This window comes from Pinus tabuliformis, chromosome 5_2 (genome assembly GCF_031772625.1).
Source record: "Pinus tabuliformis cultivar Carrire ecotype Pingquan chromosome 5_2, CPIR1, whole genome shotgun sequence".
Taxonomy (NCBI): Eukaryota; Viridiplantae; Streptophyta; class Pinopsida; order Pinales; family Pinaceae; genus Pinus; species Pinus tabuliformis.
The window spans coordinates 282,727,984-282,800,072 of record NC_142306.1 but is presented as its reverse complement, the minus strand read 5'-3'; positions in this window follow the sequence as shown (position 1 = coordinate 282,800,072).

The following is a 72,089-nucleotide window of genomic DNA, read 5'->3' as shown; positions in this document are numbered from 1 at the left end:
CACTATGCCCTAGGAATGCTCAATGCACAATGAAGGGAGGGAGTCTTTGGTATTTCACAAGTTACCATTGCAAGGAGCTAAGGGAGACATCATTGTGAACTAGGATTTCTCACTTCACAACATAGGGCAAGGATTACCAATACTTTGCACATTTATCAAGTGTAAGAAGCAAGGGTTGAGTGACTGTGCTCTAGGGATGCACAATGCACAATGTAAAGGGAGTTGTGCTCAAGATGGGTGGAGAGGGAAAGTGCAATAATCAAGAGGCTCACGAATGAGGCTTGTAAGTGCACAAAATCCTCATCACTTGGCTAAAGGTTAAAGGCTTTCATAACTTATGTTGGATGTGAGGACAAGGAAGAATGCCAAAATTGATTGTGTGCGATTAATAGGACAAAGTGGAAATTAAGAGAATGCATAACAGGTCTTGAAAATGGTCTCACACATAAACACAATCATATACAAATGTACAGTACCCAAATCCAACATGCATATATTGATACGACAATAAAACGACACTTATTTGTAAGTTCGACAATTACAGTACATGCCTTTATGACACAGTGTCGATTGCAATCAAAAGATTATATATGCCATGGGCATGTGGCAAACAAATGTTCTAATGTCAAATAGCATCAAATAGTATGAGAGAGTACATTGGAGCCTCCTCTAGAAGGTGTGCCAAGATGCTCTTAAGATATGTGAAAAAAAATTAAAGAAACACATGCAAGAGTGAAATTGACACATGGGAAAGAAAAAGAAAACACAAGTGACACACACAGTAATGAATGGAAGCAAAAGAAATGCTTGCAAAAGATAGAGAAAGCAAAAAAAACACATGCAGGAGAAAAATAAAGAAAAAGAGGCTCACTCGAACGATGGCACATTTACAACCAAGAGTGGCCCTTATGCTCTAAGAATACACAAAGCTTCAAAACAAATAAATAATGTGAAAGTGAGCTATGGACTAGAATTATTTACATAGGGAGAGAAAACATGCAATTAAAGTTATGATTTGTGGGTGTTCTTAATGCATGTCAGGAAACTAGGAGTTAGGAGTGAATTGACTGCCACTACAAGGTGTGATAGTAGTAACTTGAATAAGGAACTCTCACTGTCAACAAGGAATGAATAATAACTATCTACAGAGGATTCCCTTACACTATCACTGGTAATTAGACAATCACTGTTGGAAAGGACTCAGTCATTGTGAGTAAGGATTTTAGAGTGACTATGAGTAAGTATTGTGTAGCCATTATGGGTAAGGATTGTACAGTGACTATGGGAAAGGATTTCACAGTCGCTGTGGGTAGGGACTGTGAACAAGGCTTACACAAAAATGTCACTATGTAGTGTGGATAACCTATCTTGAATGTGTGCTTGTTGAGACATCAAGAGGTAGGCATGTGAAAGAAAGTAGTTCAACAATTAGAATTCATAAAGGAAGACTTTAACACTTAGAAAACATGACTAAGCATGACATTAATAACTTAAAATGAATGATGGCATGATCATAAGGAGGCTCCAAAATTTGAAGGTAGCAAAAAATTTAGAGGGGGTTGCAGTAGCTATAACACTTTGATATAAATCGTGACCCTTTGTCGTTGATGTCATTAGGGAAGAGATTGTAGAAATTGATACAAAGGAGAGAATGAAAGTATCAACAAATGGAGTATCTTTATAAAGGGAGACATTTTATGCAGGTTTGACAACAAATGACCATCATTGTCTAGTGGTGTTGGCATCAATGATAAATGGGGAGATTATTGCATATTGTGTTTTAATTGATGACACACAATATGTCATTGATCTGAAAGGTGATTTCCAATCCGAAAACAATGTCATTAATGATGTTGAAGGAAGTGGCATGACTCTCCATAAAGTAATATAACATTTAGATATCTTAATAGGATCTCATCTAGAGGATTTAAAGGAGCTTGAATACATTTGAACTTTTGAGGAATTCATGATTCCCTAATGATACTTTAAATTACATGATTGCATAGGTATGGTTGATACCTTTCCAATAATATATCCTACTTTGAAAAACACCTCCAGATGAGAGGTTATGGTCATTTGGAGATCAATACTAGTTGGAGGCCCAAACTATAAGGAAAAAACCCATAATATTAATACATTAAAGAGTGCACACCTTTCATGTGCATCCAATATACATCAATGATGCGAATGGTAATTCTAATAAAAAAATGTACATGTTCTTTAACTTATTAAAGAATGTGCCTCTTTTCCCTAATCAAACAATTGAGTGTGAAAATGGATGGCGTATCATTTCAAGAGATGCATGACATTTAACACATCCACTGAGCCAATAAATAACTTCCATGTGGCATATTATGACTTGTTGGAAGAGATGACATGGACACATATATAAATGTCACGTGGCATATTGAAACTGGTTGGAAGAGATAATGTGGTCCCTCAATGCATGACATGTGGTGAAATTATGTTGACAACATAATCATCATGACATGTCATTTTCTGATGTCAACAAGGTGACATGGAATCACTAGGGTCTAACATGTGGCAAGGAAAAATGAAAATTTTTAGTTGGTGGAATTGCCAAAAATATGTGACACATGGCACCACTTACTAGCTTTCATGTGGCATGATAACATCATGTTGGCATCATCATGTAGATGACCAGGGACCCCTAGGACTTACTCATATGGTATGGTCATATGGTTAAAGGGGCTAAATATCATTATCACTTAAATTTTAAGTTGAGGTCTTATGGTCAACACCATGTCCATAACCTCATGCATATTCTCTGGCCCATGGTTGGCCCTCCAGTTTCTGGGACCACAAGGAAACTATATATATGTAACCAGATTCTCCATAAGACATACTTGTCAAGGACATAAGTATTGAGGTTTAAATGGTAGGATAAGTTTGAGATACGCAGTTGACTTTGGGTCCCATTGGGTCAATGATTAATTCTCTAGCTATATTGTGACAACCACAACTGGAATTCTAACTTTTTTCCATTAACAATGCTATTTTATCCATTCTGGTTTGGTTTTGATCTAAGGCATAATTCAAAATGAATTATTGGTTTCACTAGCAGACCTCTATGGTTGATGGAAGTTGGTAGGATTACAGAAATCACCGGATATAGTAGAATCTCATAATTTAACAGAAAGTGTAGCCAAGTCTAACCAAAGTCTGGCTGGGGTAATAGGCATCATTAGTTGTATATACATATACATATATATATATATATATATATATATATATATATATATATATATATATATATATATATATATATATATATATATATATATATAGACATGATTAGTTGTATATATATAACAACACATAGTTGGCAGGGTCAGACACTAGATGTGAAACTAAAATGTAATACCTAGATTAAGCTAATTGAACAATGAAAAAGAATTGAACCCAAACAATCATACATGGAGTAGTACTTATTTTAATGTGACTTGAAGTCGCATCAAGCTTCATTTTAGGGCTTGTCCAAGTCTGTCGCTCATTTGAAACAATTGCATCATAACAAAGGGATTGAGAGAGGGTTTCTTTTCCAGAAATGTGTGATAGCATAATTGGTATTGAGTTTTAGTGGCAACCTCAAGGTCATAGGTTTGACCTTCGTTGGTTGACAGGTTTCATTGTAATTTTTATTTTATTTATATTTGTCATTTTTTAGCATTATTAGAAACCTGCTGATAAACATTTTGTACCATTAGCACTAGGATATGTTCATTTTGTAGAAACACACTAAGAAAGGGAGAGTTTGTAGAACTATTAATGTATTATATGGTTTGGATTTTTTCTTATGTTATTTTAGGGCCAATATTAGTCGAAATTGAGTTCTGGAAAAAGCATGGTGATTGGGTCTTAGTGGTGGATGTTTTTGGGGGCTTAGAAATCCTTGTTTAGATTTTTTTTATTATCATAATCACTTTTGCATGTTTTAAGGCTCTATGAGAATATTATAGTGGTTTTAGATATATGGTGAAAATGTGTTCCAAGAAGGGGTTTGAGTGTCCAGATTGATGAATTGGTTGGATCATAGTATGGTTAGCAGTATAATATCCAGTAACCTCAAGAGACATGACCATTTTTTATAATGATTACAAAAATAATGGTTGTAGGTTATGACATGGATTGGAGTATCAAATATTGTAGGTTGTGACAATGATTATGGTTGCAGAATATAATGATAGGGATTGCAGGTTACATATTATGACATTACTTATGATTCAATTAATGATGTCCATAAACGCTTATTGTGGGTCCAATTTAAAAAGATATGAAATAGAAGTCCACAAGGAGTTGAAGGAGGAGGTGGCTTCCTCCACTAAGGTTGGAGCCTCAATTAGGTTGATGCCTAGAGGAGGTTGGATCCCACTCACCATTGATATTGGTGGCTAAACTAAATTGTAGCCTAGAGTAGGTTGGATCCTACTAATCATCGAGGTTTGTACCTCAATCAGGTTGGAGCCTGCTTATCATCAAGTTTGGTGCCTCAATTAGGTTGGAGCCCATTAATCATCAAGTTTACTACCTCAATTAGGTTGGATCCTAGAGTATATTAGAGCTCGCTCATCATCTTGGTTAGAACATCGATCAGGTTGTAGCCTAGAGTGAGCCGTTTTTTGCATTATTTTGAGGTTGATACCTCACTTAAGTTGTATCCTACCCCAAGTGGAAGCTTCCATATCTTTGAGGTGGTTTCCTCCAGCACGTGAGAGCCTACAAATCTAAGTAATGAATTCAAGATAACAAAAAATAAGGATATTTGATTTTCTCTCATATCAGTTTGCATGTAAATTAAAGATTGTGTCCCTTTGTGATGTGATGGCTTGATGCGTTATTGATGTTAGCTACATTTATGATATATTGTTGCTTCTGATGATATGATTCTTACTATTATGGTTCATTGTTATATGATTATTTTATTATGAGAAATTATGAAATGGTAAAATTTCTCTCACACAAATTCAACCCCCACTTCTCAGTGTGACTTTTGGGCCAACAAGTGGTATTAGAGCACGTCTTCTTCAAGAATAGTTAACTACTAGAATATGGATCCAAAGAATCTTGGAATGATGAATTTAGATGCAACATCTATTATGATTGTGTAATTTGAGTTGGAGGAGATTAAAATAAAAAATGAAGTCCTGACAAAGTAGCTTAATGAAGTTAAGAAACAGTTTGGATCTAGAGCAGAAGAATCACATAATTCCACATCTCAAGGTAGATGTAGATGCATCATGGTAGTTAGCTAAGAAAATTTAGGGATATATTCAAACCAAAATAAGCAAAAAAAGACAATCCTTCAGGAACCACATATTATTTTATGGTTATTGTTATCCATGTTCTGCATTCAATCATAAGGCAACTAGTTGTGATTATCGGAGAATAAAAAAGTCACATTGAATGTTTCCTATGTCATAATTTTGGACACATGGCCACAAATTGCAAAATAAATCACAAGGGAAAGGAGTTCTCTCAAAGTATGGAAAAAGAAGGAAGAGAATTGTGGTCTCATACTATATTCCCAGTAGCAAGAGAAAAAATGGTCTGTCAATAGTGGTCACTCAAGACATATGGTGGGGGATCAAAGCAAGTTTATCAACATCAGGGAAATAGATGGAGGTAAATTGAATTTTCGGAACAATGTATCTACACATATTACTGAAAAAGGATTAGCTAAAATTGATAATGGAAGAACCAAATCCTAGGATGTGTTGCATATAGAAGGGTTGAAGCATAATTTTTCAACATCATTCAAATGTGTGATAAAGGTTTTGATGTAATATTCAACTCCAAAACATGTGAAATTAGGAATGAAAATATTGGCAAGTTCATAGAAAGAGCTATCAGAATAGATGGAAATGTATATATAATAGATCAATAAAACATTGAAAAATGTTGTGTTGGAAAAATGGATGAAAGTTAGATGTGGCATAAAATATTGGGACATATTAGTTTCAACAGCATGTTAAAGATCACAAGAATACAATCTATAAGAGATATGCCTAAGATTTCTAAACCTCACAATGAAGTTTAGAAAGCAAGTGAAATTTGAAAGAAAACTAGACTCTTCCTCAAAGAAAAAGAGAATATCTAACATCGAGATCATTGCAAATTATTCACACATATTTTTGCAGAGAAGTCAGGACACAAACTCTAAAAGGTAAGAGATATTTTATGTTCTTTGTCTATGATTGTCTGTGATCTTAGATATAAATATGGACCATTTGAAAATTTAAGAATTTCAAGGATCCTGTAGAAGATGAAATGGAATTGAATATTAAATGCTTAAGGATGGATAGTATTTAGCTCCTATTAATTCAATTAATTCTACGAACACAATGACATTAGAAGACACTTCACTGTTACAAGGAAACCTCAAACATAATGGTGTGTCTAAAATAAAAAATATCATAGTTAAAGATATGGAAAGAAATCTTCTTTTTTAAGCTCAACTACAGGACCAATTCTAGAGAGAAGAAATAAATACCACTATGTATACTTTGGACATGGCTCAAATTAGAGCTAAAGGCTCTAAAATCCAATATGAGCTATGGAAAGCCAACCAATGTTAAACATTTCAAAGTATTTGGAAGCAAGTGTTACATAAAGGTGAATGAAGAAAAACTTGGGAATTTTGAAGCCATGACAATTGAAGGTATCTTTCTAGGATATAACTATCAAAGAAAGCATTATAAACATTATAATGAAAGAACATGAGAATTAATTGAAAGTATTGATGTGAAAGTAGACGAATCAATTTTTCATAATGAATTTCTCCCTCACACTCAGCTTAACCCCGATATCTTCCAAGAATTCTCATCAGAAGAATTAGAAGTTGAAGAATTTGAGGGAGTTTAGAGAGAGGAACATGAGCCTATGCACATGTTGTAGCGGCTACAACCACCCTCCAAAATTTTACCTATACTTCATTTTGGAGCCTCCCTCCTAAAATAATAGTAGCTGATCTTATGCTGACCCAGGTACTTGTGATTTGATTGAGATTTATCTTCTGTAGAAAATCTGCAAATTCTCTAAAAATCTCGCTCTAAGATCATGTAGAAAATGTGACTGGGGATTAACTTGATAATGCAATATAACCAAAGAAAAATACTATAACCGACTTCTATTATCAATTTGCGGAATCGTAGAGATTGAGCAAGATCGAGTTGAACCCATATAACCAGAAGAAGAATAATCATTGAACCATACACATGAAAATACTTTGGGGAAAGCCTTAGCTAAGAACACCACTATCTGTATTATCATATAAGGTGGAAATACATTAGGATTATACAAATCCTTAGCTCTCAAAGCTATCCAACTCTCAGTACAATCTTCCTGGATGCTCACAGGCAATCAAATATTCTCACAAGCCTTCTCCTCTACCCTCCAAGCTCCTATTTCCTTACGCTGTTCCTAGTAAATGATTCTCACCTCACCAAGTGGAACACTGCTCTAACACACTGTTAGAACTGCACAATCCTCAAGGAACCTTACCTTGATTGCATGCATGAGTTTCCTTTATAGGAAAACACATGCAACTGATAGTACACTATCCTTGACATTTAGCTCAACTGGTCTTTCTCAGAATAGACATGCATGAGTTTCTGATGAGGGAATCTTCAGTTATCTGGAGTACACTGGTTGAGTGCATGCATGCATCAACTAACTGATAACTCACAATTAGTTCCTCAGATAGTTTGGAACTAATTTAATTGTATTTAACTCAGTAAACTGAGCTAACTAATTACAACTCAATTATAACTCAATCTTCTCTCCTTAATTAAGGGATAATCTCCTTAATTTAAGGGATAACGGTTGCATGACTACAGAAAGACTTCTAACTTGAATTTATCCAACTAATTAATCCATAACGAATTAATTAATTATTTCCAAGTAGCCGGTGAGACTAAATTCGATTTTAATTCACATTTTTAATTCAAGGACAAATTAAAATTGGAATTTCTAGATTCTATTTTTATCATTTCTTGTTGCTATTTTCAACACTCCCTCTCAACAACAAAGGAATTCAACTTGATCCTAATCGTGAACCTTTGGAATGTTATGCATGCAACGCTTCTCTCTAGTGTTGTTGTTCCAACAACTCCAGAAAAACAAGAACATCCAACCTCAATCAATATGATGCATCTGTCATCAAAGTCTCTGCTTTCTATTGCCTCTGTCACTTTGATCTCAGACTGCATCAATCCCACTAATTCCTCCTGCTATTATGTACTTTGGCTCCCATAGAAAGGTACGATCCATGAGATAAAACCTCTCAATGGACCCTTCCCAATTTCAGCCTTCATGGGACTATCACTTCACATCGCCCCACCTCACACCTGGAGATATGGCTGCATGTGATCTACATGAGTGGATCTCTTCACTCGGTCTCCTCTCTGCTTCTCCAATTGTTGCTCCTCCACAATTGTATGAGACTTCTTATGGGCTACATGTTGAGAGGTAATTTACTCTCCCTCTCAACCACCAAGTCTCTAACATTTTCCTTGCTCCTCAAGGCTTTGCATGCATCTTGAACCTCAAGAGCATACAGGTTCTTAACTCGTGAACTGATCTGTTTCACTTTTCTCATGGTTATGTGTCTAAGGAATACCTTTCCCTTATAAAATACAACATCGTATCCTTTGTCCTCCAACATCACGATCGATACCAAGTTCTTCTTCAGTCCAGGCACATACTTCACATCTGTCAAGGTGATAGGAGCTCCATGCTCCCTCTGAAAAGAAACCGTGCCCACTCCTGAAACACTATAGCTTTCATCATCACCCATCTCTATGCACATCTTGGGGTCTTTCTCCTCCAAGACACTGAATAAAATTTTATAACCGATCATGTGGAATGAGGCTCCACTGTCAAGATACCAAACACAACCCATCATTGATGACACCATGCATGCGATGAGGGTAAAGTCCATTTCGAACTGAGAGGCTAATGCCTCACCTTCCAATCCTTCCAAGGATCCCTTCTTGGACTTCTTTGATGGGCAATTAGTCACATAATGTACCATCTCGTGACAATTAAATCATCTCACTTTACACTTGTCACCCTTCTTCCCTCCATGAGAAGAATTCAATTTGGAATGGGAAGCCTTCCCCTTCCCTTTCCTTGCCTTACTTGCTAAGGCCATATTTTCTTCATCATCATCCTTTGATGAAGAACCATCTCCCGTGCTCCTCCTGATCTCCTCTTGCATCAGATCCGACCACAGTTGTTCCCAATTTGACAGCTTCTCCCTTCCATTCACAGAGTCCTGGTAGCTATTCTAACTCTTTGGAAGGCCAAGGAGAGAGAGGCTCACCACATCATAATCAGAAGTAGTTATTCCCACACTACCAAGCTCATCTCTGCAAGTGGTGAGCTTGTTCAGATATGTGAAATAGTATCACCGTTCTCCATCTTGATTCTTCAAAGCTTATCCTTGACCACCAATTTCCTCTGGTCGCTACTGTTCTTGTAGAGGTCCTTCAATGTCTTCCACATTGAAAATGGAGTATCCTTCCCATGGAGACTCGAGACAATATGGTCTCAAACTACCTCAAGGATGATCCATCTCGCCTTTGCCACACACTTCTTCCACTTAGCCAACTCTTCTGCATTAGTTGAAGCTGGCTTTGGGATTTCTTGATCAATGAAATCATTCAAGCCATTATCTTCTAATATAGCCTCCATGCGATATTTCCATGCTATTTAATTCGAGCTACCTTCCAAGGCATACTCGAGTCTCAAGCCATAGAACACCATTGGCAAACCTTGAAGTATGATAAGAATTCGATTTGCACCTGCAACGCCGAACTTCAAAATTCAAATTCTCTTCTCTATAGACTATTCACAGCTTCGATAAACTTGGCTCCGATACCATGTAGAAATTCTGCAAATTATCTACAAATCTCGCTCTAAGATCATGTAGAAAATTTGAATGTAGATTAACCCAATAATCCAAAGCAAAATACTATAACCTACTTATACTATCAATTTGCAGCAGCCTAAATATTGAGCAAGATCGAGCTGAACACATATAACCAAAAGAAGAATAATCAATTAACCATACACATGAAAATACTTTGGGGAAAGCCTCGGCTAAAAACCCCACTATCTGTATTATCATACAACGTGGAAATACATCAAAATTATACAAAGCCTTAGCTCCCACAACTAGCTAGCTCTCATTACAATCCTCCTGGATGCTCACAGGAAATCAAAGCTTCTCACAAGCCTTCTCCTCTGCCCTCCAAGCTCGTATTTCCTTGTGTTGTTCCTAGTGGATGATTCTCACCTCACTAAGTGGAACACTGCTCTAACACACTGTGAGAACTACGCAATCCTCAAGGAACCTTACCTTGACTGCATGCATGAGTTTCCTTTATAGGAAAACACATGCAACTGATAGTACGCTATCCTTGACATTTAGCTTAACTATGTTTTTCTCAGAATAGACATGCATGATTTTCCAATGAGGGAATCTTGAGTTATCTGGAGTACACTGGTTGAGTGCATGCATGCATCAACTGACTGATAACTCACAATTAGTTCCTCAAACAGTTTGCAACTAAGTTAACTGGACTTAACTTAGTAAACTAAGCTAACTAATTACAACTCAAATATAACTCAACCTTATCTCCTTAATTAAGGGATAATCTCCTTAATTTAAGGGATAACTATTGCATGATTGCAGAAACACTTCTAAATTCAATTTTAATTCACAATTTTAATTCAAGGACAAATTAAAATTGGATTTTCTGGATTCTATTTTTATCATTTCTTGTTGCTATTTTCAACATCTTCTACTTATATCTTCTATTTTCTAACTTTCTTTTCTGTCTAACTCGCAAGCCAATCTCTTGACTTGGTTTTAACCAAGTCCCGAGCATGCCTTAGTGAATTACACAATCCTTGATGGCAACCGTTCTTCAGTATAGGAATTGTGCAGTCCAATCCAACAATGGGCCTTCAACTAACAGCTTTCCTTCAGCTGGGAAACTACACAGAGCATGAGAGGAAGCCTAGGCCACTCAACCCAGAAATCGTGTTAGGTCCCTATACTACTAGTGTAACCCGTTTTTGTTATCAGTACAACCCCCTTATTATATTGTTGTGCCCATGTAGTCCCCATATTGTTATTATTGTGCCCCATAGAAGCCCACTATTATTATTATTGTGCCCCATAGAAGCCCACTATTATTATTATTATGCCCTTACATTATTATTGTTATGTCAGTTCTGATTATATTATGACCCCATAGACTCTTATATATAGAAAGGAGGCCTTGTCATTTGTATCATCCAAGAATTTTTCATTTGTGTAATGTAAAGTAGGCTTTCCCCTCAAAGAGGCTGAATTGTAATGTGTTGATCTATCTTTTCTATCTTTCTATGAGCTGGTTTCATAACATTTGGTATCAGAGCTTGGATTCTAGGGTTTTGCTGCTCCAAATAGGTCATCGTGGAATTTTCACTATATCTTTTTCGCTACAAAGTTTTAGAAGCTAAAAAAAACCCATTTGAGAAGACATTGGTCTAAAGCTTAGGTCTGAATTTCAAATATTTTCTCGCTATATTTTCCGAGATATGGTCTGAGGAAGTTAGGGTTTTTGCAAGCTCGATAATTTCATCTCAAACAAGCCATCGTGGAAGTTTCGCTATAATATTTTTTCTATGAAGATTCAGACTCTGAAATTAAAACCAATTTGAAAAGAAAGATTGGTGAATCTCGGGTCAGAATTTTATATCTTGTATCACAACATTTTAGGAGATATAATGTGAGGAATTCAGGGTTTTGTCAAACTCCCGAAATACATTGTAAACAGGTGACCTTGGGAAAAACGTCATAACTTTCTCTCTAAGAATCAGATTGAAATTTCGTAAGAAGTTATAGAAAGAGGACGGACTATAGTATTCTGTGTATATCTTTTAGATCCTAAGGTTGAAATAGTGACACATGACTCTTCGTACACGTACACTCTACTGAACAAGTCTATAATCAGGTCATCGTGGGAGATTTGACATAACTCTTCCTTGCAGAATCCAGTCTTGATTAGACTTGTGCGGTTAGAAAGAAAACGCGTAGGGATATTGCATGCCACAGTTTTAGAACTTGGATATCTGAAATTACAAAGTTATAGTTATTTCAAGATCGAGCTCCTAAAATAAAGAAAATGCGATATGAGGAAGTTTGATGGAAAGGATCCAGTAAATTGGATACTATAGATGGAGCAATATTTTGACCTACATGAAGTGCAACTATTAGAAAAGGTACGTATTTCATATTCATATTTAAAACCAGATAAATTTTTATGGTATAAAGGGCTTAGTTCTCGTAATCCACTTGTTACATGGTCAATTTTCATGGAGGAAATGATAGCACATTATGAGGATACAAAGAGAAAAACATTCTTTAGCAAATTGATAAATCTCAAACAATAGTGTTCAATGGAAGAGAACATTGAGGACTTTCAAAAATTGAATATGAGGGAAAATGATATTCCAGAGAAGCAGATGATTGATGTCTCCATAGGGACCTTAAAGGATAACATTCAGCATGAGGTTCGTCTTTGGGAACCCAATTCATTGGAGAATGCATTCAGGTTGGAAAGAAAAGTGGAAAGAAAAATTATGGCAACAAGGAAGTCTACCCCTCACAACTATAAAGATGGAAGTGTTGTTTCTCCTAGCATTCCAGAACCTACAAGGTTGACACCACAACAATTTGGAAGAAAAAGGAGCAAAAGAGCTTTGTTACAATTGTGACAAAAAATACATTAGAGGTCATAAGTGTGCTGAGAAGAACTTATTTTACATTGATTGTGAAGAGGAGGAAGAAAAGGATCAAGAAATGTCAAAGTAAGAGGATATACACCAGGAACCAACCCTAGAGAAAGAATAAATGAATATGATCATATCTTGTAAAGCATTGGCAAGAATTACCACTCCTCAAACTCTAAAGATAGAAGGACATATAAAGAAGAAAAAGGTTCAAGAAGTGAAAGATCACATCGAGCATCAAAAAATGAATTTGACCATATCTTGTAATGCATTGGAAGAAATTACCACTCCTCAAACTCTCAAGATAGAAGGACATATCAAGAAGAAAAAATTTCAAGAAGTGAAACATCACATCGAGCATCAAGAAATGAATCTGGCCATATTTTGTAATGCGTTGGAAGAAATTACCACTCCTCAAACCCTCAAGATAGAAGGAAATATCAAGAAGAAAAATATTCAAGCAGTGAAAGATCACATGGAGCATCAACAACAAGTTCTCCAACTTTTAAAGGATAATGCCACTTTGGTGCAGAATCAAATTAAACAATAGGCATATCAAAATCGTAGTGAAATAAGCTTTGATGTAGGTGATTGGTTATTTTTACGGCTACATCTCAAGGAAGTTATTAATGAGAAGGAAATGTTGGCAATACTACATGAGCTTAAGAAATGGCGACCTTACCTAATGGGAAGACACTTCAAGGTAAAAATGAATCATGATAGTCTTAAATACTTTTTAGAACGAAGATTATCTTTAGAAGAATAGAAAAAATGGGTCACAAATATGTTGGGTTGTGACTTTGAAATCATCTACCAAAAAGGGAAGCAAAATGTTGTTGCAGATGCACTCTCAAGAAAGGATGAGGATGTGGAAGCATTGTTTTCTGATATTTTTGCTATCCAACTAGATTGGATAAATGAAGTAAGGGATGAATGGAAGAAGGATGAAGAAGTGTGGCCACTCATTCAAAAGTTTCAAAAGGCCTGCGTTCAAACAATATTGCTAGAACTTGATGAGGAAGGAGAAATCATATTGGAACCCGGAGTAGTCATAGAAGCAAGAACCCAACAGCTATGAAATCGATCAATTTCAGAGTATCTCATCAAGTGGAAGAACTTACCCACTGAATATTCCACCTGGGAGGACAAGAATTTTATACAGAAGCATTAAGAACTACTCAAGCGTTGATGACAACACTTTTTGAAGGAGAGAAGCATGTTAGGTCCTTACACTACTAGTGTAACCCCTTATTGTTATTAGTACAACCCCCTTATTATATTGTTGTGCCCATGTAGTCCCAATATTGTTATTATTGTTCCCCATAGAAGCCCACTATTGTTATTATTGTGCCCTTACATTATTATTGTTATGTCGGCTCTGATTATATTATGACCCCTTAGACTCTTATATATAGAAAGGAGGTCTTGTCATTTGTATCATCCAATTTTTTTTCATTTTTGTAATGTAAAGGAGGTTTTCCCCTCGAAGGGGCTGAATTCTAAGGCGTTGATCTATGTTTTCTATCTTTCTGTGAGCTAGTTTCATAACAAATCGCGTAGAAGCGTTTCCTCAACAACTGCCCGATGGATAAGCTAGTGAGTTGTCCAGTTTCCTCGGGAATTTTACGATATCTCCATGCATGCATGGTAGCTTGTTCCTAGAAAATAAAACAGAAACAAATAAAAAAGGCATCCATAAAAATGAGGGATATATTTTTAGCAGTTGGAGTTGCACTTGAGTTATTTTTGGAAATTTCCACCAAGTGTTGCTTTCTCCTAGACTTTTGGCCTTCATGTCATAAACCCTAAATTGACCAAATATATTTAATGGATGTCACTAGAACTCATTTCAAAATTTTGTCTTGGAGTTGTGGCATTCTGAAGGAGATCTAGGAATCTTGGACACAGTCATCGCAACATTTATGACTAAATCTTGCTTTTCTAGTATTTTGCTGCTTTTTCTATTGCTTTTGTTTGTTTCGCTTGTGAGATTGTTATTTTACCTATTTTATTGAATGAAATATGGTGTTTTTATTTTTCTTAGCTTGTAGAAGTGTTGTTTTAATTTTTTCATTGCCTTTCCCAAGTGTCTCATGCATAACCAAATTTTTGCACTAATGGTCATCGTTGTGACGACTCTCTCCACATGCTTCATTATTCTTCAGTTTGATTGATTCATGCACTCGTTTTAGTTGCATGCATAATCATTTTCTGATATATAAACCCATATTTACTTCTACTTTCATATCTGTTGGTTTTCATGTTGCCATTGGGCAGATTTGGGCTTCCCTGGCCTGGATCTAGCTCTTCCCAAGCATGCACTACGCGTTTCAAGATCTCAAGGCTTTGCCTTCACTTCAGGAATTGCATAGAGGCTTCCAAGGCCTAGATCCAACTATGCAATATGTAGTTCCAAAAGCCATTCCTAATGCTTGGTCTCTGGGATTGCACAATGCACAATCCCAACTAGCCTAAGCCAGACTGAAGTACGCATTGTGGAGTTCCAGTCAGCAACACCTGCCCACTAGAAGATGGGACTGCGTAATGCATAGAACCAACTGGCATTTAGTCGCCTCTAAGAGCCAGTATTTCATAATTCTTCCCAACAGTTTCTGAGTTCTGTTTTTGGTCTGTTCTTGAAGTGGTTTTGTTTTCAAGCTAACATTTGCATGCCATGAGTGTCCTCTTTATTCCAAGGTAGAAAAATTGTTGAGAAACTCTCCAAAAGATATAGGTAGCATGACATCCAAGAGAGATGCATTAAAGGATACTACTGAAAGTAGCATTGGGGATGCAATTGAGAAGGTGTCAGTGAATTTTCCAGTTTATTGAAACACTTAGTTGTTCATTGAAAAGGGAATGAAGTTAACATGGCAGGAAATCAAGGATATATTTGTAGGAGACTTTAAGGAAGATCTAGAGGATCAACAGGTGTATGTCAATATCCACTGATAAGGCTTACATAAGGTTGCCTCTAGGTACCCCACCTTCCCATGTGCATACATCATCTAGTGGATTTTCTCACACATAGGTCACGAGACTATGACATTGAGTAGTGCAAGTGGAACACAACTTGCTACTTTCAGGACAAAGAATTATCATTAGATGTATCACTTACCTTAGATGGTGAACCACATGGATGAAATTGTATGTTGCACCCACAGTTTTGTGAACACCAGGAATATTATAAAGTGTTGAGTCAAAGAGTCATCAAATTTTAGATCGACACCCAATGAGGTTTACAAGACAAAGTCACTTAGAAAGGCCTACAAACTCTTGATCATATTTGCATGCCAATTGTATGGTAAAGATAGCATGGAGACCTTTCCAGAGAATTGGGTAGTTATGTTGGACCAGTTGGTGAATGATGAAGGGCCATTCAACTGGGCGGATCGGTTGGCTCTTCATTTGAAAGTCCATGTGAATAACACCTAGAATCAGACCAAGGATGAGCAAGTGAGATTCTACATGTCTGTGTATTTACTTGATGCAATCTATGCTCAAAATCCATTTCTTGGCATGGGTTGGATATTGACACCACAGGAGCATGTTGTCAATATGTATTGCAAGTTTCTTTCCAAGTGAAATTACCAAGGAGTTATGGCGAGGCTAAATGATCATTTCATCACCATGGTGGACAAGTTGATCTTTGAGCAGCATCCACCTTGCATGTCCCAAGAAGTGATGGAGGCATTACTTAACATTTCATATTGGTATGCCTTACCCGGTGGTACCTTCATCAGGATGTTTGGCAAAGAGAAGCCTATGCATGTTCTACCAAGGTATGCCATGGACAAGTTGGTCACACAAGAGGTCGCATATCAGATCTGCACAGGATTATCAGTAAGGTTGCATAGGAGGAAGAAGGCATCGTCAACTTCTCTTCATTTGTGGATTGGATTGTATGAGATTAAGATCTTGAAGGATGTATATGCCAAAGAAGGGAGATAGTGAAGTTTTAGTTCGTCGTTAGATATTACAATCCATATGATCCCCACGAGATTTGTAAGAACCACTGTGTGAGGGTGTATTATCCATGGATCCATGGGGAATGTCATTCGGCAAAGAAGGACCCTCGGAGATATTTCAACAACCCCTGCAAGCTCAATGAACCAGTCAGTATAGCCATAAAATGGAAATTTCCTCTACATGCAACAATACCACAGGAGGTAACAACAACAACAACAATAAGCAGCAAACTGGTGTAGGACAAGGGTAAGAGGAATATTTTCGAGAACCCAAAGGCTGAGAAAAGCTACAACTTCAAAGAAGATCCTCTCATTGAGAAATAATCTTTGGCAGCGGAGGCAAAGAGGCAACAATGAATAGAGAGAGTAGAACGAAGGAGGAGAGAAAAGAAAAGGTTCGAGGAAGCAGAAAGGAAGTTTTAGGAAATGGAGAAGAAGTTGAAAGAATAAGAGGAGCTAAGAAGGAGAGAGAGGAAAGAGAAGTACAAATAGGAGCAGGAAGAAGGGCAAGGTGCAATGACACAGAAGACTGCACCCATATATGTTGAGGAGTCAGAACAACCAGCAGAGTAAGAAGATGGTTAGCATATGAAGGATTGTGAGCTTTCTCAGCAGATTGAGAAAATGGTTGAAGCAATAGAAATGGAGTTGGGATAGGAGCCACAATACCTAGATACCAACGTCATGCTGAGAGCATCTGAGGTCACCCCACAGTATCCACCACCTCCAGTAGCAGAACTAGTCTTGGGCGAGAAAGGAGTGGTTTTTCTCCTTGAGGATGATTCAGTGATGGATGTGTACAATCTTCCATTTGATGAGTTGTAATGGAAGATTATACAGGCATGGATAAATTGTTTCACGTATGATCACGTGTCACTTGCATTTATGAAGGAAAAGGTGATAGTCCCAGATGTTAGGAAGGATCCATTTTCCATGGATGATGCCACTATGGCTTATGCAGGAGCCACGATCTCAAATGTCAAGTTCCTACTAGCAAAGAATGAAGAGATGGAAAATAAGTTGCAAGCGGCCAGGGAGAAAGCAGGGCAATCTGCAGGACCTATAATGGCATAAATGAGGAAAGTGATAGTTGCTGAAGTATCAACTCTTGAGGGCACCTTGTAGAAACTCTATGACAAATTTGTTACCGTGAATAAGGTGGTTTCCCATCTATTTGGTTTCCAACAACCGAGCAAAAATATTATCCAAACTCTCAGAGACATACACATTGCTATCACCCATGTGCAAGAATGGACAATGAGATACAAAGGAGCCCTAGTTCACTTACCCAAGATGGTGAAGCCACAAGAAGAGCTAGACAAAGAAAAGATCTTGATGCAGATCTAGAACTATGATAAATAACCACATTCATCAATATCATATAGGCTTAATATGCACAACTATTTAAGAGATTGGATGTCATAGTGAGAACACACAGGATCCCGTCAATCGGTTCCCTAATTGTAGCTGAGTAGAAGAACCAAGTTCGACTAGAGATCGATATGTACATGGAGGAGCTAAGGCAGGAGGCAACCAATAATGAATTGGATATGAGTGGAGAAAACATGTAGAAGTACATTGGTGGTCTCGCTATAGTCAATACCATGGTGCACATGCTTCAGGATGAGTTGAACAAGGGTTCCAAAAGCATATACCATATACCCACAAGCTATGGAGGCAAGAGTCTACTACCAGAATGACACTATCAAGCACTATGGGGACACCATAACACAATACCAATCTTGGCATCAATACGTCACCGAGAGTCAGTAAGTGGATGTTACTGAGTTGGTATTTCCCCAAAATTATTAGTCATAGTGTTTTGTCTTGTTATGCTATCTCTAGCCTATTTTGTCTCCCATGGGTACATGTGGAAATTGTATATTATTTGTAAATATGTTGTAAGTGAAATTCCAAGTGTCGTTAGTGGAATGTGAACAGTCACCATGTAATGTAATGAGTTATTTGTAAAGACGTTGTAGAGTGATGAGGGTAGTCAAAGAGTCAATGGGGAATTTCAAGGGTCATCCCACCCTTTGTTATGAATATAACCTCATAACTCATATAATGGGCTTTTGGGTGTGAAGATTTCGGCTAGGATTAGGCTTAGAGAAGGCTTGGGAGTATTGTTATGGGCCTTGGCTTCTTCTCAGTGTAGAGTGAGTATAATTATTTGGAGGAGAAGGTGTTCATGACCGTATTGTTCTACTATTAGGGCTAGTGGCTGTCAATGGTGTATGTATGGATGGAACTTTCACTTAATAATATAATAACTGAGCCAACACATTTTCATGCATATGTTGTTATTGTAGTTGGACTATTCTGGTTTCTTTAGCAATTTATGTTATTTAACTTACACATTCTCTTATGAACTACTTTGTATGCAATTGTATGAATCTTTTTGAGTGTGTGTTTTCATATGAGCACATCACTTTGTTTTGTGGACTATTCTGCATTGTAGCTTGTGATGTCATTCCTCTCATGTGTTCCTTTCATTGTGCGTACTATTAAAGGCTTCTAAGGGGAACACTTATTTTTTCCCTCCCTGTATTATAACCCCCATGCATTTCACTTGACTCGCCACAAGGTCACACACTTTCTTCCCACCAAAGTCATCATACTCATCTCTGCGCACTACCGTGGTCAAGGAACTACATTACCACCCACTAATGGGACTTCTACTCCAAACAGTTTGAGGTCTAGTTGGGACTTCTTATCAGGGATAACCCCTCGAATGTTTACGGATCCAACAACATGTAAAGAATCCATCCAAGTATGTGTAGAAAAATCATTCAGATATTAAAATTTTGGGAAACAAAAATGCACATGTATAAACCAGAAGAAAAATTCTAGGTACATCATCTCAAGTGAATATAACATTTTTTCGCTGATGCATCCATAGAATCTTTTTTAAGCTAACAAGGATGAGGGTACGGTCAAAGCCATGGATGAAGAATTGAACTATATTAAAAAGAATAAAATTTGGGAATTTATCTCAAGACCATAGGAGAGAAATATAATTGGAACTAAATGGGAATGTATAGAATTAAACTTCATGAAAATGGATAGGTATTAGGAAATAAATCAAAAACTTTCTGCAAAGGTTAAACATAGGTAGAAGGCATTGATTTCGATGAAAAATTGATCCTGTCGCTCATATGGGGGACATCATAATGTTCTTTTCGATTACATGTTTCAAAAGGTTTAAAAGCATATAAAACAGATGTAAATCCAGCATTACTAAATGGAGAACTCAAGGAGGAAGTCTATGTGGAACAACCAAAAGAATTCCAGTTAACTAAAGAAAAATATTTTGCATGTAAATTGTTAGTGTGAGTATTTGCATCCTGCCATCAGTGATAAAAAATCCTCTTTTCATATCATATTAGGGTACCACTCAGAAATTTTTGTCATTCTACTATGTCATCATTCAAAAATTTACCCCATAGACCCTACAACACCTTCCTACATCACTATTAAACCCATCCCTACCCCTACACTATCATTTTTTGTCCCTAAACCCTTTTCCAATAACACCCTAAGACCTAGGTTTCCAAAATTCCTAGGTAGCCTCTACCATAAACCTGTAATTTAATTATCGTTCCCAACTCCATTGAAATTTTCACCTCCCATAGTTCCATAATCCCTCCCGTCATCTCCTCAAATTTTTATAGCCCTGTCTCTATTCCCTAGTCCTATTTCCACTTCCCATTCCCACCTACCTTATCCCTAGGGTTTCTTAACAAAACAATATGGAGGAAGACGGAGACGATGAGGATGAAGACCAAATGCCAAGAAAGAGGCCCAGGACTAGAGGGCTAAAAGAGCTCTAGAACTAGAGAAGTAGAAAGAAGCTAAACTAGCCAAGGAGCTTATCTTAGATGAGCAATTTGCCATAATGATCAATGAAAACAAGGAGAATTGGTTTGATAGAGTTAACAACAATATTGAGAAGCTGCTAAAGTAATCAAGGAAAGACAATGACAGACGGAGGAGGATGGAAAAGTATTATTGCTAAAGAAACCAAATAGCAAGGTCAAAACTCAAGAAAGTGAATTCAAGGCTTTAAACCCTAAATATGCAAGAGAATAATAGAAAACTTGATATCCTTGCCGAGGCCTCTTTCCATGCTTGACATACTTCATCAGTAGTTCATGTATCAATTTTGATAAGTTTCTAGGAAGTTTTTGAAATTTTTGGGTTTTTGTGCAAACTTTGATAGTTTTTGCACAATTTGACTGTCCTATGCGCAGCACCATAGGTGTTTCTCACCTTATAAAGGCCTAAAAATGAAAAACCAAGACCACCATTAGATTCATAAAGTAGTAAACATGCAATTTTGACTATTGGCACAACAAGATTGGGAAATCTCACAGGGAGAAATGGCCAAAAACACCTCAAAAATCACATTTTTGCCCTCTTTTTGAACTAGGCGCTACGCACAGGAGCAGTGTTGCGAGATGGAATTTTTGGAGGGAAAATCATATTATTTTTTGGAACCAAGTACATTTATGGAACCTGGATAGGACAATATTTCCAATGAGCTATCCTAAGCTCAATTTGGACATTGGGAACCCCTTCAGAACTTAGCTAGAAGATGGCATTGCACACAGACCAAAGGTGTTGTGCATAGAGCCCTTGCACTACGCATAGGACCAGAAACTGATATTTTTGTAATTTTCACACTTTCTCAGACTACTCAAGGAATTTTATGAAGCTTTACTAATGTGATTGGTCAAAACAAATGTAATTATGTCTTTTAAAGTTACCTAGGGTAAATACATTGGATAAATGTCATCTTGAATTCAAATGAATCACTTTCATTGTAATTAGGAAGGAATCACTTGAACCTTCCTACACTCTAGGTATCAGTTCAAAGTTTTGTGGATCTCTTCGTCAACTCAGGGATTCAACCCCTAAGGATGACAAAAGGTTGTTTTGATGTCTATATCATTCCATTCTTCACTCTTCGGAGAGGTTGGAATCAGTTGGATGTTGTTGTATTGATTAGAGACACTACTGTAATTAGTATTTGGTAGAAATTTAATGAATGAGTTGTAGCTAGTTTGATTGAATACCTGTGGTATGGCATTTTGACATAGTTTCTTCTTATGTTGCAAATGTTTGAATGTTTTTTACTCTCATTTTTCATTTCACTTCTATGATATCTTGATTTTCAAGTTGATGAGTAGAATACATCCTACATGCTATGTTTTAGGGAAATCTTCATAATTTGTCCATTTTCTTCAGTTTATAAAGAATACATGCTTGTCTTGCTCTTTCTAGCACCTCACCAGTCTGATCCATCTCACTCAAGAACCTTAATGTGTTTGAGTGTCTACCTACCTTGCTCCATCAGATGTCAGGAATCATACCCTTATTAGCCTTAACCTAGTCTCTTTGACCTAATCCGCATCCAACAACCCAATTTCAAACAATCAAACCCTTCTGCACATCATAACTAGCCTAAAACCCTAATTCGTCTAGCCCTCTTGGTTGTGATTTTATGGAGAGATCCCTCTCTGGCTTGGTAGGTCTAGATACCAAGTCAAAAGGTTGGTATGTGGTTACCTCAGCTAGACTCTTCCTCAACCTTAGAGATTCAGAGGAGTGATAACATAAACCAAAGAAGACATTGTATGGTTTTAAGAAAGATCCCATGGGATGGTATTGTAGATCAGATAATTATCTTAATCAAAAAGGTTTTAGTAGAGGCTAAGCTAATAATATCCTCTGCAACAAGATTGAAGAAGGCAACATTTTGATCATTGTTTTCTATGTACATGATATCATTTCTAGTAGTGACGATGATTCCATGAGCATGAAGTTTGAAAAGACTATGAAGAAAGAATCTGAAATGTTCATGTTTTGTGAATTACCATTTTTCATTGGAATACAACTCAATCAATTTGAGTCAGGCATCTTCATATTTGAATCCAAATATATTATGGAAATATCAAAGAAATTTGGAATGGAAACTTCTGCTCGGATAAGCACTCATATGTTTAGAGGTTGTAAAATTAGAAATGATGGTGAATCTCCTAAAGTAAATAAAATTATGTATATATCAATTATCATAAGCCTTCTCTATTTGATAACATCCAGACTTGACATTATGTAGGTTGTCGGAGTGGTAGGAAGATATCAAACATCTCCTAAAGAATATCACGTAAATGTAGTTAAAAGGATATTCATCTACTTACAAGTCACTATAGATTATAGCTTATGGTATCCTATAGGATCATATATTACTCTTAAAGCTTACCCTAATGCATACTAGGCTAGAAGTGGGGATGACAACAAAAATACTAGTGGAGGAGCATTTTTTCTCTGAAAATGTTTTGTTTCTTGGATCAAATATGTTCTCTCTATCCACCATTTAAGTAGAATACGCTATCACATCCACATGGTGCACTTAAGTGCTATGGATGAAGAAAATCTTGAAGTATCTTCAGAAACATAATTAACATCTTGTTGTTTTCATGTACAATAATACTAGTGCAATTAATATCTTGAAAAAGCTTGTCATTCACTCGAAAACAAAGAATATCCTAATGAAATATCATTTCTTGTGAGAAAAAGTCGCAAAGAATTTCGTGAGACTCGAATATATTCCAACAAAGGAATAGATCACTGATATATTTGCCAAACTTCTACCAATGAAAAGTTTGAAATATCTCAAAAAAAAGATGGGGGTGGTTTATTCCTTAATGGAAGAGTTATGTCATTAAGAATTACAAAAGGTTACAAATTCTTCCTCAAGGATATCATGCATTGAATAAAAAATTAATTAAGCGAATCTATGGATGAAGGAAGTATGAGGATGATGATATTTGCATAACTTATTGGATGCATTAAAGAGAGGGAGACAACATCACATTTACAGGACAATAAGACAATTTATGGGCAAGCATAGATTGTGGATATGAAAAATACTTATCGATGAAGGAGCATGGTTTTAGGGGGACACTTTGGTAGCACAATAACAGGAAGTAAACATCAACCAGTCAAGTCAAAATGATCATACAGGAATAGGTTATGGAGTTTTACCAGATAATACAATATCAAGTTAACCTATAAGCATGGCATCTTTGATAGACATCCATGACCATTTTCCATTGTTTTCAAAAGGGGATACATTACAAAGATTGATAAAAAGGAGAGAATGTAAGTATCAACAAATTGAGAAACTTTATAGGGGGAGACATTTTATCACGAGTTTGACATGAAATGACAATGAATGTTTGGTGGTGTTACCATCAATGAAAAATGGGGAGATTAATACATATTGTGTTTTCATTGATGACAACAAGATCTCGTTGATGTCAAAGGGGATTTCCAAGACAACAAAGATATCATTCACGATGTTGAAGAATGTAGCATGTTATGCAACCAACTCACAAAACAAAACAAAAACGATAGATCAACAACTTAAAAAATATCCTCTTGGAGGGGGAAACCTCCTTTACATTACATAAATGAAAAATTCTTGGATGATACAAATGATAATACCTCCTTGGTATATATAGGAGTCTAAGGGGTCACAATATAATGATAGCCTACATAACAATAATAATGTAAGGGAACAAAAATAATAATAGTGGGCTTTTATGTGCACAACAATAACAATATGGGGGATACATGGGTACAAAAATAACAATAATGGGCTACACTAACAATAAAAATAAGGGGGATACACTATTATTAAATGGGCGTAACATGCCGATATCCTTCAAAAAAGTGTTGTCCTCAATGCTTGAGTAGTTTTAGATGCTTCTATATAAAATTCTCATCCCCCCATGTGGAATATTCAGCGGGTGATTTCTTCAACTTAATGAGATACTCTAAAGTTAATCAATTCCGTAGTTGTCGAGTTCTTTCTACCATGACTGCTTAGGCTCAAATAGGATTTTTCCTTCTTCATCAAGTTCTGGCAACATTGTTTGAACTGGGAGCTTGTCACTGATAACGTTCTTTAAGCATGAAATATAGAACACTACGTGTACTCGGGAAGATGCAAGCAACTCCAATTTTTATGCCATAGTACCATATTTTGCAACACCTTGGAAGGACCATAGTACTTGGGTGATAATTTATTATCCTTCTTAGCTTGCTTGAGGGACATTTATTTGTATGGTTGTATCCATAAAAATACCTAGTCACCTACATCAAAACTTCTTTCACTATGATGTTGATATGCCTGTTGTTTCATTAGATTCCGCACCAGAGTGAGGTCATCCTTTAAGAGTTCGAGAAATTGTTCTTGATGCTCGATGTCATCTTCCACTGCTTGAACCTTAGAATTTTTTCTTAAGGATGATGCGATAGATGGTGGATGATATCCATAAAGTGCCATAAATGGGGTCATTTTTGCTACCATGTGCAAGGAAATGTTATACTACCATTCAGCTTGAGGTAACCACTTTACCCATTGCATTTGTTTATCATATATAAAGCAACAAAGATAACAGATGCTAACATACTTGAAAAATTCATTAAGGTCATGGGTGGTAATTTGATACATGCATTAATGGAAAAGAAACCTAAGATATTGGTTGAGACTAAGGAATTTGTTATGGAAGTTGAAAAAAAAATGAGAATTTCCAAAATGGATGTGGATGAACATCCTAAAGGTAAAGATGAAGTCAAGAAGGGAAAGTCCAAGGGTCAAACTGAAGAGACCCTTTTAACAGTCTTTTTTCCTCCAATTTTTTTGGTGTCAAACTTGTAGATTGTGGAAGGCTAGAAGCAGAAACACTTCCATATTTATAGTTGTGATTTGTAGACTTCCTTGTGAGCATAATTTTTCTTTCAACTTTTCTTACCACCCTAAATGCCTTCTCCAATGTATCACATTCTCAAAGTTGAACCTCACGTTGGATGTTATCCTTTAAAGTCCCTTTGAAGACATCAACCCTATGCTCCTCCAGCATATCAATTACCTTGATATTCAATTTTTGGAAGTCCTCAATGTGCTTTGCCATTGAACCCTTTCATTTTAAATTTATCAATTTGCTAAGGAAGGCGTTTCGCTTTGTATCCTCATAATGTGCTATCATTTCCTTCATAAAAATTGGCCAAGTGACAAGTGTTTTATGAGAAAAAATCCACCAATACAATATGAACTGATTGGCTTCTAAATATAAAGATGCAATGTGTGCCTTTTCTATGTGTTGCACATCATGGAGATCAAAATATTTCTGCATTTGTAGTATCCATGTTACCAGATCCTTGCAATCAAAATTTCTCATATAAATATTTGGAATATGATGGGTCTTAAACAAAACATTGGATTCTCTAAAGTTATAATTCATATTATTTTTGTCCTCATCATGACTTTCATGGCTTACCTTGTCACTGCTAGGAATCCTTTTTTGCAGCAACATTGTCAACGCTTCCTTGAACCCTTCCATCTTGCCATTCATCATTTCTTCCATGCCTACTTTTAAACCATCCTTCAAACCTTTTATTTCTACTTTTAATCCATCTATGTCCCCTTTTAAGCTCTCCCAATCCCCTTTTAGTTCATCATTGGTTACTCTTTGTGAGAGCAAAATTTGTTGCATTTGGTCCCGTAATTTTGATATACCATGTTGCAATTCTTCCTCTTCATGCGTCATAGTATAGATTTCTTAGGGCTTAATGGGTGAAACGTTATTTTGTTTTGGGGGATTTTAAGAACAAAATATTGATGTATATGCTTCAATATGCCCTTGGAATCACTTCAACTGATTTTTCAAGCAAAAGTTATGCTATTTTAAAAAAATATACACCTTTTTCTTTCTTTTAGGAGCTCGATCTTCAAATGGTTGTAGCTCTGTAATTTCAACTCTCCAAGGTCTGAAATTTTATCCTATGGTATCCCTCTGAGTCTTATTTTAAACTCCATAAGTCAGAGCAAGATTGGATTCCTCAAGAATATGTTATGCCCAATCTCCCATAATGACCTAGTTATGGATTGGTTTGCTAGAGAAAAGTTGTACAAAATTCCATGTGTCATTGTTTCAACCTTTAGCCCTGAAAATGATACATCAAAAACTACATTTTGTGTGATTTTAGTTGCTTTTTACAAAATTATAATATGATGCTCGTAGAGAAAGTTATGATGATTTTCCATAGCTCTCATGTTTGAGAATGAATTCTAGAACATGCAGAAAACCCTAACTTATTCGGACCATATCTCAGAAAATATAATGAACCAAGATCTAAAATTCTTACACAAAGTTCAACAAGATTTAATCTCCACATGGTCAAAATTTTAGCTTCTAAGTCTTCGTAGAAAAAGTTTATAGAGAAAATTACAAGATGACATGTTTGAAGTAGTGAAACCCTAAAATCCCAAGCTCTGATACAAAATGTTATGCAACCAACTCATAAAACAAAAAAAAATATAGATCAATGACTTAAAAATTATCCTATTTGAGGGTGATACCTCCTTTACATTATATAAATGAAAAATTCTTGGACGATACAAATGATTATACCTCCTTGGTATATATAGGAGTTTAAGGGGTAACAATCAAAGGCTACATAACAATAATAATGTAAGGGCACAATAATAACAATATTAGGTTTCTAATGGCAAAAAATAGCAATATGGGGGATACATAGGCACAGTAATAACACTAGGGGACTACACTAAAAATAAAAATGACGGGGATATACTAGTATTACAGGGACCTAGCAAAGCAGGTCTCTTAATAAAGTAATATGACAACCAGATCTCTTTACAAGATCTCATTAAGGGAAATTAAAGGATACTAAATATATTTGAGTTTCTTATGTAGTAATGATGACCTAATAATCCTATAAACTACATGATTTCATAGGTAACATTGATTCCTTTCCAATAGTATATCCTGCTCTAAAACAATCCTCAAGGATGAGAATTTATGACAATTTAAAATAAACACTAGTTGGGGGTCCAAACTATAAGGAAAAACCCACAATTAACCTTGGTTTTGCCAATTTCCTTAGCCATAATAAACTGAATGAACACCCTCATCCCACATCTACCCAAGTAACTGTCCAACCGGGGTAAATATATGATGAGAGCCCACTATAATGGGATTCAACCTCCTAGGTGACCTTAAGGAATCAAAATCGAAGAAAAAAAACCACAAAAACCTTCCACATCAACAACAGAACTCCCACGAGCCAACCCAACCACTTAGGTAACTAGCCCCTGACACCAACTGAAGTTTTATACCATTAAACCCATGAAAGCTCCCTTGATATGGACAAGGATTCATCGACGAGGCTCCAAACACTCCCACAACATGGGTATGAACACGTCACGTATTTCATTAAATTTGGAAGTAATCAGTGGATCTAGAATTTAGAACTTTAACTAGATTAAGTCTTTTCAAAATGAGGAATTAGAAAGAAACTTAGTTCACTAATTTTAATGTATATATTCACCATTTTTTGTGTAAAAGTTATCATGATAAACTTTATAAACCAAATTCTTATAAACTTGTAAAAGCAAATCTTTCACATCTTAATCTTGGATTCCTTACATTATCTATTTTAACATTTTTATGTTTTTTATTAAAACATAAGATTGTTAAGTTTATTTTATGAAAATAATGATGCATATTTTACTATTATTAAGCCATTTAATTATAATCTGATAGGGTAAATATCAGGTATCTGTTAAGTTATGATTATTACTAAGACAATGTTGGCATAATTTAAAAGCCTATCACCTTTGCAACACTAGTCACTTGGTTGAAGATTAAAAAACTCTCATAGATAATCGAGTTTATAATCATATTGGATTTAAATTTCAAAATATTTGTGATGCTACCAACATTCTTGATCTTTTAACTAAACAAAATTATGATGCTCTTGAAACACTTCTTTTAATGCTTTTTGAGCATAACAATAAAATTTGAAATAATTTTGAGTAATATCTTTTTGCCTTCTTATATACCATATTTGGTCTTAGTTTATGATAATCATCATTATCACAATCATCATTACATACTATTGTAGGAAGTTTGCACCATTTTAGAGCTGAGGAGGAAATATTCTTTTTAGGATCAAATTAAATGTTGAATGCGAGTAGTAGCATAATTTATTTATTATTTATTATTTGTACTTTTATGTGAAAAACTAAGTTGATTGAGGTTTACTTAATGAATAATAGATTAATATGCAAGATATATATTAAGTCTAAAGTTATTTAATGACAAATGATCATAGTAATGTGTCCAATATATACCATCATAGATCCATCTTAAGTGTGGATGTAGGGATCAAATTTCTTCACGTGCAAACATTTTTCGAGTGCAAAATACAATGTGTTATTTTTCATTGTTCAAACTGTATTTTTGAATGCTAAGTAGAGTATATATAAGACCAAATAAAAAATTTAACCATTATCTATCTATCTATCTATCTATCTATCTATATATATATATATATATATATATATATATATATATATATATATATATATATATATATATATATATATATATGTATATATATCTATATATGTATATATATATATATATATATATATATATATATATATATATATATATAGATATATATATATATATGAATTTGATATTGACATAAATTAGTTAACATAGATCATCAAATAATTTATGTGAATCTATAGGTGAAATCTTTTTGAAAAGTGTAAGTTTTAGACATCTAATTCACACAATTTTTTTACTTCTAATTACTTTACAACATATTGATTTTTTTATTTTTCTACTTAGAACATAATTTTTATTTTAAAGGGGCACAGACAGACAGAAAAACTTAGACATCCCCTCATACTGGGTTGTAGAATGGGCCTCTCTGCTCAATTACTAATCATTTTAACGATCAAAATAAATCATCAATTAGAATAGTAACAAAGTAGTACAATTTGATTATTTTCAAATATAAGAGGAAAGAGAGAAAATTGACTAAACTATTTGTTACAAATTTTTAGTTTTTATTCCTATAGTGTTTGAGGATATTATATTGCAAAGAACATATTAACATTAATCTAAAACTTATATTCCTTACATTATTTCTATTATCATTAATATTTATATTTATATTTATGTATTAAATTTGACTCATGAATAATATATTTTGCAAAAAAATTCTTACCTATAAAGTTATTTAACAATATATTAATATTGTTTTTCTTACTATTATTGAAGATTTTAAATTGACGCTAACTACTTTTCCTATATTGAGTACAAATTTATTATACTAGTACAATGTTGTCATCACTTCAAAATCTATAAGAGGAAATATTTTATAATTGTAATTGTGTTGTTCAATGATCAAAATATTTTTCTTATAAATTAGAGTGCAACAAAAGAGCAAATTTGATTGATATCAATTATAATAAGGAATATTAAGGAAAACTCACTTCGAACATTATTACAAGTGTATAGAATTTATTCATTAAGTGTTTAAATGGTTTATATTAAATAGAATACTAATTAGGTACTCCATTATTGTTTTAATATACCAAGTTTAGAATATGTTTTTAAGTGCATTATTGAATATGATTATGCATATTTGATATGGTGACAAGTCATGTTGGTGAAATAAAGATTTGAAAACTCAAATATTTTATGGAAACTTAAATATTTTATGGCACTGTCATGTAATTTGTATCAATACATGATTACATTGAAATATTAAATAACATAAAACTCATCCAAAAATAATTTGAAGAGAATATTTGATATACAACAAATATTGAAAAGTGTGTCTGAATGTATATTAATAGATCCTTCAAAAAAAAAATTACATTCATGAATCATATAAACCTAATCTTAAGATATTCCCTCAAGTAGATCAAGAATGGCTTCTACACCATATTTATTTATCTTGGGCTTCTTGCAGTGTTTTCTCTTTGGCAGCCATGCCCACATTATGGTATTAATTGGAATAGAGCCAAGTTCTGTGTCATTAGGATTTGGTACTCAATATTGCTTTAAAAAAAATCCATTGTATTTCCCCAACATATGATTCCACCGGTCAACCTTTACATGAATATTCTCACTTTCATTATCCGTAAAGATATCTTAGAAGTATTTTTCCATCCAAATCATCTCTCTTTCATCCTCATTTCCTGATCTAACTAGCAACATCTTTCCTTTCTCAACATCAACCATCAGATTGAATGTTGGCTTTGGCTTGTTGCATTTGGGTCCAACATATAATGGTTCATCTATCGCATTATCAAAATCTCCATCCATAATAATTGATATTACTTGGAGTGCATTATGATCAAAATCAATAATGTGCCTTGTCTTTGGCTAGAAATCCTCAGAAGATGAATCACTACCATTTATTATTCTATGATCATTATAAATTCCATCTAAGGTATCAAGAACTCTTTCCCAATACACTACATTGTTTTTCCATTCCTCTGTAACAATTGGTGAATCCTCATTCCCAATAGTGTCTTTCCATATTTTTATGTATGATGGTATCCCTTCCTTTAGTTCTTTTAAATAGACATCATTTAGTTTGGAAGCTAAGAAATTTGGATTCCGTATGGGAGTTATAGTTTGACCTTCATCATCTATATTCCATAACTCAATTGATTCTGACCACTTAATATCTTTAATTGATTCTTTGTACCTTGGTACTTGAACATCATTGAGTACAATAATTTGGAAGTATTGGACATTAATATGTCCAAATAGTGCATTTTTTCCCTCCTTGATGTATCCATTAAGGAAACCTTTGAATTCATAGACCTTGTCAATAACTGTAGGTGGAAACACTTAAATTTCTTCAATTATGCGATATGTATCCATTATTTCAGATAAATAATAAATATCTTTACTTTTTATCTTGGAAGACATTCTTCTGTAGGTTCCATCTATGTCTTCATGGGTGTGCCCCACATGCAAGAACCCAACCGCAATTGTGATGAAGACACCAAGTGTAGTTAAAAGTGATATAAACATAAGAAGGTATCGATTATTATTATCACTTGCTGCATTGTCCAAATATAACAAAAATGTGGAGGAAGAGGCTTAAAATCAACATTTTGACATTTTAATCTTCCACCAAATATAAAATCATCCTTGTACGCTTGACATTTTGAGTAAAGAGAAGTTTCAAGTAACGAATTTTTAAGTGGTTTTCTTGAACTTCCACTTTAATATAGTAGATCACCATACATATCCATTTGTGGTTCTTCAAGGTCCCTTAAGCACTTTGCAATGGATGTAATAGTAAATTGTGATCATACATGTACAAATGGTAGGGAGAAATGACCAAAACCTCCTGTCTTATGCCCATGTGTAAGCATACCTTCCAATGAAAAACCTAAATTTGTGCCCACAATAGATTTTGATTTGACACGTAGCCTTGGTATTGAAGTCTTTGTTTTGTCCATTTTATCATGCATAATGCTCAAATTCTCCTTTGGAAACTACTTTGAGATAATTCTATGGGCGTAATAGCAATATCTTCCACACATAACAATATTGTTATGTTTGTTCAGCTTACCTTGTGCCTTTTCTTCCAACGATTGTGTAGTTGTTGACTTCATTTGTGTTTTCAACATAGTACATTCACTACATTTACTGAAGTTGGTGTTCTTTGAAAATTCCACATCTTGAAACTTAGTAATATTCCATATACTGTGATATTAATGGGTAATTGAGATTTTGAAGAGCCTCATTGATCTCTTTCAATAAAGAATTTTATGTGTAAGTCAAAGTAAGCAGTGTTAAAGGAGTAGATGTTCCATATTCTTCAACTTGATGTGTTTGGTTCGGTGAAAAATTTGAATTATCCATCACAATTTTGTGCAATATTTCTATGGCTTCCACTATGTGAGCTCGTGCTTTGCATGTGTCGGTGTTACCATGAATAGCTTTGATATGTCCATGTTGGAAATAATGCTGGTAGTTATAGAATGTGTTTTGACGAATCTTATGTATCTAATACCGTGCTTTCTTACAAATAATATTCCCATTAAATATCATGTTCTTTACATTTCTAGCAATAGGTGGTAGACTAGGGCCATGGCCATGGCCCTTTGAAATGACTGTGGTTGACATGAGTGAATTCAAGGCAAATTCCCTAATACCATTTTTATTTATTTGTCTCATACCCCTTCTAGCACCTGCAATGGGCTTCCTATGCACATGTTGAAAACAATCTTTTCTACAACATACATCTACTACCAAAAGTCGAATTTCTTTCTCTTCATCTATTTTTGTTTGACATTTTACAATTTTTTTTGTAGCCATAACTTGTTTAATCCTTTTATATGACCTTGTTACATGCATATCAATCGAGTTTTTATATTTTTCATTACAAAGAAAACAATCCCATTTATTTAATGGATTTATGTCCTCTATAACATTCCATATCACCATTTCCTTTGGTGGCCTCTTGAACTATTCCTTGACCCTTAATATCACACCTTTTTTGTCCACCAACTTATTTATTAGCCATATAAACAAAAAATGTATATAATTATACCCAATTCTGCATATCTAACCATTTCCATCTATCTCTTCCAAAAAAACACCAAATTCCATTTCACCTAGTGTTTCACCCTCAACAATGTCATCCTCGCAGACATTAACTAGCATTCCTTTGGCAATGCACATGATTGTTCCAATGCATTCATTTGTAAGAGAAAGCTTTGTAAATATGAATCTAACCCTATATTGGGGAATATTTATGGCATGCTCATGACAGTGAGGCTCCAAATCTGATTCTGGCCAAACCTCATAAGATTCCAATGCACCCCCTCGTGTATGCTCAAATCCTATTGGATGTGGTAGAGGAGCATCATGTTTTAACACCTTCCCAATTTTAACCATTATGAATTCTTTCTTCACCATATTTCCACGCACTTTATGCCCAAGCTCTGTATTTAATATGGAGCCCTCGCCTGCCTTCACTCCATGTTGCAGAAGATCTACCTTGTCTCTAATAGAAAATGTAGAAGAAGCATTTGCACCTATAAATGAATGTAAATAAGGTTAGTATTTACTCAAGAAAACACTTATTATACTATCAATAATATTTAACACATGCTTCCATATTTTTATTTACCTATGTTGTGTCTCAAATCTATGATCTTCCATGGATGTATGTCCCCTTCATTAACATTCTCATTAATCAAATGTGGTTGAGTGACATTGATTATCAAAATTGTAACATAACCCGCATTAACCCTTTCTCTGACATAATAAGTTCCATACTCTGTAGATTCGACCCTTCCTAGCCCAATGACTTGATCATTAATAAGGAGATCAACATAGTCCACTTTTGCCAAAATTATATTTTCCATTGTAGGTTGTATAAATTTTGTATCAACAACTAAATCGTAACTTGTAATTAAAAGGCTTAACCATGTAAAGTGTGACTTTATATTTTCGCAAAAACACACAACTTACGTAAAAGTAATATAGATGCAATAATTTAAATAATATGGTAGTCATATTGTTGTAGAAATTCCCACTGTAGATCAACAAATTATGCGATATACTAAAGAAAAATACCAGATCTACTTCTACAACAAACTTATGGAAGCTTAATCGAATTTGAGCAAGATCAATTAGAACACATATAACTCAGAATGAGAAATCAATCACACATGAACACAGAAGAATACTCTGGGGAAAGCCTCAGCTAAAAACCCCAATCTTTGTATTATCATACAAGTGGAAATATGTTCAGATTACACAAAGAATCAGCTCACAAGCTATCCTGCTCTCAGTACAATCCAATAAAATACAACTCAGAGACTGAATAGACATAAGATATGTCTTCCCTAAACCCTCCAAGCCTCCTATTTCCTTGCACAATTTTCCTTGGGATCCAATGCTGCCACCTGCGTGAATTGGCCTCATCACACACTCACCAAACCCAAAAGTAACTACCCAATCTCCAAGGAATGAATTCCTTCTGCATGAAAGAGATATCCTCCATGGAATATTCCTGCAATTGATAGTACACTATCCCATCATCTGATCTCAACTAGGTCTCTGTCTAAACTAACATGCATGAGTTATTTATGAGAGAATATTTAGTGATCTAAAGTGCAGTAGTTACATGCATGCATGCATTAACTAATTGAACTCACAATTAGTTCAACAAACTATTTGAACTAATCTAACTGGACTTAACTTAGTTAACTGAGCTAACTAATTACAAGTCAAAGTACAACTCATCCTGATCTCCTTTAATCAATGGATAACTTCCTCAATCAATGGAGAAACTGTTGCATGTCTTCACATAGACTTCATGTTTGGTTTTATACAACTAATTAACTCAATATGCATTAATTATTTATTTTACAAACAGCTGCTAACATCAAATTCGAATTTTACTTCTTAATTTTAGTTCAAGGACTAACTAAAATAGGAAGGTATCCAGAAATTCTATTTATGGAAGTGCTATTTTTAGCACTTCTATATTTAGCATTTCTTGTTGCTATTTTCAACACTCCCTCTCAACAACAAAGGGGATTATTAGTAACCCCAATCCAGTCTCTATGGAACTCGAACTTCCATTCTAACAATGCCTTAGTCAAAATATCTACATCCTCTTCCTCGATCGAAACATACAGCAACAACATGATCCTCTTGACCACACAGTCTCGAAGATGGTGATACTGGATATCAATGTGCTTGGACCTATCATTAAAAACTAGATTCTCATAGAGTTTGATACAACTCTGATTATTGCAGTGGATCATAGTTGGATCCATCCTTTGACCAAACAATCCCACTAGAATCTTCCACATCCAAATGACCTCGCATGTTGCTTGACTAGCAGCCATGTATTCAGCCTCTACTAAGCTAAGTACAATTGACCTCTATTTCCTGATGTACCAGGAAACTGCAGCTGAACCAAGGTTGAAGATTCCTCCAGAAGTGCTCTTCAAGTCTGATGGACTCCCTGCCCAATCCGCATCTATGAAGCCCTGAAGCTTCACTCCCTCTGTCCATCTGTACCACAATCCAAACTGGGATGTGCCTCTGAGGTATCTTAGCACATGCTTCACTTCCTTCCAAAATAGCTTGGTAGGCTGAACCATAGCTTGAATCAGCTGGTTTACCACAAAGCACAAGTTTGGTCGTGTGTTCACTAGATACATAAGTGAACCCAAAAGCTGTCAATAAACAGTAGTAGCTACTATCTCACTTAAAGTAGCATCCTCCTTCCTCTAGTTCCCAGCTAGAGGAGTCTGCATGGGCTTGCACTTGTCCATGTGAAAGCACTTGAGTATCTCATTGGCATACTTGCCTTGAGACACAAATACTTCCTCATCTTTCTGCCACACTTCCATGCCTAAAAAGTAGTGCATAAGACCCATGTCTTTCATCTCGAACTCTCTTGCAAGGTCCTCCTTGCAAGACTTGATCAACTAATCATCACCTGCCAAAATTAGGTCATCCACATAAAGAACAATGATCAATGGCTTACATTCTACCATGATGTGGTAAAGGTTCACATCTTCTTCACTCTCGGTGAAGCCCAACATGGTGAAATAATTGTCGATCCTTATGTACCAAGCACGAGGTGCTTGCTTCAGCCCATACAAAACCCTCTTGATTCAGCACACATGTGATTCACAATTGAACATCTCAAAACCTTCTGGCTACTCAATGTACACCTCTTCCTCAATCTTCCCATTGAGGAAGCACCTTCACATCCATATGATGGATTTTACAACCCATCTGAGCTCATAGTGCCAACATCGATCTGATAGATGAGTACCTTGCTACAGGAGCAAAGGTCTCATCGTAGTCAATCCCCTCAACCTGTGAGAAACCACGGGCAACAAACCTTGCCTTATGTTTCTCAAGACTGCCATCAGCTGCTTGCTTTACATTGTAAATCCATCTGGAACTCACCACTGACTTGTCCTGAGGTCTTGGGACAACATCCCACACATTGTTCTGAATGATAGAGTCGTACTCCTCTACCATTGCATCAACCCAGACTGGTTGCTATACTGCCTCCACGGATGAAGAAGGTTCAGACTCTACACACTCCCTAACCAGGGCCATATACCCAGTGTACCGCTCAGGTGACCTCCTTTATCTATGCTAAGAAGATTGTTGTCCCACATTCTCCCATGCATCTAGCATCAACCTATTAGCTTCCCTTGAGCGTTTCCACCCATCTCTAGCAGACTCAGCTTGAGTGGATGTCTCCACTCTCGGATCCTCTACATGCGACTGCTTCACATCAATCTAAGGCTACTCCTCCTTAGGAACTGAAAGTTCCTCCTCTGCATGCAACTTGAGCTCCCTCTCAAGTGATACTCACGTGGCTTTTTGCTCGTTGAAATTCAGATCTCTGTGTATCATTGTCCTTTAACTGGTAGGCAGGTACACCCAATAGTTGTGGGGTGTATCAGTGTACCCCAAAACTATTCCCAACTTAGCTATTGGATATAGCTTCCTTCGTGCATATTTGGTCACATGGCAATAAAATGATGATCCAAATATTTGGAAGTGACTCACAACTAGTCACTTCCCGGAAAAGGCCTCCATAGGTGTCTTCATTCCCAGTATACAGTGCGGGCTTATGTTCTGCAAGTATACTGCTATATTACATGCTTTGGCCCACAAATGTAGTGGTAGGCTTTGGTCATGCAACATCACTCAAGTTGCTCCCACAGTCGATCTGTTCTTCCTTTCGGCCACCCCATTCTACAGTGGGTTATGGGCTACCATCAACTCTTATTTAATTCCTTCTGTAGCGCAGAAGTCCTTAAACTATTGGGAGACATACTCTCCACCATTGTTGCTACACAAGGCTTCTATTTTCTTTCCAGATTCTTTCTCTACCAAGGCTTTAAACTCACAAAACCTCAAGAAGGTCTGATCTTTATTTTGCATAAAGTAGATCCAGCATCTACGAGGAAAATCATGAATAAAAATAACATAGTAGCTTTGTTTAGCGGTGGAGGGTGTAGAGAATGGTCCACAAACATCTGTGTGAACTTGCTCTAGGATTTCTCCAGCTCTACTGTCTTGATCCTCAAAGGAAGATTTCGCATACTTACCCAAGGTACAACCTTTGCATGTATCCTTCTGCTCCAGTTTTCCCTTGGGAAGTCTGGTAGAAATCTGTTGCATGATCATCAGGACTCCATGGTGCAAGTGACCCAATCTTCTATGCCATAGCTTGCAAACATCTTACCTTTTCACCACCTTTTCTTTGGAACTCAATGCAGCACAGTCGTCTACCTCTAGCTTGTAGATATTCTTAACTTGAATTCCAATCCTCTTGGTCTGTCCAGTACCGATATGCCTCAGGAATGCCTTTCCTTTACTAAATACTATATCATAGCCTTTATCTTCTAGCAGAGCGATAGAAACAAGATTCTTCTTCAGACCCGGTACATACTTTACATCAGTCAGGGTGAGACGAGCTCCATGATCCCTCTGAAACACAATTGTACCTTCACCTGAAGCATGGTACTTTCCATCATCACCCATCTGAATCTGCATCTAGAGATCCTTCTCCTCTATGGTACTAAAAAGATTCTTGTCACCGAACATGTAGAAATAGGCTCCATTGTCCACGTACCAAACACATCCCACCATGGATCAAACCACGCATGTGATGAGAGATAAATCCAACTCAAACTATGAGGCCAGTGCCTCACCGTATGATCCCTTCGAGGATCCTTTCTTGGATTTCTTCTATGGACAATTCGTAGTATAATGGCCCACTTCATGATAATGAAAGCATCACACTTTTGATTTGTGAAACTTCTTCCCACCATGGGAAGAACTGGATTTTGGATGGGACGCCTTCCCTTTCCCTTTCCTCACCTTATTACCTAAGGCTAGATTTTCTTCATCATCTTGTTTTGAAGAAGATCCATCTTTGGTGCTTCTTGTTATCTCCTCCTGCATTAGATCCTACCAAAGTTGTTCCCAATATGGCAGTTTCTCTCTTCCATTAACCTAGTTTTGGTACCTATGCCAGCTCTTAGGAAGACCGAGGAGTGCAAGACTCACCATGTCATCATCGGCTATCATGATACCTACGCTTCCAAGCTCATCTCTACAGGTGGTGAGCTTTTTTAGATATGTAGAGATCGTGTCGCCCTTTTCACACTTGATTTTCCAAAGCTTGTCTTTCATCACTAGCTTCCTCTCATCATTATTGTTTTGATATAGATATTTCAATGTTTTCCACATAAAAAACAATGTCTCCTTCCCATGGAGGCTCGAGACAATGTGGTCTCGAACTCCCTCCATGAGGATTCTCCTTGCTCTAGCCACACATTTCTTCCATTCCACCAATTCTGCAGCATTAGTTGCTGCCGAATTGGGGACTTCTTGATCAATGAATTCCTTTAGACCGTTGTCCTCTAATACTGCTTCCATGCGATCCTTCCAGGCTATATAACTCAATCTGCCATCAAGGGCATACTTGAGTCTTAAACCGTTGAATTCCATTGGTGAAATTGAGATGTGATAAGAACTCAATTTCTATAAACAGGAACTTCAACCTTCGAAATTCTCCCTTCTTTGTATACTATTCTTCACTTTCATCACCTTTGCTCTGATACCATGTAGAAATTCCCACTATAGATCAATAGATTATGCAATATAGTAAAGAAAAATACCAAATCTACTTCTACAACAAATTTGTGGAATCTTAATCAAATTTGAGCAAGATCAAATAGAACACATATAAGTGAGAATGAGAAAGAAATCACACATGAACATAGAAGAATACTCTGGGGAAAGCCTCAGCTAAAAACCCCGACCTCTATATTATCATACAAGTGGAAATATGTTCAGATTACACAAAGAATCAACTCACGAGCTATCCTGCTCTTAGTACAATCCAACAAAATAGAACTCACAGACTGAATAGGCACAAGATATTCCTTCCCTCAGCCCTCCAAGCCTCCTATTTCCTTGTGTAGCTTTCCTTGCGGTCCAATGCTACCACCTATGTGAATTGGCCTCACCACACACTCACCAAACTCGAAAGTGACTGTGCAATCTCCAAGGAATGAATTCCTTCTGCATGCAAGAGATATCTTCCATGGAATATTCCTGCAACTGATACTACACTATCCCATCATCTGATCTGAACTGGGTCTCTGTATGAACTAACATGCATGAGTTATTTATGAGAGAATATTTAGTTATCTGAAGTGCAGCAGTTACGTGCATGCATGCATTAACTAACTGAATTCACAGTTAGTTCAACAAACTATTTGAACTAATCTAACTGGACTTAACTTAGTTAACTGAGATAACTAATTACAACTCAAAGTACAACTCATCCTGATCTCCTTTAATCAAGGGATAACTTCCTCAATCAATGGAGAAACTATTGCATGTCTTCACATAGACTTCATGTTTTATTTTCTACAACTAATTAACTCAAGATGAATTAATTAATTATTTTACAAACAACTGCTAAGATCAAATTCGAATTTTACTTCTCAATTTTAGATTAGGGACTAACTAAAATAGAAAGATATCCCGAAATGTTATTTATGGTAGTGCTATCTTTTAGCACTTCTATATTTAGCATTTCTTGTTGCTATTTTCAACAATTGTATGTAATGAAACATTGTTTCCCACCATTTAGTGCCTATTACTAAAAATTACTTTACATAAAAATTACACAAAAAAATATATATGAAGACCAGGAAATTAGAGATTTAGATAATATCATAGAATGAAAAATATCAACTCATATCAAATCACCAACTTCCTATTTCACTTTAGAAATGACACTTGTAGTTTTGATGTTTGAAATTGACAATCGAAAGCCAAACTAGAGGATTCTTTCCACAGAAAAGTTTTGGTACTGTAAATACTAGATACTTCTCATTTTTATTCTAAAAGCAAAGAAATTGCATTGGAAGAAAAATATAGTATACCTCAATAAGACATTTATTCATAAACTTCAAAATTATACAAAGATCACATTATTCTCCATGGATCAAATAATTATGATTGGATTATTATGTTTGTGCCAAAAGGAAAGCTATACAATTGTCTTTCCTTCCAACTCAATCACAAATGTAGCGCCAACAACAACATATATTTATATACACTTCTTTTTCACTATCATTGATCTTCATAAATTGTTCCAAATTCAATAAAATGGCACATCAAAAGCGATGACTCTCACCATTTTGATTACTGAGACAATGTCACTCCTAGAGCGTTGGTTGCATAAGTGTAATGGTGTCTAGAAGAAAGTTAGTAAATACTAGGTATCCGTCTTGCAAAATCACAAATGCACTGCCAAGAAAAATATCAGAGCACTAACCTTGGTGAGGGTGAAATCTTGATGGTTTTACTTTTGGCATAGGAACAAATAAATCTAATGCATTCTATAATTCCTTCTAACACAAATAAAAGCACATTTCCAACAATAATGTTGCATTGTGAGAAAAATTTAATGCATGAATGATTTACTTCTATCACAAACACAAACACACCTTCAACAATTCTACAGTTTCTTCTAGCACAAACACAAACACATTGCCAAAAACAACATTACACAGTGGAAAGAATCTAGCATACACTTGATTTACTTCTAGCACAAACACAAACACATTGGCAACCCTAATCCAACGCATGATAGAATTCATTCTACCACAAACACAAGTACATTTCCAACAATATTGCATTGAAAATAAATCCAATGCAGGTTATATTTCATTATATCACAAACACAAGCAGGTTTCCAACAACAATATTGCATTGCAAAAGAAATCTATTGCATACTAGATTTTATTCTAGTACAAACAAAGCACGTTGGTAAAACTAATATTTCATTGTAAAATAAATTTAGTGCATGTTACAATTCCTTCCACCATACACAAACATATTGCCAACATCAATATTGTAGGGTAAAAGAAATCTATCTCATGCTAGATTTTCTTCTATCACAAAGATAAGCATAGCTCCAATAACAATATTGCAAGGTGAATTAGATATAACATGCTATTTGTACTTATATCTCAAACACAAACATGTCACCAATAGCAACATTGCAAGGTGAATGAAATCTAACACATGCCAAATTTTATTCTCTCACAAACACAAGCACATAACAATATTGTAGGGTGAAAAAAACATACCGCATATTAGATTTACTTATAGCACAAACAAGCATATTTGCAAAAACACCATTGCTAGAAAAAATAAATTTGGTGTGTGGTAGATTTCCTTCTAGAAAATACACAAACACATATCATTGTAGGGCTAAAGAATCTAGTGCGTGTTAGATTTTGCTATAGCATAAACACAAACATATTACCAACAACATTCTAGGGCAAAAGAAATATAGCACATACTAGATTTCCTTTTAGCACAATCACAAGCACATTTCAAATAACATCATTGTAAGGTGAAGGAAATATGATGCATACTAGGTTTCCTTCTAGCACAAACAATTGAATTGCCAACAACAACATTACAATGAGAAAGAAATCTAGTACACACTATATTTCCTTCTAATGCATATAAAACCATATTGTCAATAAACTCATAAAAGGGTGTAAGAAATCTAATGTATGCTAGATTTCCTTCTAGCACAAACACAAACACATTATAACATTTCTAGATAAAAGAAATCTAGCACATGGTAACGTTTACTTCTAGCACAAACAAAAGCATATTGCCAACAACCACATTGCAGTGAAAAATAAATCTAGTGCATGCTAGATTTCTTCGAGCCAAAATAGAAGCATGTCGCCAATAACAACATTGCAAGGTGAAGAAAATCTAACACGTGTTAGATTTACGCATAGCACAAACACAAGCACACAACAACATTGTAGGGTGAAAAAAATATAGCGTGTTAGATTTGCTTCCAGCATAAACAAAAGCATATTGCCAACAACAACATTGCATGGAAAAAGAAATCTAGAACAACTTCTATCACAAACACAATCACATTTCCAATAACAACATCACAAGGTAAAATAGATTTAATGCGGGCTAGCTTTACATGTAGCATAAATACAAGCATACTACCAAAAACAACATTTCATGCCAGAAGAAATCTAGTGCATGTTATATTTCCTTCTAACACAAACACAAGCACATTGCCAAGGTGAAGGAAATCTAACACGTGTTAGATTTCCTTCTATAATAAACAACCAAATTGACAACAAAAATATTGCAGAGCAAAAGAAATCTAGCACAACTTCTAACCCAAACACAAGAACATTTCCAATAACATTGCCAAGGTGAAGGAAATCTAACACTTCCTAGATCTCATTTTATCATAAACAACCAAATTTATGACAACAATATTGCAAAGAAAAATAAATCTAGCATAGTTTCTAGCCCAAACAAAAGCACATTTCCAAAAAAAACATTGCAAGGTGAAAGAATTTCAATGCATGTTAGCTTTACATGTGGCACAAATACAAGCATACTACCAACAACAACATTGCATGCCAAAAGAAATCTAGTGCGTGCTATGTTTCTTTTTAACAAAAACACAAGCACATTGCTAACAATAACATTCCAAGGTGAGGCAACTCTAACACATGTTAGATTTACTTCTATCATAAACAACCATATTACCAACAATAACATTGCATTGTGAAAGTTCCTTCTAGCATGTCAATAAAAATATTTCAAGGTGAAAAAAATGTAAGGTGTCCTAGTCTTGGAATTATTGAGAGGGGGCTTGAATCAATATTTATTTACAAATGTTATATTATGGCAGTTAAAATCACCAGTTACACCAAAACACAAGATGTGCAATAAGAAAATAATTTTATTAATGAAAATGATGAGGACTCTAAAAACCTAAGCTCCAACTTGTACAACAAAGTCTTTAACTCCTTCAAGGCTCCAACCCTAAATGAGGACTCTAATATTCAACTACAAATCCAAGCTCCAACCTAGTCTCTCACAAGGGTTCAACCTTGTATGAGGACTCCAATCCTCACATATTAATCCAGGCTCCAACCTTGTATGATGACTTCAATCCTCTAGGGATCCAACCTTCTCATTTTTCTTCAGTCCCTTAAGGTGACTTCAAGACTGCTTCACACTTGAGAAATAAAAGACTTCAAATACTTCTAAAAAAATATCCAAGATAGTTCTACAAAGTGCTCTTAAATATACATCTACAAAAACTTTAGGTCTGCTTCAGCAAAACTTTTATGGTTGTGCCACCAAAACATGTGTTCAAGTGTTGATCTTCAACTATTCTCCAAGGATGACTGCTCCAACAAAACAATTCTTTAAGTGTTGGTCTTCAACTATAATCTAAGGACAACTGCTTCAGAAAAACAAGTCTTCGAGTGTTGGTGTTCAACTATGCTTCAAGAGTGACTGTTGTTTCAACAAAGGCTTGAAGAATGCTCAATTAATGTCATCATGAATGCACTCTACTATCAACTCAAAATATGCCTTAAGTATGCTACCATTTTATCATTCGATGAAGGTGTCTCCTAGGCTCTTCATGTGTTCTTTAAAGAATGTCCTTCAGTCCACAAGGATTACTTTACTTACGTTTTATATCTGACTTTAAGTCTATTTAGGAATGCTTCAAAGGATTTCTTCAAAGGCACTCCAAATAATCTATTACAGAAAACTCTTCAAAAACTAGTTTGGGTAGTACGATCAAGTTGGAGTTGATGACAACCTTTACTTCACAACAACTTGAATTGGATTATAGTCAACTCAGACTTGACAAGCTTGATCACAACCTTGAATCCCATCATAGTAGGCTCTCGTTACATGCTTACCCCAGTTGGTCGCTTACTTGGGTAGATGTGGGAGGAGGGTGTTATAATGTGCATGAATATCAATATATCTAGTAAAAAAAAATTAGCACAACAAAATCCCTGGCATGAGCTCCAACATTACTGCTATGACTACAAGTGGCAATCTATATCCTTCGTAAACATGTCAAGCCTTGTTGAACCAGAAGAGCCAAATCTTATAGGAATGTGGAAACTTCTCTCAAACTGAATGGGGATAATGCCTCATGAAATTTTGCATGACACCAAGTTTGATGTGAGAAAACTGTGTATTTATGGGACCACATCACATATGTGTAGTAGCATGTTGGACCATCAATTTATTAATTATTTGTGAGCCAAACTACCTTCCAATGAAGTAGAGCAACAAAAAAAAATCCGGTGACTATATTCAATAGAAATCAAAGCCCAAAATGTGTGGAAAACTAAACAATTCCAAATCACATGCTTAACCATTTTAGGATTGTGACAGATTAAATGATGTCCAAGTAAAACCAAAGTGTTATAACCAATCCTTGACTATGAAACTATCACAGAGAATCAACCATCCCAATATGTGTGTATGAAAATGGAGAATGAGACTTCTAGATGCCTTGGCCCTGTTGGATCCACCCAAAATCAGAATTATTAACATTACAATTTGTTTTCACTCTCAGGAGACAATTCCTAGTTGTGGGGAACTGGTGGTCGAGACATCTTGAAATTGATTAAAAATAATTAAAATCAATGCATAAAATAACAGACTATGAGGGCTTGCAAGAAAAGCTTCTAGTTCTGAAACCCTATCCTTCCATAAGCCATATTTTATCTAGAGAAACTATGAGATTTGCCAAGTGCTGGACTAAATGAATGGGTTGAAGAAGAATAAAAAGTAGAGTTAAAATTAGGCACTTAAGAATCAAAATTTAAACTATTGTAGAAAGGATAATGCAAGACTAAGAAAATGTGAATGGGATTCTTGGATGTGGAGTGCTTCATTGAGGGCTTCGAGGTTAATTTTCATGAGTTGAATTAATTAAATTCATTAAAAACTAATCTAAAGCACAAACTACAACTTACACTATCCAAGAGAGGAAAAGACATATATGAATGCTGGAATAGAAGGGAAACATAGTCACAATAACTTCCTAATGCTAGAATGGAAATGCAATATATATTCAGATTTCAAATAGAATTTTTTTACAATGCCATTCATGGGTGACGGTGCCCGTTCGAACCCCTCCAACGAGAGGAATTATGGTCTTCTTTTCTTGATGCTAGCCATAATTCTCTAACTATTATAATCAATTTGAAAATTGATTTTGAAATAGTTTCCAAACCATTTCTTCTTGAAAATATTCTACAAATAATATATATAACATTATTTAATCTACTTCCTTTACAAGGATTGTCACATTAAATAAAATTAATTGCAAAACAAAAGGGTAGTACCAAAGATGGACATGGATGGCCTGTGGGTTTGACTATTGTACATGGGAGGTTTTTGAAGAAATTGTTTCCTGCCCCAGGACCACTGGTAGTGGATTCTGGAGATGAGGAGGGTGTTGCTATAATAATTAATAATCATCGGTTTTTAGATGGGTAGTTTGAGAAAACTTCCTCGTGGCACCACATAAATCATTGAGATCCTTTGATCCATGTGCCCTTGGGTAACATTGGATCTTGATCAATTCATTGAAGCTTCAATGTTTGTGTTTTGGAATTCAACATTTTTACTTCTAACCCACAAATTCAGGTTCTCTTTTTTCGCCTGACTCATCATCCTTTCTTTCTTTTGCATCCTTTGAACACTCCATGTAACAAAGGTTCCTTCTTATTACACACTAGTGTGTCAAGCTGGTGAAAGTTGGTGTTTAGTCGAAGGGGATTAGCACAGAGATTGGTAGATATATCTGAGAGGAATCCACCCCATTTGTATGAATCTAGATCTCTTTCTATGGGTATGATCTAAATCATGGATTTGCATTGCTAGTTTCCAAGAGATGAGGAATATTTTTCCATATAGATTTGGTTGACATTCTTCATTTGCCTATCACCTAGAGATTTTACTTCTTGAGGATTTCTCATAACATATCAGTTAGTGCATGTAGATTTCATTTTGATTTCTAAGGAAGGCTCCATCAACAATACTTATGATAAATTAACATTGTTTTTACCATCTGAGAGCTTATGAGCATTCACATTGGCAGTCTTGTTCATGGTGTCAAAATATCTTTTCTCTCCTTTTCCACCATTTACTTTTGTAGATTTCAAAGTTGGTCCTTCAACATTAGTGGAACGATAGAGCTTGGAAAAAGTTTTCTTTAAGAGTTCTTGCAACAAACAAACTCCATGTTTGAATTCCTTCTACCAGACATTACCATTGAAAATCTGGAATTGTTGAAGTACTCATAAAACCTTCAGCAGGTGGAAGTTGATTAGGACATAGTATTTTAGGCTTCGTTCATGGCCAAAATGAATAAAATTTATTAGTACATATATGAATGATCCCACTCACAACTTGAGTGTTAGGTCCCTATACTACTAGTGTAACCCCTTATTGTTATTAGTACAACCCCCTTATTATATTTTTGTGCCCATGTGGTCCCCATATTATTATTATTGTACCCCATAGAAGCCCAGTATTGTTATTATTGTGCCCTTACATTATTATTATTATGTCGTCTCTGATTATATTATGACCCCTTAGAATCCTATTTATAGAAAGGAGGTCTTGTCATTTGTATCATCCAATAATTTTTCATTTGTGTAATGTAAAGGAGGTTTCCCCTTGAAGAGGTTGAATTCTAAGGTGTTGATTGATCTTTTCTATCTTTTTGTGAGCTGGTTTCCTAACATTTGGTATCAGAGCTTAGAATTCTAGGGTTTCACTGCTCCAAATAGGTCATCATGACATTTTTTCTATAATGATTGTTCTGCGAAGTTTCAGAAGCTTAAAAATAAACCCATTTGAGAAGGAATTGATGTGAACGTCGGGTCTGAATCTTATATCTTCTCTCGCTATATCTCGCTATATTTTCAGAGATATGATCTGAGGAAGTTAGGGTTTTTGCAAGCTCCATAATTTCATCTCAAACAGGTCATCGTGGAATTTTCACCATAATATGTTTTCTATGAAGATTCAGATTCTAAACCTAAAATCCATTTGAGCGGAAATCATGTTCAAGATCAGGTCCAAATCTCAGATCTTGTATCGCTATATGTTCGGAGATATAATCTAAAGAAGTTATGATTTTTTCAGACTCCTGAATTACATTCCAAACATGTGACGTGGGGAAAATCTTCATAACTGTCTCTCTAAGCATCAAATTGAAATTTCATCAGAAGTTATAGAAAGAGGACAAAATTTAGTTGTTTGCGTATATTTTTCAGATCCGAAGGTCAAAATAGTGAGCCGTGGCACGTCGTACAAGTTCACTCTACTGAAACATTATATAATCAAGTCATCTTAGGAGATTGGTTATAACTCTTTCTTGGAGAATCAAATTATGATCAGACTTGTGGGGTTAGAAATAGGAGTCAAAGGGCTACTGCAGGAGACAATTTTAGAACTTGGAGATCTGAAAGCACAGAGTTACAGTCATTTCAAGATAGAGCTCCTAAAATCAAGAAAAAGCGAGATGAGGAAGTTTCATGGTGAAGATTCGGTAAATTGGATACTGCAGATGGAGAAATATTTTGATCTAGATGGTGTACAACTATTACAAAAGGTACGTATTGCATCTAATTATTTAGAACTGAATCAATTTTTATGGTATAAAGGGATTTGTTCTCGTAAACCACTTGTTACGTGGTAAATTTTCACAGAGGAAATGACAACACATTATAAAGATACAAAGAGAAACACCTTCTTTAGCCAATTGATAAATCTCAAACAAAAGTTTTTAATGGCAGAGCACATTGAGGATTTTCAACAATTGAATATAAGGGGAAATGATATTCCAGAGAAGCAGAGGATTGGTGTCTCCTTAGGGACTTTAAAGGATAACATTCAACATGAGGTTCATCTTTGGGAACCTGATTCATTGGAGAAGGCATTCAGTTTGGAAAGAAAAGTGGAAAGAAAAATGATGGAAATAAGGAAGTCTACCCCTCACAACTATAAATATCAAAGTGTTGTTTCACCTAGCCTTCCACAACCTACAAGGCTAACACCACAAAAATTGGAAGGAAAAAGTACAAAAGGGCTTTGTTGCAATTGTGATAACAAATACATTAAAGGTCATAAGTGTCTTGAGAAGGAATTATTTTACATTGATTATGAAGAGGAGGAAGAAAGGGATCAAGAAACATCAAAAGAACAGGATATACACCAAGAACCAACCCCTGAGAAAGAAGAAATGAATCCGACCACATCTTGTAAAGCATTGGAAAGAATTACTAGTTCTCAAACTCTCAAGATAGAAGGATATATCAAGTAGAAAGAGGTTCAAGAAGTGAAATATCACATCGAGAAATCTGACCATATCTTGTAATGCATTGGCCAGAATTATCACTCCTCAAACAAGCAATATAGAAGGACATATCGAGAAGAAAAATGTTCAAGAAGTGAAATATCACATCGAGCATAAAGAAATGAATCCGACCATATCTTGTAATGCATTGGAAGAAGTTACCACTCCTCAAACTATCAAGATAGAAGGACATATCAATAATAAAAAGGTAATACTGTTCATTGATTCAGGAAGTACCCATAATTTTATTCATTGTAAGATAGCCAAGGAATTGAATTGCTTCCTATATCCAACACCAGAGTGTCAAGTGATGGTCGCAAGTGGAGGAACTATGAATTTCTTTGGAAAGTGCCATAATATCAAGCCATCCATGGTAGAATATGTATTGAATAACCCAATGCTTTCCATTCCAATGTGTGGTGTTGATGTTTTACTAGGAGTCCAATGGCTACAATATTTGGGTACAATAGCTTTTAATTTTGAAGAGCATTCCTTGAAATTTTCTTTGGAAGGAAAGGAAGTTGAGTTGAGGGGTATCGAAGGGAAATCGAGAAAGATAATCAACTCTAATAGCATGAATAATCTTCTAAATAAAGAACAATGGAGCGTAATTGAACAATTATATTCACTAGAGGATTCCACATCGAAAAGATGTATTTCTCCAGATCTCCAAAATGTTTTGGACAATCATTCCAAGGTATTTGAGACTCCCAAAGGCCTCCCACCTATTCATGATCATGATCATGCTATTCATTTGATTCCAGGAAGTGTTCCTCCACACATCAGGCCTTACAGATATCCATATGCCCAAATGAGTGGGAACTCATTCAAAAGTTGCAGAAGATCCCAGTTCAAACAATATAGCCAAAACTTGATGAGGAAGGAAAAATCATATTGGAACTTGGAGCAGTCATAGAAACAAGAACCCGACAGCTACAAAATCGATCAATTTCAAAGTATTTCATCAACTGGAAGAGCTTACCCATTGAACATTTCACATGGGAGGGCAAGAATTTTATACAGAAGCATCAAGAACTACTCAAGAGTTGAGGACAACACTTTTTGAAGGAGAGGGGAATGTTAGGTCCCTATACTACTAGTGTAACCCATTATTGTTATTAGTACAACCCCCTTATTATATTTTTGTGCCCATGTACTCCCCATATTGTTATTATTGTGCCCTTACATTATTATTGTTATGTCAGCCTTGATTATATTACGAACCCTTAGACTCCTATATATAGAAAGGAGGCCTTGTCATTTGTATCATCCAAGAATTGTTCCTTTCTGTAATTTAAAGGAGGTTGCCCCCTCAAAGAGGCTGAATTCTAAGGCGAATTCTAAGGCGTTGATCTATCTTTTCTATCTTTTTGTGAGATGGTTTCTTAACATTGAGCAAAAGATAAGTCCACAAGTGAATTTAAAGGATCCTTTCTAAGTCTTTGAAATTCCACTATTAATTACACATAGGAATCGTGAACATTAGCCATCAATTCCTTACTCCAAGAGGCAATAAGTTGATTGTGTGTGTCATGTTTATTTCCTAAAGCAGTTATAAAGGCTTCAATTTCCAATAGATATCACCCCTCATTGTGCCATATAAGAAAACATCCAATGGTCGTCACTAGCATGCTGACTGATAAATTCAATGGAAGGGGGGGGATAAGATACAATTATCTAAACAAACCCTCATAGTTTTTCCATTTTGGGATGCATTTGTAGTGACACCAAAAATTTGGACCAAGTTGTAAGACATATACCTCTTGTCCAATACCATACTTATTGTCTGTTTGGAGCCAAGGGTAATGGAAACAAGCCATTTGTTAGTATTTTTTCTCCCATCTTCAACTATGCATACATCTATAGTATGCAATTTTGTCGCAACACTTGAGCTAGTGAACAGATTTGATATTTGAAATTTTCTCCACTTTTTTTTGAGGAAATATACTCCTTACAATGGAAAATGTGGGACCCATAGGGACAACATATTTTTGGCATGGAAATGATAATTCTGTTTCCCGAGTTGACAGGAAGACCTGTTCAACTGACTTAAGAAAGAATAATACAACATAACCATGATCTTTAAATTTGTTAAATAATCATTTGATTATCTAATCACCACTTTCAACATTGCCTTCTGCAGAGTTAGACTTAGAAGGCATACAAATAATTTTGGACTCATATAAGCCCCAAGAAAGAGTTTTTCTAATAGAAAGTGGAAGAAATTGATCTTGGAACCTCCCAGGAAAATCGGTCCCTCATAAATAATACATTTTTTCACTTGTTGATCTTAAAGGTATAAAATCACCAGGGTTCAAAGATGTATTAAGGGCTAAACCCAAAGGATCAAATAAATAAAGAAACAAATCAGAAACTATCAATGGAAGATCACATAGCCGGTAACAACTAAGTAAGTCTGAGCCATAGCAAAGGGTTTGACCTTGAAGTTTCCATGGATGAATAAGATGGAGAATGAATATTTCCTCCATACTTAGCATAGTATCTTCAAAATAAATTATGAGAGAAGGCCCCTAGAATTCACCTAGATTAGGTTGAAGTAAAGATTGTCATGGGTGCTCCCACTATCGATATATAATGTGTAATTTCTTTGCTTGGAATTGGTCTATTATATTTGATAGGTAAAACAATATAAGGTCATCATTCTCATATCTATGAAATAGTTCAGTTATTCTAGTATGATCCATACAAGGCAAATATTTTATCATTTCTTGATCTATAAATGACATATATCGTAGTGACATTGCACCAAGTCGCTCAGCTAAATCATTGCTTATAAATAAACAAAGTGTAATGGTGATTCTCTGTTGTGAAGACCAATATGAAAAGTGGCGTAATGCCAATAAGACCAGTGCAGCTATTGGAAAGATACCCACTCACCTTTCCTTTTATCCTACAAAACACTCCCATGTGTGAAATCCTCTTTTCTTCAAGTGTTTGCTTGTAAAAGGGGAAAGTAATAAATAATTTTTCATGCTAGAGTAACTTTCTTTGGGGAAAACCGGGTGGAAAACATGAAGCCTTGTCTCCTTACCAAGAAAGTAAGGCTAACTAGGCTTGATTGATATCCATGCTCGATGAACTATATTAGTGGTAAAATTTGTTGTTTGCACTATGATTGGTAATGAACCTTGAAAGAAACATGTGCTATCATCTTCAGAATGTTAACAGTTACACATCCATGGCATCTCTGTTTCTTCCAACTTCTATGACATAATCAGTGTAGTTGAAGCCTTACATATTTCTGGATCCAATGTTCTTAGAAGAGTGTGGCAAACTTAGAAGTTATTTTCCAAGCAATTACTCACCTTTATCGCAAGCTGGACAACTAGTTTTTTGATTCTAATTTACTCTAAAGATCTGCTTACAGGCCATAAACAAAAGAAGGTATTGTAAAGACAATCTTTCTCTGTTTCTAAAGGAAAACAATCTCTATGAAATGCCCAAGGATAATTTTTTGTTATTTTTGTAACAGTTGGCTTGAGAATATTGCCAGAGAACTCATAATACATTGAGAAGAGTTTATATACTCTCAAAATCTTCCAAGATCATGTAATCGCAATTGACCCTCAACAACTATACAACTATGAGGTAGTATAACCCATATTCCTGTACTATGTTTTCCTTTAAATGATTATGTAATAAAAAACTATACAGAAAAATATGCATTCCATTGACAAGAATCAATATACCCCTATCAAGGTCTTATAAGGAAAGATTATTTGTAACAGGAAGATCCACTTGAAGGGATCAGTTCCTGTTGGCTCAACCAACACAGGTAATTATGCAATCTACAGCTAGCAAGCAATAATCCCACATAGCATTGTCCAAGTTTTGTTAGCATCTTATTAACAAATCTTTTGTTTCTCCCCATGTACGTTGACCATACCAATGTAAGGTTTCTGTTAGTGTTAGCCTTTGTAGCCTTCCTCCAGTGATCAAATATGCTCTTACAAAGTGATTTTAAGGTTTCAAGGTCAAATTTTGTCATTTCAAAGAGTCCTCAAGCAAAATTTGGTCACTAGGCATTAGGTCTAAGGTTTATTTTCACTCTTTTCAAAGTTGTCCAAATGGCAGTCCATGTCATCATTCAGCTTATTGTATCATCATTCAGAGGGTTGTCATCATCATGTCAAGTTCCATTGGGTCATTTTACAGCTTATTCATGCTTCACTTGTGCCTTGGTAAGGTCCATTTCCCTCTCCTAGGGTTTTGGAGGTAATTTCTCTTGGATGGTCAAATCATCGAAAAAAATTGTATCATGATGTCCATATGCCTCCCCCTATCATTAATGTACCTTATAAAAAACTTCCCATCATTGAGATTCCCCAAATTCCTCATTTTTTCACAAACCCTAGATTCTTGCCACAACTTGGCAATTTTCTAGGCTAGGCCTGTGTTTTGCCCTTTTGGACCCCTTCCCCTCAATCGATCTCTGAGATTCCACTTTCCCCTACTTCCTAACATCCCTACCTACTTCCCAAAATTTTATCAAGAATTTAGAAGCTCCCTATCCCCTTCATTTCGCTTCATTTCGACAAATCTCTTGTTCCACACATCGGGGTAGGTTTTACTCAATTGATGTTTCTGAGCAATAAAAGATGAATTTGGGAAAACTGAGAGAGGTTTTTGTCCATAACAGGCCAAGGAAGAAAAAACTCTTTCACTTTTTACACAAGTGTCATGGTTTTAAATAACTGTCAAAAATATAATCGCCTCGGGAGAATTGATGCACCTCTGAAGTGACCTTGGGAAAATAACTTTTTCTCATAGCTTGGTTGGCCAGATAACTTTCCTGATGAGTCAAAGGATAACTAGACAAAACGATATTTCCAATGAGCTATCATGATCTCAATTTGGAGTTGAGGAAGGCATTCAAAAGTTGACAGCAACAGCACTCTGCCTTGAGGCAGCCTCATTTGGCACATTTTGACCAGTCTTGGGAGATTTGATTTCTGGCAAGGAAAATGAACTCCAAATTGAGAGATTCCAATTTTTTTGGAAATTAGACTCAAATAACTTTCCAAAGAGATATCCTGTTCCCGATTTAGACACCAGGAAGGCCTCCAAAAGCCTCCTACAAAATGGCGCTACCCATATAAGGGGCACTACGCATATAGCTTCCCCTGCCTTTGCAAAATATCACGGGCGCTACGCATATAAGGAGCGCTACGCATTGGGCCAGAACACAAAATTTTTGCCACTGCTCTTCAAAATTCAACTTCTCTCAGTCTCCTTTGTCTCCTGTAAGTTTAAATCATCTTGCTATTATCTTTGGTCAGTGTTTGTAGTTGTTTGAAGATCGGTTGTAAGAGTATGAATGTTGAAAAACACAAACCCTACTCTCTTCTAAAGAAATGCCTCTTTAGGGTTTGAATTTGAAGTTTTAGAATTTGACTTTGGTTCCAAATCATTCCATATCACACTTGTATATTCCTTTCCCCACTACTGTCATATCATCATACAATGCCTCCCTTTTCCCTATTCCCTTTAAAATCACTCATATCACTTCGTCTCTCTCCTATTTCCCTATATCCCATCCCTAAAACTTGCCACTTCTTACCACTTTCCATCCTTCTTATCAATTATAGGTTCCAAAATTCCATACAGTCAAGTGAATGTGCTCACATCCTTAATTTCACTTGACTCAAGCATATCTTATTCACTTAATTGAATCATGTTGTTCCCATAGCTCATTTTCCCACAGTCCACTATTCACACGACCCTATTTCCCACAGTTCCTCCCACATTTGGCATATGAAAAAAAGCACCAAATCCTCATTCTTCATCTCATTTAAGCCAACACAGATTTTTCAACATCATGGAGGTGGATAACAACACATCATACAACCAGGACAAAGATTGCACAACTGAACTGCATACACCAGGAGGACATTGAAGCGCCGTGAAACACCTGATCCACTCTGGATTTTGGCCGAGCCTTTGTTGGCTAGGCATGATACATGATGGAGGGTATTCTCTCCAAATTTGAGCAAATTCGGAGGAATTTTTCTCATTTTGAAATTTTTGGTCCCAAAAACAGATTTTTCAGTGATACGAGTGGCGCGTCGACGCGCTTGCTTTTGATTGGGACACTTGCTGGAGGGAAACTTTATATTTTTGGGTTTTTCATGGTAATTTATGCATGCTCAAGTATTTCCGAAGCATTTCATCAAGTTTTGGATAATCAAAAGGGCCAAAAACACCATGAAAACCACCTTTCTGCCACCTTTGGCACCACCAGGAAGTACTTCTGGGAGAATGAATTTTTGGAGGGGAAAATGAGCTCAAAATTCAGAAATTCCACTTGGGTTGGATAGCCAACATCCAGGGATTTCCAACCAGCTATCATGAGCTGAATTTGGATGCTGGGACGTGCCCCAAAAATAGTTTGAAAGTTGCGCTACGCGTATGGCTCAGGGGCGCTACACATACAGATTTTGGTCAATTTTTCACTTTCCAGCTCAGAATTTCGGCCAGTTATGACCAGTTTCACCTCTTGATGTGATTTTTGACCTAGATTGATATAATTTGATGTAAATTATGTAAACTTGGCACCTATTTACCATATTCTATATGATTCATTCATAAAATAGCAAAAATTTAATGTAATGAATCAGTTTCCTTCTTTTTAGGGGCAGGTTGTTTTGGTCACCTAGATTCTTGCTCCATGTTTAGAATTGGTTCAAACTGCTCCTCGAAGGAGGAGCTCGACCCTTATAGGTTATGGAATGGGTTGGCTTGGTCTATATTATGTAAATTTTCAGTCAGTAGCAAGGTTTGGACTCTTGGGAAGATTTTGGCACACAATTGTACATATTTTTCATATTTTGGCTAAGGAAAGATCAGAGGTTTTGCAGCACCTGTTGGGATTCTTGTGGCTTTTAGTTCTTGATGGTGTTATTTCTTAGTTTATTATAAGTTGATTCATGTTTAATGTATGCCATTCCCTTCTTATTCTTCTGAAACTAAATGAATGAGTAAATGAGGTTGAATCCATTGTTTACAGTGCTCTGCCTTTAAATTTGTTTAGTTTTACATGTTTTCGCAAGTTTGGAGAGGATGCATGTTCTCCCTTGCCCTCTTCAGCTCCTTGTCATTCTGATCCATACATACACATGATCAAAGGCATCAAGACTACTGCCTACCTCGCCCCAACTCGAATTCTGCAAAGATTTGGCCTTATCCCCGGACCCAAAATTGTTTTTTCCCATTTCTCCAACAAAAAACCAAAAAAAAATCTAAATCAAACTTTCCTATCTCTTTACTAGACTAAAATCCGTATTAATTTTTAGTCATCTCAGCCCTTTTGAAGACCTTTAGCTGAGATAGACCCAGAGAGAGTCCTCTCCTATCCTCGTACGGTTAGCTACGAGGCTGAGCGTGGTTTGATGTGGCCTCGAGTTTTGCCTTCCTCAACCTGAGGCAGATTTGAGCGCTAACATAGTGGCGACCATACTGGGGAAGAAAATGGTTTGCTTGTTGATGTCATTTGTTTTATAAGCTACAGACGGAGCCTGAAGTTATGCCAGGTAGCCTTCAAAATGCTTTTTCTTTGCATCAGCGGAAGTAGATAAGTGCTGCTTCAGTCAATCTCCGGTCTAGCTTGTAATCGTGACATCTAACTTGTTAATTGCCCCAGTACATGTATCAAGTTCAGATCTAATTGTTGATGGTGGAAAATGATCAGACACTTGCAAGGCTGAAATCATTCACTTGGAGACTCTAAATCATTTTCGAGATCAGATCCAAAGACTCCACTGGAGAATGATCCTGACCAGCAGAAACATGAAAGGACAATATGGACAGATCAGGTATTCAAGTTGGAATTTCATCCAAGACATTTTGTTCTTTGTAATAAATTATTTCTTCTCTTTTCCGGAGAACATTAACAAGGCTTTGCAAAATATACTATGCTTGAGAAAATATCTCAGGCCTGCATTTGATCCCTTCCCTTTGAAGATGGTAAATACCAAAGATTTGCATACCTTTGAGCTTGATCAAGACATTTCTTCTAAATCTTGTGATGACCGTCTTAAAACTGATGAACCTTAAGAGACCAAGATTTGTTCTATACCTGTTGTACATACCCCTACACCTTGTAAAATTCCAGATCGGTATAAGCCTCTTGTTTTAGCTTCTGTTCTCCATGCTTTCCCCAAAAAATATGATCTATACTTGCTAAGCTTTGATGGTGAAAGTAAGAATGTCAACGCTGAGCAACATGTGCAGAATTTTGAGTCTTTTCTAGACCTTTTTGAAGTTGATAGCGAAGATGTTAGTATAAGGCTTTTTGCTCTTTCTTTGCAAGCTAAAGTGAAGAGTTGGTTCAAAGCCCTGCCTGATACGAGCATCTCCAATTTCCGGAAGTTCGTCAAAGTTTTTCTCGACAGGTGGATGATCGGGCAGAACCTTTTCTTGATTGTAGAAGAGTATAACCAGCTGAAAAGACTACCAGGGGAGACAGTACAACAGTTTTCGGCCAGATTTAATCAAGTTTATTATTCAATGCCAGTTGAGATAAGGCCTACTCCTAGATCTGCTCTCTTGCACTATCCGGGTGCCTTTGATCCGGAGATGGAGTTTCAGCTGAGAGAAAGGGATATTGCAACACTTCACGAGATGCAAAACAGTGCAGTAAATGTAGAGGCGCATCTGCTGATCCAACGGGCAAGGTTGAAAGAAGAAGAGATGAAAAACATAGATCCGATCGAATCAACATCTCTAGAGGTGAAGCTTGACATTTTGGTAAGTGCAGTATAAGAGATGATGCAAAGGATCACCCCAAGGAATGATTATGATGTTCAAGCCCATGTCTTTTTGATTGAAGAAGAACAAATGGCCGCTCCAAAACATTTTGTTTCTTATCCTAGTTGTCATAGATCTGATAATGATTGTTTTGTAGATCACCTTGGTGAAGAAAGAACTGTTGATATGACCTCCATGCTTGATGATATGTTTTATACCGATGATTTGCCTCAGTTTGATCAGTATGATGATGATTATGTTCTCCAAACAGAAGCTAATCTTGCAATCAAACAAGAAACTAGTTTGTGGAAGGAAGAAGTTCATTTTCAGCAGCTTGAATACAATGTTCAGCCATCACATATCAGCTATGACAGTGACGAGGAAAGTGCAGCAAATTTTGAAGTAAGTGAAGGATCTTTGCCTTTTTGTTTTGATTCATGTCAGTTCATCAGAGACAACTTCCATGCAATCAGAAATCAGCTGTCAACAAGTTTTGATTTGGACCATCTTGAGAGCAATGAAAACCTTGTTCAAGACTTGTCATATCCAGAATTGCAACCCCCGAATGCCTTTGATTGTCAAGTTGTAGATGAAGGCATGGAAGCTGACACATATGATCAAATGATACAAGAAGGTTCCCTACCTTTCTGTTTTGAATCATTTCAGCTTTTGAAGGGAAATTTGCATAGTACATCTTCAGTGAAGAATGAGCAGCATGTAGGCAATCATGTAATCACATTGGAACCAATAGAAAATGGTTTGCAGCAGTCTTTTCAAGTTTTTCATGATCCAATAGCTGATGTTTTGGATGAGGTTTGCAGTCAAAGTCTTTCTCCATTGACTATATGTGAGCTTGAAACATGTATTGATACAAACTTGATCCGACAGCCGGTTTCTTTGTCATTTTCAGCAGAGGTCTCGTCACAAGGCTCAGATCAAAGTTTGCATTCATGGTATGAGGAAAAGAGAAGTAATCCATTGGATGAGCTAAGTTCTAGTGTGCTTGAATTTCAAGATCCTTATGCAGTGTTTTTGGAGGCGGACAGAGAATTCATATCATTCAATGGATCTATTTCTAAGTTATCATGGGAGTTGCCTTTCAGTAGTTCTCTCTTGTTGTTCATAAGTGAGCACTTGCGGAAAATTCGAACAGCAGATGGAATACTTACTTGGTTGCACTAGTTGTTTCATTTCACTTGATCAGGTGATGAATGAAACTGTTAGAGTAGGTTGTGATGAATAATCTCCCCTTTGAGCACAATTTTTAGTTTGTCGGTTGTGTTTAAGTATCGCGTCAGTTTTTAGTTGAGTCATGAGTCATTTTTGAATCAATTTTCAGTCTTGTTGTTAAGTTAGTTTGTCTCGGTTTTCAGTCATACATTTCAGCTTGAGTTTTTGACTCCATTGCCCAATGGATGAAGGCACTGGTCTACTCTCCCAAAGATCTGTCGTTCTTGGCACCTCCAAGGAGCTACCATCCCCATTGGAGCCAATGTTAGTGTCATCCTTTGTAGCCTTCCTCCAGTGATCAAATATGCTCTTACAAAGTGATTTTAAGGTGTCAAGGTCAAATTTTTTCATTTCAAAGAGTCTTCAAGCAAAATTTGGTCACTAGGCATTAGGTCTAGGGTTTGTTTTCACTCTTTTCAAAGTTGTCCAAACGGCAGCCCATGTCATCATTCAGCTGAGTGTATCATCATTCAGAGGGTTGTCATCATCATGTCAAGTTCCATTGGGTCATTTTACAGCTTATTCATGCTTCAGTTGTGCCTTGGTAAGGTCCATTTCCCTCTCCTAGGGTTTTGGAGGTAATTTCTCTTGGATGGTCAAATCATCGAAAAAATTTGTATCATGATGTTCATACGCCTCCCCCTATCACTAATGTACCTCATTAAACACTTCCCATCACTGAGATTCCCCAAATTCCTCATTTTTCCACAAACCCTAGTTTCTTGCCACAACTTGGCAATTTTCTAGGCTAGGCCTGTGTTTTGCCCTTTTGGACCCCTTCCCCTCACTCTATCTCTAAGATTCCACTTTCCCATGCTTCCTAAAATCCCTCCCTACTTCCCAAAATTTCCTTAAGAATTTAGAAGCTCCCTATCCCCTTCATTTCGCTTCATTTCGACAAATCTCTTGTTCCACACATCGGGGTAGGTTTTACTCAAATGATGTTTCTGAGCAATCAAAGATGAATTTGGGAAACCTGACAGAGGTTTTTGTCCAAAACAGGCCAAGGAAGAAAAAAATCCTTCAATTTTTACATAGGTGTCATGGTTTTAGATAAATGTCAAAAATACAATCGCCTCGGGAGAATTGATGCACCTCTGTAGTGACCTTGGGAAAATCAATTTTTCTCCTAGCTTGGTTCACCAAATAACTTTCATGATGAATCAAAGGATAACTAGACAAAAATATCTTTCCAATGAGCTATCATGAGCTCAATTTGGAGTTGAGGAAGGCATTCAAAAGTTGACTGCAACAGCACTCTGCCTTAAGGCAGCCTCATTTGGCATATTTTGACCAGCCTTGGGAGATTTGATTTTTTACAAGGCAAATGAACTCCAAATTGAAAAATTCCAATTGTTTTGGAAATAGACTCAAATAACTTTCCAGCGAGCTATCCTTCGCCCGATTTGGACACCGGCAAGGCCTCCAAAAGCCTCCTGCAAAATGGCGCTACGCATATAGCTTCCCCTGCCTTTGCAAAATAACACGGGCGCTATGAATATAAGGAGCGCTACGCATGGTGCCAGAACAAAAAAAATTTTCCACTGCTCTTCAAAATTTAAATTCTCTCAGTCTCCTTTGCCTCATGTAATTTTACATCATCTTGCTATTATTTTTGGTTAGTGTTTGGAGTTGTTTGAAGATCAGTTGTAAGAGTATGAATGTTGAAAAACACAAACCCTACTCTCTTGTAAAGAAATGCCTCTTTAGGGTTTGAATTTGAAGTTTAGAATTTCACTTTGGTGCCAAAACATTCCATATCACACTTGTATTTTCCTTTCCCCACTACTGTCATATCATCATACAATGCCTCCCTTTTCCCCATTCCCTTTAAAATCACTCATATCACTTCGCCTCTCTCCTATTTCCCTATATCCCATCCCTAAAACTTTCCATTTGTTACCACTTTCCATCCTTCATATCAGTTATAGGTTACAAAATTCCATACAGTCAAGTGACTGTGCTCACATCCTTAATTGCACTTGACTCAAGCATATTTTCTTCACTTAATTGAATCATGTTGTTCCCATAGCTCATTTTCCCACAGTCCACTATTCACACGGCCCTATTTCCCATAGTTCCTCTCACATTTGGCATTTGAAACAAAAGAACCAAATCCTCATTCTTCATCTCATTTAAGCCAACAAATATTTTGCAACATCATGGAGGCGGACAACAACACATCATACAACCAAGACAGCGATTGCACCACTGAACTACATACACCAGGAGGACACTGAAGCGCCATGAAGCACCTGATCCACCCTGGATTTTGGCCGAGGATTCGTTGGCTGGGCATGATACATGATGGAGGGTCTTCGCTCCAAATTTGAGCAAATTCGGAGAAATTTTTGTCATCTTGAAATTTTTGGTTCCAAAAATAGATTTTTCAGTTATACGAGTAGCGTGTCGACGCGCTCGCTTTTGATTGGGACACATGCTGGAGGGAAAATTTATATTTTTTGGTTTTTCATAGTAATTTATGCATTCTCAAGTATTTCCGAAGCATTTCATCAAGTTCTGGATGATCAAAAGGGCCAAAAACACCATGAAAACCACCTTTCTGCCACCTTTTGCACCAGCAGGAAGTACTTCTGGGAGAATGCATTTTTGGAGGGGCAAATGAGCTCCAAATTGAGAAATTCCACTTGAGTTGGATAGCCCACATCTAGGGCTTTCCAACGAGCTATCATGAGATCAATTTGGATGCCGCGAAGTGCCCCAAAAATAGGTTGAAAGTCGCGCTACGCGTATGGCTCAGGGGCGCTACGCATACAAATTTTGGTCAATTTTTCAGTTTCCAGCTCAGAATTTCGGCCAGTTATGACCAGTTTCACCTCTTGATGTGATTTTTGACCTAGCTTGATATAATTTGATGTACATGATGTAAAATTGGCACTTATTTACCATATTCTATATGATTCATTCATAAAATAACAAAAATTTAATGTAATGAATCAGTTTCCTTCTTTTTAGAGGCAAGTTGTTTTGGTCACCTAGACTCTTGCTCCATGTTTAGAATTGGTTCAAACTGCTCCTAGAAGGAGGAGATCAACCCCTAGAAGTTAGGGAATGGGTTGGCTTCGTCTATATTATGTAAATTTTCAGTCAGTAGCAAGGGTTGGACTCTTGGGAAGATTTTGGCACACAATTGTACATATTTTGCATATTTTGGCTAAGGAAAGATCAGACGTTTTGCAGCACCTGTTGGGATTCTTGTGGCTTTCAGTTCTTGATGGTGTTATTTTTCAGTTTATTGTAAGTTCATTCATTTTTAATGTATGCTATTCCCCTCTTATTCTTTTGAAACTAAATGAATGAGTAAATGAGGTTGAATCCATTGTTTACAGTGCTCTGCCTTTAAATTTGTTTAGTTTTACATGTTTTCACAAGTTTGGAGAGGATCCATGTTCTCCCTCGCCCTATTCAACTCCCTTTTGTTCTCATCCATCCATACACCTGATCAAAGGCATCAAGACTACTGCCTACCTCACCCCAACTCGAATTCTGCAAAGATCTGGCCTTATCCCCGGACCCAAAATTGTTTTTTCCCGTTTCTCCAACAAAAACCCAAAAAAAAATCTAAATCAAACTTTCCTATCTCTTTACTAGCCTAAAATCCATATTAATTTTCAGTCATCTCAGCCCTTTTGAAGACCTTTAGCCGAGATAGAACCGGAGAGAGCCCTCTCCTGTCCTCGTAGGGCTAGCTACGAGACTAAGCATGGTTTGATGTGGCCTCGAGTTTTGCCTTCCTCAGTCTGAGGCAGATTTGAGCGCTAACAATTTCATTGTTGAAATGTTTAGGGCCTCCTAGGTACAACCATGCATGTCATATTCAGTGACTATGACATACTCTGACATAGATTCAGTAATAAATTTTGTTCATCAATAGAGTTTCTACATTTTCTAGCTAAGCTAAGGCACCAACACCACAAATGTTATGAATTACCTAGTCAAGTCTCAAGAGAGAGCCTCTTTTGTCGCATCACCCTATCAATCCATAAAATGGTGGAGAGCCTAAATACCTTCTCTTTTAATCACTCAAGCTAGACCAAATTGACAAGTTGTATTCCTACCTACCAAACATTTTCCATGTTGTTTCTTCCTCATGAAAAGAGATCAGTCTAGGGTTTCTCTCGATGAAAAGTGTACATCTCGGAAGACTATGTTAACACCTTGTTTTAGGAGATTAACCCACTTACCTTTTTTCTGTGGTGACTTTCCAAACCCAACAGCTCCTCGATAAGATTACTCTCGTATTAAATCTAAAGCCATTTAAATATCATTAATTGGTACCACATGCAATTTGCAAGGAAGGGTCACAATTTCAGGTTGGGACCATTTAGTTAGGTTTATATCTTAGATTTCAATTTCATACTTCGAGCTAGACTATCTTTGACATATATGATATAACTTACCTAGTCCGTTTTTATGTCACTACTACAACAATCCATGAAATATGCATGCAAGGTCTAATATGAATGCTTAACTTGTCTTCCATAGTAATGTTCCACATTTGAATGGAATTCCCAAAAGATTGCATTATGTTTATGCTTCACGCATCTTTAGTAAAAGCTAAGGTCTAGATTCTAAAGGTGTTGTGAGATGTTGCTTATGAATGCATAGATTTTTGTGTATTTAATAAATTCTCATGCGTCCCTTGTAAAAACTAAAGGCTAGTTGCCAAAGGTGTTTGTCAGATATTGCTTATGAATGCATAGATAAGATTGGTGTATTTCATATACTCTCATTGCAATACTGAATGTTGGATCTAACTCTTCAATGGTCCATGGATTGAGCTTTAACTCGTTGAGATATTTGTTTCTATGGAATGGATCTTAGTAGTAGCATAACCCTTTGAGTGCTATTATTGATTGAGTTATGTACCTCTTGAATTGGAATTGGGTTAGGTAGCTACATAGAAACTTTGAGTTTTCTTCCAAGTCTGGGTACTTGTCTATGATTTCTAGCACATATGCAAACCTTGAAAGTGTGAGAATGCCCAAGAATAAACTCCTGGGATAAATACCCATTTGATTATAAGGACTTCTCTTACATTGATGTCACAGTGTCAATAGGGAGATTTGCAGGTATCTTGACACAAAGAAACAAGCAATCAAATTCCCTTAGAATGCACTTAACTTTCCATATACCCAAAAGTAGAGGCAATAGCTAAGATTGAAATCGATTGAGGAAAATTCCCCATATTATCATCCTATGCTTATTAAGGCTTACAAAAAATGGGTTGGGTATGTGTTTAAAGTCAGTACAATAAAAAAGAAAGAATCTAAAGGTAGTGCCAATAATCAGAATAGGCAATAGGATATTAGTTTACTAAGTAAATCTAATAATGTAGCACGTATGGACTCATATTGATATTTTTGCCTTGAGTTTACTGGTTGTTTCACTTGTCAAAGTGAAGGATATTCCCTTCGAATATTTGTATACAATTCTCGTGTATCTTGAGCACTGAGGAATCAAATTAACTTGCAAATCGTCTTATCTCTCTAGAGGTAGCATTGATGTATCCTAGTTGTGTAAGTGTCATTTTATGAGGTTGCAACTTTTCACATATTACAAAAATACGTCAATATATGGAAAATATTTTGTGTGCCTGGTGGTAGAGGGAGTAAAAATCCATTAGCATCAGAAGATATAGGTACAATAGACAATGAAGATGGCCATTTTTTCTATCTTATTGATGTACAGACCCAGTTGTTGTCATAGAAGTTCAATAGCTAAATTTAGACTCGTGATTATAATAATAATTTCATCATGATATCTATAAGTTGGTACCTAATCATCCTTTCCCTCGCTAAGTAAGGAAGAAGGAGAGCACAAGTCCTGAAGTACCCTGAGAATTGTAGCACTAGACATTTAACTTGAAATAAGCATGGCTTCTACCTCAGCAAAAACACTGGAGTTCTCTCACTACAACGTTGATCAACCTTTTTTTATAGCATTTGGCAATTTCGTAATGAAAATATGTCAATGGGGAGGTTACAATTTCACTAACTTAACCAATACATCTACACCATGAGAATATACAAGGTCTAGCAAACCTTCACATGCCAACAAGGATGATAACAATCTAAACTCTGTTCTAGGAAAACTGAGCATCATTATTCATAAAATCCCATTTCTCACCTTAACACAAGCACATAACTAAATCATCACTGTGGTGTATGCTTATGTTGAATAAGTCACAAATGCACATAAATATGCACCCTAAATAGATGTGCTAATACCTTTTGTTCATCCAATGAAGGTGGGTTGGCCCTCAGAGTTGTTTTTAGATTGCATGAAGAGAAGGTTGGTACTTTTCCTCTGAATTGAGGATCATTCAGTCTAGTTGGAATGGAGAAATATTGAAGAGGTATAGGAATGAGTTTGGCTATTGGGTTTTGATGTTTAGAACAATCAGATGATATGTGTTTTCCAAAACATAAGTAGAAGCAGGTATGTCTCGAAGACTATTTTTCATAAATTCACAAGGTATTATTTCTATCCATTAGGAAGCACATCCTCAAGTGCTTGAGAATAAATAATAGAATAGTCAGTTGGTTAAGCAAGTCTAATTTACATAACCTCCCCCAAAATCTCACTCAAATCTACTAGTATCATTTCCATGATTTAAATAATGAATGGAGGAGTCTTAAAAATCCCAATCACTTAACATAAAAGTGACTAAGATGGTCAGAGGATAATATTGAATGACTCTTATGCCACATGTGCCTAGGTCTAATTGGAAATACACATATGGCATGAGATTCATGGCAGCTAGCTTACCCAAGGTCAACTACTAGTCACACAATATTCTTTGTGCTTAGCCTTTGCAATTGAAAATTATTTGTAGGGAGAATTAAGAAGTAAGATGTTTTTCAATTTCATATTTTAAGCAAGCCTACCTTTGGTTGATTTGATAGTGGAGATTCTCTTCAGGCCTTAGTTTGAATATAGGTCCCCTAAAAATCCTTGCACTCTGATGTTCTTAGATGATTAAATCACAAACAACCATACAAATTGAAATTGTTTTCCATTGAGAAGAGTCTATATACCACTCTCAAGGTCCTGTAAGGTAAGGACATGAATTGAAAATAATATATACACTCTTCTAAATATATTCCTAGTTCTCCAAGTCACAATAGAGCCTCAACAAATAAAATTTGTGAAGCATTGAAACCCATATTCGTGTACTCTGGTTTTCATCATATGATTAGGCCAATAAAGAACTATACAAACATATGTGTCCTATTGAGAAAATATGTATACCCCTATCAAGGTATTGCAACGCACAGGCATTAGTTGATAAGAGTCTATATACTCCACACAAAATATTCCATGTTCTCAGAGTTGCAGTTGAGCCTCAACAACTGTACATTTCTGAGGCGTTTAAACTTGTATTCTTGTAACGCTATTTTTCTTCAGATGATTAGATAATAAGCAACTATAGAAATTCAAACAACATCTAAATTCCAATAATAAGACTCTATATTACCAAATCCAAGTCTTGTAAGGAAAGGGCATACATTAGCAAGAGCTTATATACTCTCAAAATCCTCCAAGATCGCGTAATCACAATTGAGCCTCAACAACTATACAGTTACGAGGCAGTCTAACCCATATTCATGTAATTTTTTTTCCTTTAGATGATTCCGTAATAAAAAAATAATCAAATAAATATGAATTCTATTGTCAAGGATATATATACCTCTATCAAGGTCTTACAAGGAAAGGGCATGCATTGAGAAGAATCCCTATACTATTCTCCAAATGTTCTGATATCTCAGAGTTGCAAACTGGGCCACAACAACACTATACTTGTGACCCGTGAGGCATTGAATCCCATATTCTTGTAATTTTCTTTTCTTTAGATGATTAGATAATAAAAAAGTTTACAAACAATATCTGCATTCCACTGAGAAGAATCTACAGATCCCTCTCAAAGTCTTGTAAGGCAAAACATAGATTGAGAAACTGTGTACTACTCTCAAAACCATCTGAGTCTTGGAGTTGCAACTGAGCCTCAAGAACTATACAATTGAAGGCATTGATAAAACACATATTCTTGTACTCTATTTTTCATTCATATGATTAAATAACTAGCCAAGACCCATCTAAACCCGCATCTCATATGCAACTTGAGGTTCAGAATCTTGAGGTTGCATATTTCAAGTTCCAATATCTAATATCCATTTATATGAACTAAAGATATGCATCCTTGAGCTTCATAACCTCTAGGTGCATAATGTACTTAGGTTTGAATAGGTTTGCGCTCATGCTCATATTAAATGTACTAGTCCATCCTCTAGATTCAATGCAGTGTTACACGAACACCACCATTGCCATTCCCACCCAAGTTGTAGAATGTACCTTACTACTCTTGTCCACTTAGATAATTTTTTCTGTAAAAAAAAAGGTTATAATGATATTGGATCCTAGTAGTCTATAAGAAAATAAGTTATATTTGTTCATGTAGTTGTACTTCACCCTGATTACATCAAACTTCTCCAAATTTTGGAGCATTATCTGTCAGCAAACCTCCATTATGAAAGTTGTCAAGAATAATGGAGGTTGTCAAATATCAGTATGAAACTTTGTGTTCCCCTTAATGTACTCCTCAATATCATCAACATAGATCCCAAATAAAGTCAAAAAGTAGGAACATCCCTACTTATGCCCAATGGTTCTCTTAATAAAGTCAAAGTCTTTGAGTTCTATAAAACCAACCTAAAACAATCTCAAAGTTCCTCTCATAATAGAAATATACAACAATGAGAGGATCAATGATTGCAATATCATCCAGTCTCTAGAATAACAAATTCCATGGCACAAAATTAAAGTCTTTTATGAAACTCACAAAACAATAAAATTCTTTTGAGAATTGTTGCCTAGCCTTTTCAACAATAGCTTGAAGTGTGAAAATTTGATCAATAATCTAGTAGTCCCTTTAGAAACTTACTCAGACTTTGGATTAAGTTTACTTCTCTCCAAATACTTCTTAATTTATGTTCAATCTTGGCCCTCGAGATCATCAACATCATTAGCATATTATCTGAGTAGTAGAGTTATTTGGCCTACCCTGAGCTAAAATAAATCTCGTATGGATCTTTATAGCTCCTGTTATCAACAGGGAAAAGCTAAGGGTTACTGAAATCATATGAAGACAATGATTTTTTTTAAATCACATTTTGTTAGTAAATCAAAGACCTTTAGGACAATGATTCTGTGGACAAATAAGACAGTGGCAATTTTTGTAATAAAGCAAGTGGCCTTCTAAAATTTTTACCTATGATTGAACTTGGTTGCGATCCTAAATTGATTCGCCTTAAATTAATCATGTAGCACAAAGCATGATTGGCATGAAATTCTGGTGACGACTGAAAATCATTAATTACAATGAGATTGCAGCTACAGCTAGAAGCAAGAAATAGCAAAGGAACAACAATTCTAGGCCAAAATCAAACCTCTCAAGGATCTGTCAGTAAAGGAAACTGCAACACTTTTGATAAGAAGTAAACATCACCTAAAGCCTTCAATCCTCAAGATAATCTAGAATAAGTGCACAAAACTTCAACTAGTTCTCTATCAACCCTTGTGAAAAATAGAAGCAAGTATACAAGCAAAATAAGCAAAAGAACCTGATATCTTGATTGCATTAAATTAGGATTTTGTGAAGAGTGGTTCTACATATATGAATTCTAGATGAGAAATCCTTCTACCCATCATGAATTGGGTAATTCGATGTAATGAAGGATGAGACAAGTAGGACTATGATGACTCAGACATTTTTTGAAGTTGTTGCCTCATTTGACTTAAAGAAAGGCTTAAGAGGGAGCCATAAAATCTTGGATGACTATTCTTGTCTGATGATTCCTGATGAAAGGAATGTACTGATAACTAAATTTAATATAAGTTTCATGATTATGATTGGATATTTCCAGTACATGGACCATAGGATTAAAACCAGGTTGCATATAGCTCAATTCTTATGTTTTAAGTAAGCTTACCTTTCAAACATTTAGAGGGAGATGTGATGAATGTGATGTTATAATATGATGTCTAATGAATCTTGTTACTTAAGATGCAGTATGATTGGATGACCTTGGTGCATACATGAATAATAGGGTGCTGATAGCTTGATGGATATGCTCCGAGCAATAATTGTTTTCCGATGTTTAGAGGAAGATATTATCTAGCAGATAATGATTCCCCAAATTTTCTGACTTCTAAACTTTCAAACTAAGTGCACTTGTCGGTGCCTACTTAATATTGTTTTTATTTTCACCCCTTGATGCTTAGCAATAAAAAAATATTAATTTAAAGAGAAGGGATCTCTGAATAGGCTGGGATAGAAAGCTAAATAGGCTTGATTATGGTGAAAAACTGCATGGTTAAGTGTCCTTTGAACCAAGAAGCCTTGAAATGGTGATGTGACCTACCTATGAAGTCCTTGTTACTAGGTATAAGTCTCATAGGTGACAATTGATGCCATGTGATTTCATTTCACTGTATTCAATGCCACTTCTTCACCCTCTCACCTCATGCAATGAGCACATGAGAAATTGGTCATTATGACCAATGCTCATGCGAGATGAGTCACATTGAATAGCTTTATATTCTAGAAAATTTCCTTGACTCAATGAGTGCATGAAAAATTGTTCATTATGACTAATACTCATGGTTGGTGGGTCATGCGGAATGAATTAATACTCTTGCAAGCTCATTATAACCTGATACAATGAATATATGAGAAATTGGTCCTTATGATTAATGTTGATTGTAGATGAGAGTGCACAAGAAATTGAGCATTATGACTAATGCACATGGGAGATGGGTCCTGCTAAATGACTTAATATTCTAGCCAGTTCCCTTGATGCAATGAATGAGAAATCAATCATTATGACTAATGACTAATGGTCATGGGATATGCGTCAAGTTGAATAGCTTAATACCCTAGCTAGTTCACCTAATGTAATGAGTGTATGAGAAATTGTGTTGAAAATTGGCAACTAAGGGATGAATTTCCTTGAATAAAATTTCATTTCTGACTATTCTAAAGTAACTTTCTAACTATAGAAAGTCATGTCTATCATTGGAAAAATTACTTTTTTGGTCAAGGTTGTCATTGATATCAATATGGAATTGTATTTTATGAAAAATATTCTTGTCGTACATGTCCTAAAGATGTTTCCCTAACGCTAAGCATGAACATGATGCATAACCTAATAATGAATATTGAAGCCCTAGAAACCCTCATAAGCACATGCATGCATAATAATGACAATATGATATTCTTGTTTTTTTGAAGATGCCTTAAATCTTTGCCCTAATGAAACCCCAACTGTATGGAATCCTTGTTCTTGATAAAGAAGCCCCAAAGCCTCATGATAATAACGATTGTTAGATGTCCTAATCCTAAGGCCTATGTTTATATAGAAGGTGCCCTAACATTGTCCAAATAATAAATTCCTAAAGGTTTCCATGGATAAGTTCATTGATAAAAATATAAGCTCGTTATGGCTAGGGAAAACCTCTCTCATTTGATTCCACTAGCTAAAAAATGTTTTATTCGATGACATGAAGAACTAGGGTTTTGTTCAATGAGAGACAATGTAATTTTTGCCAAAACATTTTATTTTACAATAAAATAATTCCAGAAATAATTTTGACCTATGATTGAGCTTGGTTGTGATCCTATACTGATTCGCTTAACATTAATATTGTAGCACGAAGCATGATTGACATGAGATCCTGAGGAATACTACAAATCATGAATTACTGTGAACTTGCAGCTACAAGTGGAAAAAAGAAACAATAAAGGAACAACAATTCTATGCCAAAATCCAACCTCTCAGGGATCTGTCAGTAAAGGAAATTATGGCACCTTTGATAACGAGTACACCTCTCCTATAGCCTTCAATCCTAAAGATCATCTAGAAGAAGTTCATAGAACTCTGACCAATTTTCTATCAATCCCTTTGAAAATCAGAAACAAGTATAGAAGCACAATAAGCAAAAGAACTTGATATTTTGATTGCATTGTGACCTATGATTTACCTTCTAAAATTCTTACCGATGATTGAACTTCGTTGTGGTCCTACATTGATTCACCTGACATTAATCTTGTAGCATTAAGCATGATTGACATGAGATCCTGGTGAAGACTACAAATCATTAATTACTATGAACTTGTAGCCACAAGTGGAAATAATAAACAACAAAGGAACAACAATTCTATGCCAAAATCCAACCTCTCAAGGATCTATCAGTAAATGAAATTTTAGCACCTTTGATAAGAAGTACATCTCACCTAAAGCCTTCTTCCCATCATGAATCAGGTAATTTGACGCAATGAAGGATGAGATAATTAGCACTATGATGACTTAGACCTTTCCTAAAGTTGTTGCCTCAGCTGACTTAAAGAAAGGCTTAAGAGGGAGGAATAAATCTTCGATGACTATTCTTGTTCGATGATTCCTGATGAAAGGAATGTCTTGATAACTAAATTTGATATAATCTGCATGATTATGATTGGAAAATTCCAGCACATGAACCATAGCATTAAAATCAGGTTACATATAGCTCAATGCTTATGTTTTAAGTAAGCTTACCTTCCAAACATTCAGAGGGATATGTGATGTTATAATATGATGTTTGATGAATCTTGTTACTTAAGAAGTAGTATGATTGGCTGACTTTGGTGCATACATGAACATAAGGGTGCTGATAGCTTGATAGATATGATCCAAACAAGCATTCATTTCCGATGTTCAGAGGAAGATATGATTTGACAGATAATGATTCCCCAAATTACCTGACTTCCAAAATTTCAAAATAAGTGCACTTACCAGTGCCTACTGGAAAATATTGTTATTACCACCCATTGATGCTTAGCAATAAACAAATATTAATTTAAAGAGAAGGGATCTCTGAATAGGCTAACATAGAAAGCTAAATAGGCTTGATTATTGATCCAGGATCGTTTGCATATAGATGTATGGAAAGAATCACATGTGAAAATTGCAACTTAACATAGAAATTAATGTGCACACAAGAAAAGAAGAAGAAAACACATAAAGGCACAATAAGAAGACAATAAGACTTGATAACAGAGTTTTTCCA